Source organism: Tasmannia lanceolata, unplaced genomic scaffold (assembly GCF_043159265.1).
Source record: "Tasmannia lanceolata isolate RefF3 unplaced genomic scaffold, GAP_Taslan_0.1 ptg000003l, whole genome shotgun sequence".
In the NCBI taxonomy this organism is placed as follows: domain Eukaryota; kingdom Viridiplantae; phylum Streptophyta; class Magnoliopsida; order Canellales; family Winteraceae; genus Tasmannia; species Tasmannia lanceolata.
Genome location: NW_027518680.1, coordinates 47654256 through 47726344, shown reverse-complemented (window position 1 = coordinate 47726344; position 72089 = coordinate 47654256). Strand labels below are relative to the sequence as shown.

The 72089-nt window shown below is 40.7% G+C and overlaps 1 protein-coding gene and 1 long non-coding RNA gene across 2 annotated transcripts; one reads left to right on the top strand and one right to left on the bottom strand.

The window, feature by feature from the left end:
• Nucleotides 1-30376: 30376 nt before the first annotated feature.
• Nucleotides 30377-52667, bottom strand: LOC143869840 (uncharacterized). The gene is made up of 5 exons (XM_077376398.1): nucleotides 49922-52667; nucleotides 49326-49715; nucleotides 34230-34300; nucleotides 31038-33771; nucleotides 30377-30831 (listed from the first exon to the last, which is right to left on the bottom strand). Exons 1-5 carry the CDS (start codon nucleotides 52650-52652, stop codon nucleotides 30440-30442), a joined length of 6318 nt encoding a protein of 2105 aa, XP_077232513.1. The 5' UTR covers nucleotides 52653-52667; the 3' UTR covers nucleotides 30377-30439.
• A 12200-nt stretch (nucleotides 52668-64867) lies between these two features.
• Nucleotides 64868-67242, top strand: LOC143862620 (uncharacterized). The gene is made up of 2 exons (XR_013240392.1): nucleotides 64868-66472; nucleotides 66570-67242. It is a non-coding gene; the product is annotated as an uncharacterized LOC143862620 (long non-coding RNA).
• The last annotated feature ends 4847 nt before the right edge of the window (nucleotides 67243-72089 follow it).

Below are 72089 nucleotides of genomic sequence, written 5' to 3'. Positions count from 1 at the left end.
TTGATGTCAGTAAAAAATCTCACAAAATCTGATTATTTTCAAAGAAAGCATCAAATAATATACCAAATAAAATCCAAAAATCCTTAAAACTTCATGGTAGAATGTATCAGCATCATATTATTTTCTCACGAAATTTCATTAATTGTGGAACCTATTTAGTATATTTTCCATTTTTCTTCTTCAAAAAGATGTTTTTGAAGAGTTTTCTATTTTTAAAACATGATTTTTGAGAAAATTACGACTTCGAAAAATGTCCTTTAACCTTATTCTGATGTGATGAACATAAAAAAAAATTTAATATTCCAAAAATAGATCATCCTGAGATAGCTATTTTTTCCGATTTCTTAATTTCTCAGTCATTATTTTAAATGAAATTCCATTCTTCAATCAAATTCTCCAAATCCTTTGATCCAATGTCCGATCCGATCCGATGGTTCTTTTAGTCTACTTAAACAGATCATTGTATTAAATTTCGAGACGAATCGGACTTGAAACACTCATGTAAAACTTGATTTTGAGCATACCCATATAATATTGAATTAAATACAATTTAATGCTAAAACCATGCGAAAATATATAACAAAATACAGAACAATTCTGGAAAAATCTGAGAATAGTGCACCTACCTTTGGTCGAGATCCTCGCCGAATCCAAGAGCCGAAGAATCCGAAAAAACTCGCCGACATGCAATCCGATCCAATTTCTTTCTCTTTTCTTTCTTTGTTTTCACCACTGTGGAGAGAGAGAGAGGTAACTGAGAGAGAGTGAGAGTGAGTGTGAGTGATTGAGAGTGAGAGAGATAGAGAGGGAGTGAGAATCCGAGAGTGAGAGAGAGCGAAACAGAGAGGGAGTGATAGGGAGAGTGAGAGAGAGAGTGAGCGAGAGAGATAGAGAGACAGAACTATAGAGTGACAGACAGAGAGGGAGTGAGAGCGACAGAGATAGAGGGACAGAACTATAGAGTGACAGACAGAGAGGGAGTGAGAGCGACAGAGATAGAGAGTGTGAGAGAAACCGAGAGATGGAGAGTGAGAGAGACCGAGAGATGGAGGGTGATAAGGAGTGCTGTGTTTTTTTTTATGGGCTAGAGAAGGTGAGAATAAGATGGAGAGGGGCTGTTGAGGGCTTGAGAGGTTGAGAGTGAGAGAGTTGATGGAGATGACAGAGAGATAGAGACAGAGAGGGATTGAGATAGAGAAATAATGAGGGAATGAGAGTGAGCGAGAGTGCACTCTGTTTTCTTTTTTAGAGCAAGAAAAAGAGATAGAGATATTGAGATTGATAGAGATAAAGAGATTGAGAGACAAAACTTTAGAGTGAGAGAGAAAGGGAGAGAGGGAGTGAGAGAGAAACTGAGAGATAGAGAGGGAGAGAGACACAGAGAGATGGATATATAGAGAGACAAAGAGATCAAGAGCGAGAGAAAAAACGGAGAGATAGAGACGGGGAGAGACACAGAGAGCTAGAGAGATCGTGAGAGGATGCACTGTTTTTCTCTTTTTATGTTTTTTTGTTTTTTGAAATCAAAACCCAAGCTGTTGCTGCCCGGAACAGAGTGTGCGGTCTATCCTCCCCAAAGACCATCGATCCACCTTGTTATTATCTCCCCTTTTTTTTTCACAAAGCTGCTGTCGTTCTTGAGCAAAAAACAGAGCCACCGTTTCTCCTTTCTTTTTTTCTTTTATTGCCATATGCTTGCCTCACTCTCCATAAGGAAATTGCCGGTTTCGTAAGCTAATGGAGGAGAGAGTTGCCGAAATCTTCTTCTTCAGAGATTAGAATTTTTATTTAGTTCTATTTTAATAATGTTTGCCAAGATAATTTCTTCCAACTAGAAAAGAAAGAAACCAAAGATTTTGGCTTCTTGCTAAACTAGAGAGAGCGGGAATCAGCCAAGATTCCAAGAATTATATTTTGCCATGAGCTTATTATAGACCTTTCCAAGAAAATAAGAGAAGAGATTTTATTACTAAAGATAAGATCTATCACTTTAAAATGGACCCCACCTAAAGCAAACGAATTTGACTTGAAGACCATCACTCGAATTTCCCTCTTTTGATATTTTTCTAAGTCTCATGAGGATCTCATTCTCTAGGAATTGCGGGTCCCACTCAAATTTGCCAAACCCCCATGGAATTAAATTAGTTGCTCTATGATGGTGGGCCCCAGGGTAGGATTTTGATCCACAAACCAAAACGCGGGAAGAGAAAGAAAGATATCAGCCATCAAATTGATGGGCTAAACATGAATAGACTGTGCCCACAACCCCTTTCGATAAGGCGATCAGAACGGTCCATTTTATGGGCCACAACATAAATAGATTGTGACGACTAAATCGCTTTAGTGAAAATCACTCCATTGATGGGCTGCCACCTTAAGCTTGAATTACAACAGCCGAGAGCCCATGCTAGATTGGCCGAAATACATTATGGCAACCAGGTAAGTCAGCTTTGCCTATTCGATCCCAATAAATTAAGAACTCATGCTTTTTATTAAAAATAATGCGGGGCACATTTGCTTGACCCAAATCTAGTCAATAGGTTCAATGCGGGCCCACTAAATAGGTCCAAATTCTTTCTAGTTTAGATTCTGGAATAACCATTCAACACTTGGCGGGAAAATGCAAGACATGGCGAAAATGACCGAAAAGATTTGAAAAAGTAAGAGGCGGACGCAGAAAGGAAAGACACTAGAAAACCGATATAAAAACACTAACTTCTTTGTTGATTAAAGCGGAGCAAAATGGGGGTGTCTACAGATGCCCCTCTTTGGTAGAGATGACGTAGTCATCGAATACCAAAGCAAAAGTGACAATACCATTTTGTGCAGCGTTTTGCCAGCAAAGGACTCCCTAAACAAAATGCAACCTAAATGCGAATGTATGCAACCTAACATAATGCAACATCCTAAATGAAGTCCTAGAATTTGAACATCTATCAAAAATCATTTACTCTAAACACCCTGAGATGGTAGTTTAGAATAACGGAGAATCGGATTTACTCTGGGTGCAAGAACTTTCAATCCAAAACAAAAGACGATTATGATGCGGCGCTGTTTTCGAACGGGCCATGAAGGAATAGGATACCATTTTCAAACGGATTTTCGGAGGGAAAGGAATACCGTTTTTGAACGGTTTCAGAGGAAATGAGATGCCATTTTCAAATGGTCTTAGAGAGAATAATGGATGACTTTCGAAAGATTTTTAAAGAAAACGAAGTATCATTTTTGAACGGGCTCAGATAAAATGTGATACCATATTTGTATGGGTTCAAAGGACTAAGAGACCGTATCTGTACGGACTCAATAAGAATGAGACACCGCAGTTGTACGGGCCTAAAAAGAATGAGATATCAGAAGGAGACACCGTCTTTGTACGGTTTCCCAAAAAATGAGCAATGATATTTGTATGGATCCCAAAAGAGGAATAAGAGACCATTTTTGAATAGACTCAGAACGGATGAGGCACCAGAACGAGACACCGTATCTGCATAGTTTTCCAAAGAAAATGAGCAACCATATTTGTATGGATCCCGAAGAGGAACAAGAGACCATTTTTGAATAGACTGAAAAGGATGAGATACTGTATTTATACGACTCTCAAGAGAGTAAGAGACCATTTTCGGATGGACATGGAGAGAATGAATCAACGTATTTATACGAATTCTACGGAAATGAGACATCTCATTTATACGATGCTCAAAGAGAATAAAAGACCATAGTTGTATGGACTCGAAGAGAATGAAATACCGTATTCATACGGAGCGCAAGGAAATGAGACATCACATTTATATGATGCTCAAAGAGAACAAGAGATAATGGAATATCGTATTTATACAAATTCCAAGGAAACGAGACATCATATTCGTATGATGTTCGAAAAGAATAGAGAGACCATTTTTGAATGGACTCGGATAAGATGAAATACCGTATTTTTACGGATTCCAAGAAAATGAGACATCACAGTTGTATGATGTTCAAAGAGCGGAGACCATTTTCAAATGGCTTGAAGAGAATGAAATAGCGTATTTATACAGATTTCAAGGAAAATGAGACACCATATTCATATGATGCTCAAAGATAACTCAGAGATAATGGAATATCGTATTTATACGAATTCCAAGGAAATGAGACATCATATTCGTATGATGTTCAAAGAGAAGAGACCATTTTCAAACAGACTCAGAGAAAATGAAATAACGTACTTATACGGATTTCAATGAAAATGAGACACCATATTCATATGATGCTCAAAGATAGCTCAGAGATAATGGAATATCGTATTCATACGAATTCCAAGGAAATGAGACATCATATCTGTATGATGTTCAAAGAGAAAATATCATTTTCAAATGGATTCAGAGAGATATGATAATTTGAGTTTTGACAGAGATTATCAGAAAAAGGAAATCAAAATCTCCAATTAGCAATTTTGGAAGCAAATGATTTAATAACACCATGCAGCAAAGGACTTTCAGGGCTTGAATATGAGATGCCACTTCATTAGCAACCTGCCCCAGTTTGAGGCATTCTAACCTTCTTCTATTCATTGACCAGATCATTCTTCAAAGATTTTTCGCCATTCATGACAGTCTCGCCTTTTCCAAGTTTCTCAGAACCTGTTAATGAACCTGTCTTCAGAGTGATTGCACCCTACAACAATTCTTAAAATAGAATACGTAAATTTTTTTCTAAAAATAGAACCACAGGCATTTGTAATAAAAAAATAAAATAAGAAAGATTACTCAAATGATCTCGTGATGCTTCTGACTTATCAGTATTTTCATTTGGGTTAGGCTGGCCTCTTTTAAAGAATGTTTCTTCATTGATAAACATCTTCACTCATTTTTAAGACAGTGATACTTCATATATCTTTCTATCAACTTTCCGATTGCTAAAAATTAATGCCCCTAGTTTCAGGAATCGTTGTTATTTTTGCCTGACCTACTGTGATTTCAGAGATTGCTGTAATTCTTCTGGGAAGAACCCAATCTTACCACGACCAAGTTTCCCTTTTCAGATTTTCAACTTGGCGGACCGCTCGGCCTTAACTTTTGCCTGAATCCCCTTTTCAGGTTTTCGACTCAGCAGGCCACCCCCTTAACTTTTGCCTAAGCCGCCCTTTCAGGTTTTCAACTTAGCAGGGGAATGATCCTAAATTTTGCCTAGATCGCCTTTTCAGGTTTTCAATCTAGCGGATCTTCAAGCTCTATTTTTTTTTTCTTTTCTCTTTTTTCATTTTTTCTTTTCTCCTTTTTTTTTACTTGAACACCAAAAGGACTTTATAGGTGAGGTAGGGCTTTCCAAAGAATGGCTTAAGGTTTTGCAAGAATTTCGACCGAACCTGTGAACAGGTTGCCTAGGTATCCCAGTGTAGGAATCAGGTCATGCGTAGTTCAGAGCGAATGCCCCTAGTTCGAAGGTATTTCAATTTTTCTTTTCTTTTTGCATGGATTTTTTTTCTTTTTTTTAAACTTCTTTTTGGAGTAATTGATTTTCTTCTTTTGAAACAACCGAACTCGGTTTGACCGAGCTGCCTACGTACCCCGGTGTAGGGATCAGGTCATGCGTAGTTCAGGGCGGATGCCCCTAGTATATTGGGTTTTGAAGGAAAATTTTATTTAGGCTCAAAAGGGTTTGCAAAAGGTTATATATTTTTTAATTTTGGGTTATGAATTTGGGATTTATTCGGCCAAAAGACGGCCTTCCGGTGTTTAAGCATAGAACCTCTTGAGTTGATCAAGATTTGTTGGTTCCGGTAATATTTCTCCATTTAAATTACGGAGGTTGACGGCTTTTCCGGGTAAGATTTGGTCCACAATGTATGGTCCTGACCAATTTGGTTTGAACTTGCCCCTTGGGTCAAACACTGGTGCTCGATTCTCTTTCAGAACAAGATTGCCTTCTTCTGAAAGAGAATCGAGCACCAATGGGCTAGAGAAGGTGAGAATAAGATGGAGAGGGGCTGTTGAGGGCTTGAGAGGTTGAGAGTGAGAGAGTTGATGGAGATGACAGAGAGATAGAGACAGAGAGGGATTGAGATAGAGAAATAATGAGGGAATGAGAGTGAGCGAGAGTGAGATCGAGAGTGAGCGAGAGTGCACTCTGTTTTCTTTTTTAGAGCAAGAAAAAGAGATAGAGAATTGAGATTGATAGAGATAAAGAGATTGAGAGACAGAACTTTAGAGTGAGAGAGACAGGGAGAGAGGGAGTGAGAGAGAAACTGAGAGATAGAGAGGGAGAGAGACACAGAGAGATGGATATATAGAGAGACAAAGAGATCAAGAGCGAGAGAAAAAACGGAGAGATAGAGACGGGGAGAGACACAGAGAGCTAGAGAGATCGTGAGAGGATGCTCTGTTTTTCTCTTCTTTTTTTTTTTTTTGAAATCAAAATCCAAGCTGCTGCTGCCCAGAACAGAGTGTGCGGTCTATCCTCCCCAAAGACCACCGATCCACCTTGTTATTATCTCCCCTTTTCTTTTTTCTTTTTTTTTTCACAAAGCTGCTGTCGTTCTTGAGCAAAAAACAGAGCCACCGTTTCTCCTTTCTTTTTTTCTTTTATTGCCATATGCTTGCCTCACTCTCCATAAGGAAATTGCCGGTTTCGTAAGCTAATGGAGGAGAGAGTTGCCGAAATCTTCTTCTTCAGAGATTAGAATTTTTATTTAGTTCTATTTTAATAATGCTTGCCAAGATAATTTCTTCCAACTAGAAAAGAAAGAAACCAAATATTTTGGCTTCTTGCTAAACTAGAGAGAGCGGGAATCAGCCAAGATTCCAAGAATTATATTTTGCCATGAGCTTATTATAGACCTTTTCAAGAAAATAAGAGAAGAGATTTTATTACTAAAGATAAGATCTATCACTTTAAAATGGACCCCACCTAAAGCAAACGAATTTGACTTGAAGACCATCACTCGAATTTCCCTCTTTTGATATTTTTCTAAGTCTCATGAGGATCTCATTCTCTAGGAATTGCGGGTCCCACTCAAATTTGCCAAACCCCCATGGAATTAAATTAGTTGCTCTATGATGGTGGGCCCCAGGGTAGGATTTTGATCCACAAACCAAAATGCGGGAAGAGAAAAAAAGATATCAGCCATCAAATTGATGGGCAAAACATGAATAGACTGTGCCCACAACCCCTTCCGATAAGGCGATCGGAACGGTCCATTTTACGGGCCACAACATAAATAGATTGTGACGACTAAATCGCTTTAGTGAAAATCACTCCATTGATGGGCTGCCATCTTAAGGTTGAATTACAACAGCCGAGAGCCCATGCTAGATTGGCCGAAATACATTATGGCAACCAAGTAAGTCAGCTTTGCCTATTCGATCCCAATAAATTAAGAACTCATGCTTTTTATTAAAAATAATGCGGGGCACATTTGCTTGACCCAAATCTAGTCAATAGGTTCAATGCGGGCCCACTAAATAGGTCCAAATTCTTTCTAGTTTAGATTCTGGAATAACCATTCAACACTTGGCGGGAAAATGCAAGACATGGCGAAAATGACCGAAAAGATTTGAAAAAGTAAGAGAATGTGGGACCCAATCCCGAGAGAGGGGTGGGAAGCGAGCCGCCCCGCTCTCTCTTGGTCTCTCGTACCCACGCGATTGGCGTGTGCTTCTTAGTATTGATTTTAATTCGTCTTTTATGTGAACTTGGGATCACTAAGGCAATCCGAATTCCACACAAAAGAGAGTGACAGAGTCGCCACCTAGATGTGGGATCTAGGACCCATAATTAACCAGAAATCTAGACTCGCTACCTGGTTACAAGAATGGAAGGTATGGGGAGTTATCCACCACATGCACCATTCCTGCCCGATAATCGGTCTTCAATTCCAAAAGTTAACTCTTTTTAAATTTATTTTAAATGGCTCATTCAACTCTTTGTTAATGTGCGAACTAAGTGACATGCACCCTAAAATCTAATTTCAATGTGAATCCTAAATGTGTATCTTGATTTCCTAATTTGTCTGGATTCAATCTAAGTGAAAGTTCTCCTAAAATTCTAATTTCAAGGAAATCCTACATATTTTAATTAAGAATTCATAATAAAATAAATGTACAAAACCCCACATTTGTTGTGGAGCCGACTCGCGGTTGGTATGCCATCAGACATCCAAGCTGCCTACGTACCCAAGCCTCACTGGGATCAGAGTCGACGTAGTTCGGTGCACCTAAGCTAAGCTACTTATGCCTAACTCAACTAAGACACCGATCTAGACTGATTTGACTGTTTCAACAGTTTTAAGAGGAGTTATTTAATTCAAGTTGAGGATTTTATTATCCTAGGATTTTCATCTAAGATGCTATATGATTCTTACCTAAATGCAAGTTGTTCCTTAGAATAATGCAGGTTAGCCTACATCCTAGTTTACTAGGCTTGTCCTAGGAAAAGATTGGGTGACTAGTGTAACTAGACCTAGGGCACGGTTGCTATCCATAGCAAACGTACGTGATGAGGCTGGACTCCTAACTCTAGGACTCCCTAAAACCTAAGACTCCCTAAAACTTAGGACAAGACACGACACCAGTGTTCCTAAATTGGGCTCTAAGGGTTCTTATGACAGAAACCGTAATCCAACGGTTTCGAAAGACACGAGATGAATCGATTTCAGTTCTTGAAGTTAATGAATTTCAGATTTCAAGGATTTTCAGTTTCTGGATATTTAAGGAATACCAATGGTTCTAGGGTTCACTAATTTCGGCCTCGAATGGCATCCAAGGAAGGGAATCGTGCGCTCTTTCCTTGTGCAATTTAATACTTAGGTTATAGCATCTTATTGCCTGGCATATCTCAGGATTTCCGTGGACAGTGAACCTCGGAGCCAACAACACGCTAAAGCTTAAATATTCAAATTGTCAAAGATCGAGTGCGATTGGGATACGATTATGGATGCACTGGCCATTTTTCCAGGGAAATCTAAAGATCCTAAAATTTCTATTTTAATGGATTAAGGAGTTAATATGTGACAGAGATTTAAGGTTCTTTAGAGATTTTCAGATGATTTTCAATTAATTTCGGATTTTCAATGAATTTTATCAATTTTAAACATATGAGTGATTTTACAAGTGAAACTGTTGCAAACGAATTCGAAATGAGTTGAAACTTCTACAGCAGTAAGATATGATGAAATGTAGCTTACTGGAAGATTTTTACATTAAGCTCATATTTAATTTTGATTTAACAATTAATTGGCCAGATTGCAAAAATAACACAAAAACTACTAGAAATAGAAATCTAAATTCAATGAAATTTCTAAAGAAATAAGATATGAGTAAATATAGCATGATGTGAGTTTTTCATGAATTTTAGAAACTATTTACTATCAATTTCAGATTTTTCAATTTTCAGCCTAGATTATGAATTAACACTACATCCCATATGAAACAAGATCAAAAGCACTTGAAACTTTTACAGAAACAAGAAATATGGAATATAAGACTACTGTTAAAATGTTGAGAATTTTATCTGTGATCTGATGTCAGTAAAAATTATCCTAAAATCTGATAATTTTCAAAGAAACCATAAAATAATATACCAAAAAAAATCCAAAAATTCTCAAAAATTCATGGTAGAATGTATCAGTATCATATTATTTCCCACGAAATTTCATTATTTTTGGAATCTGTTTAGTATATATTTTATTTTTCTTCGTCGAAAAGATATTTTTGAAGAGTTTTCTATTTTTAAAACACAATTTTTGAGAAAATTACGACTCCGGAAAACGTCATTTAATCTTGTTCTGATATGACGAACAGAAGAAAAATTTAAAATTCCAAAAAATAGATCATCCTGAGATGGCTATTTTTTCGAATTTCGTAATTTCTCAGCCATTATTTTAAATAAAATTCCACTCTTCACTCAAATTTTCAAAACCCTTTGATTCAACGTCCGATCCGATCCAATGGTTATTTTACTCTATTTAAATAGATCATTGTATTAAATTTCGGGACGAATCGGAATTGAAACAATCATGCAGATCATGATTTTTAGCTCACACATATAATATTGAATTAAATTCAATTAAATGCTTAAAAATCATGCAAAATACATAAAAAATACCAAACAATCCTGGAGAAATCTGAGAATCGTGTACCTACCTGTAGTCGAGATCCTCGCCCAATCCAAGAGCCGAAAATTCCGAAAAATCTCGCCGACGTGCAATCCGCTCCGCTTTTATTCTTCTTTTTTCTTTGTTTCTTTATTTCGTTCTTTGTTTTTCCTCACTGTAGAGAGAGAGTGTGAGAAATAGAGAGTTTGTGAGAGAGATGGATATGGGGATGGGAGTGAGTGTGATATAGAGAGAGATAGAGATAGATATGAGGATAATGAGAGTGAGATGAATTCGAGAGATAGAGTGAAATACAGAAAGACACAGAGAGATAAAGAGAAAGGGAGTGAATGAGACCGAGAGGTTGTGATTGAATCGTGAGAGAGTGAGGAGGGATCGGAGAGAGGCCGAGTGACAGATAGAGAGGAATAGATAGAGTGAGATGGATAGAGAAAGTGAGACACAACTGTGAGAGTGTGAAAAAAAAAACAAAAAACAGAGTGTAGAATACTCTGTTGTTTTTTCGTTCTTTTTTTTTTAGAAAAAAAAAGTGCATGAAAGAGGTAAAGGGAGAATGAGAGTGTGAGATATGGTTAGAGAGAGAGAGAGAGAGATAAAGAGTGATGGGGAGATGGAGATTGGCAAGGAGGGTAGGGAAGAGAGTGATGAGAGGGATCAAGAAATAGAAACAGAGAATCGGATATTCTCCCCTCTCCACAGAGCTGCTGTTGCAAGCCAAAACCGAGCCTCTGTTTTGAGATGATTATCAGAGTTGCCACTATGTTGAATCATGTTTTCTCTTTTTTTTTTTTTTTACAAAGCTGTTCTTCTCTCCATCCAAAACAGAGAGCCGTATATCTTCCTTTTCACCGAGAGATAAGAGAGCCGTGGGGAGTGGCGAGGGGAGTTGGAAGATGAGAGGGATAGGAAGAAACAGATGGAGAGAGTGAGGGAGAGGGTAAGGGGAGATGGATATGGGCTATGGCCGAATGGGAGGGATGTTGGGATGAAACCGAGGGTTGGAAGGGGGGATGGATCAACGAGGGTGATGGGTATTTGAGAGATCAAACCAAGGTTTCTTCCCCACAGCCCAAAAAAAAACCGACCTTTCTATCTCCTCCCCCACACCTTCTCTATACGTGGGTTGTCCCAAAAAGAAAAAAAAACTTTCGAGAGATCCCTCTTGCCACTTTTAACATTATTGCCATCTAATCGGGGGAAAAATTTGGAATTGATTTCCCAACAAAAAAAGAAGGCTGCCGAGTATTATTTCTAATATGGGCCAAGTATTTCTCAAAACTAAATACATATGGAAGAGGGATTTATCAATCGTGAATTTCTTTATGTACCTCATTAACAAAAATGGCTTTATAGAAAATCTTTTACGAGAACTACTTTCCAATATGGAGGGATGGACCAATAGAAATGTGGTCCACGATGTAAGTTGATCCCCACCGTCCATTTAGCATGCCATGATGTAAATTGATTGCGTTCCCAATTCATTTCCAGACCATTCATTTAATGAGACGATAGATTGGTTGTATCATTGCCCGCTTGGAACTTCTCAAATTGCTTTCCCATAAGATAGTCCAACCATCCATTGATGGGCCCACAGAAATTGCGTCCCAAAATATTTCCCTCGGATGATTCAAACCCTCCAATTGCCGGGTTACGACATGAAAAGCCATAAGCTCACCACTCATATTTAATAAGAACAATGTGGGGTACATTGTCTTGATAACATGATCCGAACCGTCTAATCGAGAGACCAAGATGTAGACTGGTTGCGCCCAAAAAATCATTTCCATGAGACGATCTTAACCACTCAACTAATGGGCTTCAATATAAATAGATCATACTCTTCAAATTGCCTCCATATTGATTAATTGGTGCCCCACAAATCTTTTCCCTTTTAAATATGGACCCGGAAGAATAAAATTGAATCGCTTTGGGTGGGCCCCACGCATATTTAGCGGGCCACTCGTTTTTGAATCCCAATCTTAAACAAATGCTCAATGCGGGCCCACCGAACGGGTCCAAATTCTCTCTTGCTTTAAATCTTGTGAGCAACCCCTCTCAACAATTATCAGGACGACGCAAAACATGACAGAAATAACCGAAAAGATCGAGAAAACATAGGGGACGGACACTGAAATGGAGAATACTGACAAACTGACAACGAAACACTAACTTCTTTGTTGATTAAAGCGAATCAAAATGGGGGTGTCTACAGAGACGGACGCGGAAAGGAAAGACACTAGAAAACCGATATAAAAATACTAACTTCTTTGTTGATTAAAGCGGAGCAAAATGGGGGTGTCTACAGTGAGGCTTTAAGTACAGTGGCAAATGTTATTAATTTATCCCCCATTGTCGCTTTAGATGGTGATGTGCCTAACTGAGTTTGGTTTGGCAAGGATGTCTCCTGTAACCATCTAAGCGTATTTGGTTGCAAAGCATTTATCCACGTTCCGAGGGATGAGAGGTCCAAGTTGGACGTCAAGACGCGATAATGCATCTTTCTTGGTTATGGTTCTGATGAGTTTGGCTACAGACTTTACGATCCATTTGAGAAGAAAATTGTGAGGAGTCGAGATGTTATTTTTGTTGAGAATCAGACCATAATGGATATTGAGAAGATAGAGAAGACAATATCCCGAGATTCTGATATTTGGGTTGATGTTGACTTAGCCCCCTCCACTGAGTTGCAGAGACAGTTGCAAGATCAGGTTGAAGACAATAGTCAGTATGATGTTCATGATCAAATTCCGTATCACATTCAGAATGACCAGCAGAGTGCAGATGATAGTAATGCTCAGGCAGATGTTGTTGTTGATGTTCAGCACAATGCACCTACAGTTCCACCAGCTACCGCTTTGAGGAGGTCTACTACAGACTGACATCCATCCGTTAGATACTCTCCCGAGGAATATGTGCTACTGACAGATGCAGGTGAGCCTGAAAGGTTTGAAGAAGCAATGGAGGATGCGAACAAGAAAGAATGGGTTGATGCGATGCAAGATGAGTTGAAATCGATGCATGACAATCGCACCTTTCAGTTGGTGACATTGCCTAAGGAAAAGAGAGCTTTGAAGAATTGATGGATTTATAGGTTGATGGATGATGGGAATTCTTCACATCCTCGATACAAAGCTAGGCTGGTGGTTAAGGGTTTCAGTCAAAAAAATAAAAATGACTATGATGAGATTTTCTCGCCCGTTGTGAAAATGTCTTCAACCCGGGTTGTCTTGGGTTTGGCAGCTAGTCTTGATCTTGAGGTTGAGCAAATGGATGTGAAGACCGCTTTGCTTCATGGTGATTTGGAGGAAGATATATACATGGAGCAGCCAGAGGGTTTTAAAGTGAAAGGTAAAGAGACCTATGTTTGCAAGCTAAAGAAGAGCTTATATGGGTTGAAGCAAGCACCGAGACAATGGTACAAAAAGTTTGAGTTTTTTATGGGGGAGCAAGCCAATAAGAAGACAACTTACGATCATTGTGTCTTTGTGAAGAAGTTCTCAGAAAATGACTTCATCATTTTACTGCTCTATGTGGATGACATGCTTATAGTTGGTCAGAATGCTTCAAGGATTGAAAAGTTGAAGCAAGATTTGAGTAAGTCGTTTTCAATGAAAGACTTGGGGCCGGCTAAGCAAATTCTTGGTATGAGGATCGGTCATGACAGAAAGGCCAAGAGATTATGGTTGTCTCAAGAGAAGTACATAGAGAAAGTGCTTCAAAGGTTCAAAATGGATAAAGCTAAAGTGGTGAGCACGCCTCTTACTACACACTTCAAGCTTAGTAGGAAACAATGTCCATCGAGTGAGAAAGAGGTGAAAGACATGGAAAGAGCTCCTTATGCATCCGTCGTGGGTAGTTTGATGTATGCAATGGTTTGCACAAGGCCAGACATAGCTCATGCGTTGGAGTAGTTAGTCGGTTTACTTCAAATCCAGGAAGAGAGCATTGAAATGCAGTGAAGTGGATCCTATGATATCTCTTAGGCATTCTAGTTTGAGACTTTTGTTTAGAAGTGAGCAGCCGATTGTTGTTGGGTATGCCGATTCAGACATGGCAGGGGATGTTGACACCAGGAAATCTATTTCAGGCTATTTGGTCAATTTTGCAGGGGGAGTTGTGGCTTGGCAGTCAAGATTGCAGAAATGTATTGCCTTGTCTACAACAGAGGCAGAATTCATCGCAGCAACTGAAGCTTGCAAGGAGTTGCTTTGGATAAAAATGCTTACACAGGAACTTCGTCTCACTCAAGAAAGGTATGTGCTACTTTGTGATAGTCAAAGTGCTATCCACCTCGTGAAAAATTCCACTTTTCATGCTAGGTTGAAACATATTGATGTAAGGTATCATTGGATACGAGACATCTTAGAGTTCAAAGAGTTGGAACTACAGAAAGTACATACCGAAGCCAATGGTTCAGATATGATGACAAAGGCACTTCTGAGAGAGAAGTTTGATTTTTGCCGGCATCTGGCCGGCATGGATTCCACTTGAGGTGTCAGTGTTGGAATCTCCCTCATTGGGCTGGAGGGGGAGATTTGTTGGGTTTAAGTCCAGCCCAATAAAGGCTTATTTGGAATTTGGTTTTAACTAGAGGGACAATATGGTCTTTCTATACCTAATGCATATCTCTAAGGCTCTGTTCACTTGTTTTCCCGGGAAAGGAAAGAAAAAGAAAGGAAAGGAATCTGACGTGGCAAAATGGAAAGGAAAGGAAAGGAAAAGAAACTGTGATTTTTTCTTGCTTTCTTGCTGTTTACTTGCCAGAAAAGAGAGGGAAAATATGCAGGAAAGTTGTTTTATCGCTGTTCACTTGTCCAGAAAGCAAGGAAAAATATGCAGAAACCCATATTAAACATATTTTGCACAAGATATTTTTTGGGCATTAAATGCTACCAGATAAACAACCCGTACATAGTATGATCTACCAACAGAAAATAAACATAAGTTATAACATTTCTACCAAGGTCTTGGTACACAAAAATATAGATATACACACATAGTTCATATATAAACGGTTCAATAAAAAATAGATAAACATCACATAGCCAAACGGCGCATTAGGCGCAGAATGCGCCCCAACATCTCCACTCGGTCCATCTCGTCCAGAGAAAGGAAGGCCTCAGCTTCCTTGTGATGCCCGTGCAGGTACACGTAAGCATCAATGAGCTCACCTCTGGCGAAACCATCAATGTTCAGCACGACATCTTTGAGGTCAGGGAGGCTGTGTACCTCACCAGTAGTAATTTTGGCATCATCAACCATTTTAATGCCCAGTCTGCATATAAAACCATAATGTGAGTCAACATACGTCATAAACAAGTGGAAAAAAGTCTAAAATGCTACTGTCATAGGTACTAACCCCACACCAATGGCTAACCCCAAAAACCAAGGAACACTGTAGATGTCCTTTTCACGCTTGTCTTTCAAATCCTCATGGCGCTCAATATATACATGTAAGGCTGCTTCTGCCTCCTTCCTTGTGGCATAGGAGCGATAAGATGCTCCACTATACCTGTTCACTTGAAGGTGACAGTCTGCCCAACTCTTGAATATGCCCACCTGTCGTCCCTTAAAAACCACATAAAACTTATCCTTCGCCATTACCTGGTACCACATAAGCAACACATACATAGCTGCAACAAGAAATGATAGATAAACAACATTTACTTATGATTTGGGCCAAGGACCACAACCTTCATACACACACACACACACACACACACAAATCATCAAAATTATCAAACAAAATTTAGCCAAAGACCTCAACCTTCACATAAATCTAATATATCTAAACATTACACCCATCCATAAAACCAATAGTTTCAAGAAACTATTACACCCATAGTTCCATCCATAAAACAAACAACACATAGTCCCATCAAACAAATACACCCAAAATATATCTAAACATAACACATAGATAGTTCATAAGTAAAAGGTTCATAAGTAACAAATAGTTCCATCCATAAAAAGACCCAAGAACAAAAAAAAACCTCCAACCGAAACGGTTCAAGACATAGACCCAGCCAAGAAATAGACCCAGTCCACCTTCTCCAGAGAAAGGAATGCCTCAGCTTCCTTGTGATGCCCTTGCAGGTACACATAAGCATCAACGAGCTCACCTCTGGGGAAGCCCCCAATTTCAAGCACGGCATCTTTCAGGTCAGGGAGGCTGTGCACCTCACCAGTAGTAATTATGGCATCATCAACCCTATTAATGCTGGAAGACACAACCTACAACTCCGATAGAAGTGCAGCATTATGAAGCTTCTTTGACTTCTTCCCACCACTAGCAGATGGGTCCCTGATAGGAGAAGAGTCACTATAGCCCATTCTAGCATCTAAGGCAGGTGTAGATGAAGACGCTCTACCATGAGGCGGAGTACGGAGGAAGCTGTTGTCCATATCATCTAGCCCAACCGGAAGGGTCGATGAAGAAGCACCATGTGTGTCCTGTGTCGGCTGAGTGGGATCCCTTCTTGTATCCCTGACATCCTCCCCACGTGCGTAATCATCATCGCAGACAGTTTTCATATCTTCGTAGAGGGGATACCGTTTGCTAAAGAAGCGTTGGTATTCTGAATGCAACTGTAAAAAAGGAAAGGAATTGTCACGGAATATTATTTAAACATGTAACTTATAAATAGAGGAAGCGATATACGAAAAATAAATACTACCCTCAAGTATTCATTCTTCACTTCTTCGTCAACCGATAACTTTTATATGGTTTCATCCCAGCCAAAGTTACTGAGATTTATGATGAAGTTCAGAGTCCTATAAGTTGTCTACAGTGTCTTCAACCGACATGCTCTTTCGTTAGGGTCATGTTCAGGACAGTAACTAGTTCCTGCGCAACAGCAAAATAAGCATACTCTTTGAACCCAACACCAGTTTTCTGCCCCTCGGCTATCTGATTCTTAAGGGCTGCCAAGAGAGCCCCATCCATAGTCACATTCCATGAGACATTCACCTTCTTATCAGCTGTACCTGCAGTTGCTACCATCTCGCCTGCAACTTTTCGAAACACTTCATATAAAAAACTTCAATCATAGAATTATAGATAACCAATAGACATAAGCAATCTTAGAAGTTACATTAACCAATACTGTAGCAAACATAGAAATTACATAAACAGATCTCAACCCAGCACACTAAATGAATATCTATAAAAATAGTACACCACAAAGAAAGAAATATAAGCTACAGTTCCAACAAAGTACACATCGAAAATGTAAACACAGGTGCGCAACTGTTGCGACCATGTCGTTTCCTAACGACGACGACGTGCTTGGAAATCATTCCACATCTGATTCATGATTGTGGTTCGAATGTTACGACCTTCCCTTAAATCCTCGGTCCTGGTCATAGGAGGAGGAACAGGTCCTTCCTTCTCTTCCTCTTCAGGTGGAAGCAATGCCAGCTCATCGTCGACATCTTGAATGTAGGCATCGTCGGGCATCTCCCTCCTAATGTGGTTGTGGACGCAACAACAGGCCAACACTATGTCGATCTGCTTGTCATATGAGTACATGGGTGCTGAATTTAATATGCCGAATCGCTTCTTCAAGACACCAAAAGTTTGCTCAATTACATTCCTTGCCGAAGAATGCCTTTGGTTATACAACTCCTCGGGTTTTCTTGGTCTGACCCCTCTAATCTGATTGAGATGGTAACCAATACCTCAGATTGGAGTTATAAAATGGGACAGGCACGGATACCCGGCATCACCAAGGTAAAACTTTCCTACAATCAAAGAAAGGATTATACTCAAATTAGCTATGTACTACGGGAACTGCATCGGTACAAACATAATAATAAGGTCACTATTACCTGGCAAAATAGGAATCCCATTCTGCTTTGATATGGCAGATGCTAACACTCGTGAGTCCGATGCCAACCCCTCCCACCCACAAAGGACGTACGTAAACTTTAGGTCAAAGTCGCAACAGGCTAACACATTTTGGGATGGGAAGTGCTTACGACAAATATATCTTTTCTGAATATCCTGAGATACTTTTGCAGGAATGTGCGTCCCATCAATTGCACCGATACAAATCCTATAATATGGACATTCAGATGTCAACCATCATTGTGAACATGCCTTAATTACTAACAAACTACAGTCGAAATACGTAGCTATCGTAAACGTACCTTAAAATAAAGCATGAAATTAGGATTATCAAGGATTGCACGTGGTGTCTCCCTTGATGGACATACTATGAACATATATTGCAGAATGAGAACTACATCGAGAACCTTATTAAAATACTTTGAAACAGTTGCCCCAGACCTTCTTCCGGTTGCCCTAACAGTACGATTCCTTTCGTTGTGTGAAATCACACTTAAGAAAATCATAACTTGTTCCTCAACAGTGCAATGAATTGTGTCTTCCAGCAAGGTAGTGTTTCTGTAAAGGGCCAAGAAGGTGCGGAAGCACCGAACATCCATACGAAGAAGGGCAATACAATGGTCCTCTGCGTTCGTGATACGTCTAACAAAGGTCCTACGGGTTAGGTACCTGCTTTCGTAAGGTGCTCTTGTAATATTTTGCTCTAGGTATAGTCGAACCCTAAGCGTAACTGCAGCTGCCGCAGAGATTACTATAGCTGCAGCTCGAAGGATTAACATGCGCCTATCTGCTGGTTGTCGAGGCATGATGGTAGCCTACCAAATACTAAAAAAAAAAAACTGAAGATAAGAACCCAACTATCAAAAACACCATAACTATAGTCGCAACAATTGAAACAAAACAACCACAATCAGAAAGCACCAAACCAACAACCACCCACAACCTCCAAACAACCATAAACCCCCACAACCCCCACAACCTCCAAACAACCATAAACCCCTGCAACCCCCACAAACTCCAAACAACCTCCAAACAACCATCAACCACCAATGCACCAACAACCATCAACAACCTCCAAACAACCATGTACCCCCAAAGCACCCACAGACCCCCACAACCTCCAAACAACCATCAACCACCAATGCACCAACAACCACCCACAATCTCCAAACAACCATCAACCCCCAAAGCACCAACAACCACCCACAATCTCCAAACAACCATCAACAACCAAAACCCAGAACCACCAATGTAAGAAAAGAAAAATGGAAAAAATGAGTTATATACTTTTTTAAGCAATGCAAAAGAGTGAAGATCGATAAATACCCATCCACCTGAATGCAGACACTTCAAAATCCATATAGCTAAACCCATAATTTTTTTCACATGGATCTGAGTGAGCAAATATATGTGAAAAAACGAGCATCGATGAAAAACCCATCCACCTCATGAAAAACCCATCCACCTGATTGCAGACACTTAAAAAAACCCATAATATAGCTAAACCCATTGATTTTTTCCAATCGATCTGAGTGATCAGACGTGAAAAAACGAGCATGGATGAAAAAACCATCCACCTGAATAAATCTGAATGGAAGATAAAAAAAAGAAGATTCAAAAACCCCATAAAAGCAGAAAATACAGGAAAACATGAAACCTAAACAGGTTTTGCAAATGCATATATTTCAATGAAAACCCTGAAATAAAAAAAACAAATAAAAATATAAAAGAAATAAAAACCTAAAAAGAGAGTAAGAAAACCCAATATACAGGTCGATTCTACAGAAATCCAAGCTGAAGCTTGTAAATAGGATTAAAAAAAAGGGAAACTACCCACCCGAATGCAGCGACATGAAAAAACCCCATATAGCTGAACCCATAATTTTTTCCCATGGATCTGAGTGGTTAGACATGAAAAAACCAGCATCCATGGGAAAACCCACATGAAGCAAGTATCAGACATGAAAAAAGTCAAGCAATGGCTGAAAAAATGTAAAAACATAACCTCTGAAATGTAGATCTGAACACACATCACCTTTAAATGAAAAAGCCATGAAAATTAGTATTCATGTAGATCTGAACACATAGGAAAAAACCTTATTTCGTTGAGAAGAAACCCAACCCCTGTAGACACCCCATTTTGACAGGGCCCTAAACCCGCGTATTCGAATGAAATCCCGAGGTCAGGTGGAAAATGAATGGAATTAATCCAAGCAAAAGAGAATGTGGGGCCCGCTTGTGTGGGACCCGTTTGTGTGGGACCCGCTGGTGTGGGACCCGCTGGTGTGGGACCCGCCTGTGTGGGACCCGCTTTTGTGGGACCCGTTTGTGTGGGACCTGCTGATGTGGGACCCGCTGATGTGGGACCCGCTTGCGTGGGGCCCGCTTGTGTGGGGCCCGCTGTTGTGGGACCCGCTTATGTGGTCAAAGAGAGAATAAGGACAGTCATCATTTTCTTTGTTTTTAAAGTGGGCGTAATGAGTGGTTTTGGTTTTCGCATGGCATCCAATGCCATTTGAAAATTATTTTTTATTTTTTTATTTATTATTTTGCAAAAAAATGGGAAATTGGGGGGGGACAAGAGGGGGACAAAAAAAAAAACTCATCATCCTCTCTCATGATGAGTCATGAGAGCCTCCCCAGTCTTCTCCTCTCTCGCAGTGGAAAAAACAGCAGAAGGGAGAACGAGAGAGAGGAGAAAAAAACCAGAGAGAAAAAAAGAGAGCAGAAGAAAACCAAAGAAGAAAAAACCAGAGAGAAAAAAAGAAAAGAAAAAAAGGGGAGATGGAGGTCTTCATCTTCGTGGCAAGCAGAAAGAGAAGCCTCCGGCCACTCCTCCGGCCGGCCTCTTCCCATCCTCTTCCTTCCACCTTCTTCTATCCCCATCACCGCACCCATCTCCACTCTTACAATCCCCAACCACCATGGATTCCGGCAAACCCCATCGGAATCCGACCTTATTTCACTACACCCCTTTCATCTTCTCCATGAAATCCGGCCACCCTTCTCCGATCACCCACACCATCATTGCCAGCCACCTCCATCGGCCGCAAACTCCGCCACAACCCACCCAAACCCCCATACCTCTGCAACTCCTCTGCCCCTAAAACCCAATTCGAAACCAAACCCATTTCAAAAAAAAAATATAATCTCCACCACCAGCAATCTCCCTTGCCGCCGGCCACCACCACCCACAGCCGCCACTTCCACCTCCATCTTCTCAGGCAAACCTCCCCTTTGCCTCCACCAGCCTTCTTCCATTCCACCACCTTCTCCCTTATCCCAAAAAAAAAAAAAAAAGATCGAGAGAGAAACAGAGCAAAAAAAAATAAAAAAATACAGAGAGATAGAGGGAGAAAGAGCCGCCGGCCACCACCATCCTTCCGGCCAGCCTCTCCTCCCCCACCTTCCTCTTCTTCCCCCATTTTCTCCACCACCTCCCCCATCTTCACCCTCTCCACCACCACGGCCAGCCGGAATCCGGCGAGGCCAAACCCATCTCCGGCCGGCAACCCACCGGAATCCAAGCCATCATCTCCCTCGTTCTACCCCCTCTATCTGCCACCTCCAAACCCCTCTCCACACCTCCCAAATCCAAAACCCATTCCCGTCGAAAAACCCCTTTTCTCTGCAACCACCGCCACCATCCTCACCACCACCGAGCCGCCACCTCCATGAAAACCCCTTCTCTTCCCACCTCGCCGCGCCTCCACCATACCCGAACCTCCACCCTTTCCACCTCCCGAAACCCACTTCGATTTTGATCTCCTCTGCCATTAAAACCCCCTGTTCATATCAAACCCATTTGATGCTCCCCCATGTTCTCCGACCATTAAATCTCCTTCACCGCCACTTGCCATCCATCACCCTCCCTTGCCAACACCCACTCCCTCTGCGGTTCCACCACCGTATCCTCCTCCACCGCCACCCCTCTGTCACCCAAAAAAAAAACCCAAAAAAAAAAGAGAAAGAAAGAAAGAAAAAAAAACTAGAGAGAGAGAGATATATATATAGACAGAGAGAGGGAGGCTCGGCCCGACCATGTCTTCTCCGGTGTCTCGCCGGAGTTCCGGCCTCCCACGCCGGGCAGTGTCCACCCCGAGTGAGCCCAGTTCCGACCCCAATCTGATTCAACCACAACTCGGACCCGTAACCCGACCCCAATCCGAGTGAGCCCAGTCCAACTCAGACCCAACTCAACCCAGCCGAGTTCAGCCCTTACCGGCTCGACACAGCCCAATTACCTTTACGCCCACTAATCCCTAACCCTAGATCAAATCCACAACCTGATCCTAATCCCAACTCAGCTCTTACCCAAACCCGTGTCTCAACCCGCACCCTTAACCCCAGCCCAAGCCCAATCCGCGACCCAATTCCTCCTGATCCAATTTGGACCTTATGCGGTCTAAACTCAATCTTGCAATCTGATTCGCCCAACTTTACCTAGCTCAGCCCAGACTCAAATCAACTCAGCCCAAATCAACATAGTTCGGCCCAAGCTACTCCGGTCCAACTCGGACCTAACTCGGTCCAGCCCCGCCTCAACCCGTTCCAATCCAGTCTAAGCCAAGTCAACCCGCACTTGGCCCTAACCGACCCCAATCCAATTCAACTCCAACTCGGGACCCGTAACCCGACCCCAGTCCAACTCAGACCCAACTCAACCCAGCCGAGTTCAACCCTTACCGGCTCGACACAACCCCCTCCCTTCCTGCCTTAGAGTTTTCGCAGGTTAAGGGATTTCTTCCTCTTTAGAGTCAGTCCTAGAGAGTTTAGGAGTCAGTTTTACCATCCTAGGGTTTAGGTGTCTGTCCTACCCCTGTAGAGTTTAGGATTCTGTCATATCTCTTCATAAAATTTAGGATTCCGTCCTTCCATCTTTCAGAGTCAGTCTTCAGCATAGGAGTCAGTCCTTCAGTCTTTCATGTGTCTGTGAAAGTCAGTCTTCAGCATAGGAGTCAGTCCTTCAGTCTTTCAGGGGTCTGTCCTATCATCATAGGGGATAGGATTCTGTCCACCCTCTCATCAAGTCATGTGATTTTGTCCGCTCCTGCAAGGTATAGGATGCTGTCCAACCCTTGCAGAGTCGTGATTCTGTTCATCCCCCCCGCAAAGCATAGGATGCTGTCCAACCTTTGCGGGATATCAGGAGTCTGTCCTCCACTTGTGATGATAGGATTTTGTCCTCTTGTGTCGAAAAAAATCAAAAACATATGAAAAATCAAAAATCTCAAAAATCTCGAGTCATTAGAGTGTAGTTAGGAAAATCTGTTCCGAACTACGGATGGCTTGATCCCTAGCTGAGGGGTACGTAGGCAGCTCAGGCGTGCTGCTGGCACCCTGAGTTCAGTCACTCTTTTTACACCATTTTACCAACATTTCTCACCCTTCCTTCCGAACTACGGATGGCTTGATCCCTAGCTGAGGGGTACGTAGGCAGCTCAGGCGTGCTGCTGGCATCCTGAGTGCAGTCACCAACCTTTTTTTTATCACTCTTTATTTCTCACCTTTCCGTCCGAACTACGGATGGCTTGATCCCTAGCTGAGGGGTACGTAGGCAGCTCAGGCGTGCTGCTGGCATCCTGAGTGCAGTCACCATTTTCACTTTCACTCCTTATTTTTACACCATTTTTTTAAATCACCATTTTACAAATATTTCACATCTTTTCGTCCACCCGAGTTCAGTCAAACCTTCTTAATAAATATTTCCAAACGTTTCAAAACAAAAGCAAAAATGGGCAAGGACGGTGATTGCCAGGTCACTCGGAGCCCTCTTTTCATTCCATTTTCGGTTTTCATCGTGGTTTGCCGGTTTTATCGATTTTCCGACGTTTTTATCGCGTTTTGGGACGGGCGACGACGTAGCGTGGCCCCTTCGCAGGGATTGTCCTCGCTGAGCCCAACGATAGGCTATGACGATCGTGAGACCTATCCGATCTTCAGCGGATCAGGATTGTTGAGTTTGTATCATTAGACTCCCTGAGCCTATCGTACGCTCCCTTTTATTTTCCCTGGTATTCTCGGTCCTCATGTACCGTCGATTTATCGATTCATTTCTTTCCTCGCATCTTTTGTTTATCGTGTGTTTGTCTTTGGTTCCTTGTGTGTTTACTTTCAGCTTGCTTATTATTTGTGCGCTTAGTTTCACATGCTTAGCTGTGGCTATTTACTGCTTTCTGCTTACCATGTCTGATATTGCTTGTTTAGCTGTAGCTGTGCATACGGATGTTACTGCTTTCCTAGATGTGATGGGTTAGGAGTAGATGCGGTGAGTTAGGATTTGGATGTCTATTTTTCTTTTGCCCATCCCCGGGTCATGCATGCTTAGATAGACGTTTTCTCGGGGATGCTCGTTCCCATTTCACATGATTTTCGCCCAAAACTCTTCAAAGTTAATAATAAATGGCATAAGAGACCAGGTGCTCGCACTTGGGCGAATTGGGGGCGCCTAACCCCTTCCCCATTCGTCATCAGGCACGGACCTTTTATATCTCTGGTTATCTGTTGCGACAGAGCACAGCATGGGATCCAGGGCCCACTTCCTTGGATGGCGACTCTTTCTTTATTCGAGGTGCGTCTCGAATCCGGGCTGGTCCCCGAATCGAGAGGTATCTCACTTCACATCGCCGCTCATGCTGTGAGGGGCACTCTTTCGAGAGTTCCTTGGCGGGGCTCTCCTTCACGTGGATGATCCCGAGACGAGCGTGGGGGCACGTCCCCCCGGCCCCGTCTCGGATCGCGGGTCCACAACCCCAAACCAAAAAAAAAACCAAATCCGAACCCTAGATACGTCATTTCTCTGGAAAAAAAGAGAAAATGAGAGACAGAGACAAGATCTGACCTTTTTTAGCGTCGTCGGAGTGTTGAGTTCGCTTGAGGGATGAAAGTTGCCGGAGATGACGAGGGTTTTCTTCTCGCTGAGGCGAGAGAGGAATAGAGGATGTGTGAAAGTCTATCCCGTGTTTTCTCGCGACCTCAGGAAAACGATTTTCCTATCGATTCGAAGGGAAAATATTAGAAGGGTTTGGCGAGAAAACAGATTTTCCACGTAATTTTTTCGTATTTCCACGTCAGTATATTTATTTTCCTGAGAATGTAAGAGAACAATGGTATGTCTGCTTTCTCGGGAAAAAAATAGCAACTTTCCTTTCCTTTCATGCCTCCGGAAGACAAGTGAACAGAGCCTAAGTGTAGCCCTGGCAACGAAAAAACGACGTAAAAATAGAAGGAAAAAGAGGAGAAATTCGTAGGAAATAGGGTTTCTGCGCAGCAGTGATCAAACCGACGATCGGAGGTCGATCCGTGGTCCGATTGAACTGAATTTTGGACAGTAGGTTCATGACATCTTGATCTAAATCAGGTTTCTGGGTTGTTTAAGGACAACAGATTTTGAGTGAGATCTTCACTATTTTCTTCACCTTTTTTCTTATTGTTTGGAGTTGATATTGTTGCTCTATCTTCATTCATATTTGTGGATTCCATTGTTGTTGGAATAGGGGATGTTTATCCCATTGATGATGTTGAGAATTAGGTTTTGTACCTAAAGCATTATAGTGGAGATTTCGGTGGACTCTGAGAAAGATCCCGTGGTTTTTATCCTTCACGTTGAAGGAGTTTTCCACGTAAAAATTCTCTTGTGTTGATTGTGGTTGTTTGTTGATATTTTTTCTGGTTAGTATATTTTCATTGTTTGTGTTCAATCGTCTCCTCACAGGTTCGATCAAAGTAGGAAAGGGTTTTTTCCCAACAAAGGGGCTTATCTCAACACCATGAAAAAGGACTATTAGATCTTTGTCATGTTGAGTTCGTGCCTCCTTAGATGGATCTGGGTCAAAAGATTGTTATGGGGAACCTCAAGGTTCATCCTATCCTGTGCCATCTTTGGTCAACGAATTAACTTGTTTGTAAGATTATGGGATCGTGGTCCTCTCAAGAACCAAAGAAATCTAAAGTGAGAATTTGGTTGGGTATATAATACAACCCATGTATGTTCTAATATAAGCCCAATAAGATAGTGGACCGGTGTAGTGGGCCTATTTGGGATAGAGCCCACTAACCTATTAAAATCCTAGTGTATCTAATATATATAAGGGCTGGATGCAACAAACTTGGTATTCCAAATTAGATACCTTGGGTGTAATGCTTAGGTCAAGCAACCTCTTGCTTGACCTAAGTACTCTAACAATCTTGAAGCATTAACCCATAGAGGACGTCTGCTCTTCTCTCTCGATTTATTTTTATTGGATTCTCGTATTCCATCATTCTTGATTTGCGTCATCAAAGAATACTAGATTGCAGGCCTTTGGGTTTATTGATCGGATTGCCCTTTGCTTTTCTTGCCTTGATTTTGGCCCTTGTCGGTGGAGTCATATCTCTTGTTCTTGAACCACATCATCTGTTCCTCTACCATCATCACAGAAGTAGAATTGAAGAAACGTACTGCCTCTTTCATACCAAATCTGAAAGCATACCCAATCGTGGGTTTAATTTCACACAGAAATTCTGTTTACTTATTTGAGCGTGGGTTTGGACTCCCTCAAAACCTTGTTTTGGGTGTGGGTTTTCTTCACCCACAGACATCGAGTGGCACTACTCAAGAGACATCTGTCTCTTTCTCTCTCTTCTACCTGGTGGTGGTTCTTGCTCAACACCATCTTGGTCGGTGCAAATTTTGGGCTTTTAGATATTTTTATCCCTTCACCTCTCTCGCACCGACTTTGGCACCCTTCTCACCCTTGTTCTTAGCAGCCGGTGGGTGCTATTTGGAGGTTGGGTGTTATTTGTATATGAAATATTACTTTTCTTTTTGAGGATGCAGTGAGTGCAAACCGATTGAGACACCATTTTGATTATACGAAGAAGCTGATCTCTAAGGAAGAGACAGTGTGGGTCAGTTCAATAATTCTAAACTGATTGGTAGTCTCATGTATGTTTTGTGTTGCACTAGGCCAGACATAACCTTTATAGTTGGCATGCTGAGTTGTTTTGCTAGCAATCCTGGCCATGAGCATAGAAATGCCCTTATGAGGCTGATGAGATACCTTTCGTGTACTCAAGAGTATGCTCTGAACTATGGTGGCCATCCACTTATTGTGGAAGAATATTCTGATGCGTCATGGGGATCAGAATTAGGGGACAGCAAATCTACTGCTGTTGTGTGGAAGTCAAATTGGAACTTTATGCTCTAACTTCAGTTGCAAATGAAGTAGAAGGAAAAAGAGTCTAATTATGGTTATGGACATTCCACTGACCCGGTTAAGGATTAGATCCTTCAGTGTGTTCTGTGATATTCAAGCTACAACTATGGTTGTGAAGAACTCACTCTTTCATGGTAAGAGGAGATATCTTTGGCTGAAAATACCATGTGAATTATCTCAAGAACACGAGATTATCACTTTGATTGATATGAAATCGAAGGATAATATGACCGATGCTCTCATATAGGGGCTGACCAAAGATTGAATATTCAAAACTATGGGGGAGATGAGGTTAAAGTTTGTATAGACTGGACTTAACATACATCCATGTTATTTTGAATCTTCGACTCTCTGTTTTGGCCAAGATAGGCACTTGATATGTTTCGATGATGTTTACAGTTGTTGTATGTCATTCCACATTTGATGACATGTCCTTTTTTGGGAAATGTTGTACATTCCAAACTTGATGATACAACTTAACTCAAATATGAATAAGATAACTGTAACATTCCAAAAAGAAACATGAAATGGTTCTTTGCAAAAGAAACTATTTGGTCTTGTTCTTTATTGAAACTTGACAATTAGGAATAATTATTTGCAAAAGAAGCTGTTTAGGTCTTGTTCTTTATTGAAACTTGACAATGATGCTTATGATGAGAGTGATACTGATACTTTTCAGTCATTTTGGAATTGTACTAAGTTCTTCTTCAGGTAGAACTAGATACTTTCATGAATTATGGAATTGTACTAAGTTCTTCTTCAGGTAGAACTAGATACTTTAGTGTTTTACACCAATGATTGGATTCATTTTCATGAAATCCATATTTGGTAATTCACAGGGATTGGCGAAAAAAGAGGAGCTTGTCTTGATTTGGACTTTGATGAAGATGACTTACTTAAATCTTCTAAAGTTATAAAGACTATGCTTTTATTTTAGTATGTATAGAGTTCACTTTTTTGTGGAACTTTATTTTGGATCTCGATGAGAATCATACCTCATGAATGAATTCCTCTAAGATCAGTGGGGTTCACTTATATGTGAAACTACCTTTTGGTTGAGTTTAGCTTGTTGTATATCTAAAACTCTTGGTTTGTAAAAGGATTCGTGTTTTCAGTTGGATTACAGATCTTTTATGATATAGACCATATGGTGATGTGGATGATTCAATATTTTATTTTGAACATTACACTATCTATATATTGGATTGTGCTATATGTAGAACACAGGAGGAGATTGTTGGGTATATAATATAACAACATGTATGTTCTAATATAAGCCCAATAAGATAATGGACCGGTGTAGTGTATTTGGGCTAGAGCCCACTAACCTATTAAAACCCTAGTATATCTAATATATATAGGGGCTGGAGGCAACAAACTTGGTATTCCAAATTAGATACCTTGGGTGTAATGCTGCAAGCAACCTCTTGCTTGACCTAAGTACTCTAACAGATTTCACATCATAAATCGGTAGTACATCTCTACAAAGTCTTCCTTCTTTGATATCATGAATATTTAGCCAGTTATATTTCTTTTACCTTGTTTGTGATGGGTAGTTTGTTCTAGATGAACTCTATGCGTCATCAGCTCTCTATCATAATACTAACAATCCTTAAGTCTTGAACATTACGAAGCAATGCCATATGAGTGGCCACTGCCACTTTTCTTGTGGTTAATTGCTTGATGCCCTGTTTTAGAACCGTTTGTGTTATGCTGTTCCTTTGGCGGATAAGTTGCAGCTAAAACAAATGAAGGCATTGGGGTTGAGAACTTCGAAGAAGAGGCCATTGAAGGAGAACAACCCATTGAAAGCGAAGAAGTCAGTGACAGATGGTTTTGAAAGAAGAAAATGTTTACTAGGGACTTCGTTATAACCTTATCTTCATGACAGTATGTTCTTAAAATTTGAGAACAACCCATTTATTGAGTTTTAGTTTTATGTTATAACCTGGTCTTCGGTAGCCCACCCATAAGCACAGTATAGCCCATTCACTAAGTGGTCGCCATTATAGATAGGCCATGACCCAAAAATATTCTAGAGAAGATGATGGTAGGACACAAATTTAATTGCCACAAAAATTGACGGGTAAGAAGAGTTTATGTTTTACTTCGTAATAATAATGGTTATTAGATTACTATATTTATTTTACATCTTATTTTATCGCATAAATTTAATCAATAGAAAAGGAAAACTTTACTTTGAAAGTTTACCATGTAAAAGTTTTGCTGAGGAAATTATTTTACGACAGTTTTACTATGATTGGAACGAACTCTAAACAGAATTTCTTAAATAAAATAGATGTCAAAGGCCACAAAATTGACAATGATAAATAAGGGCTACTGATATTTACACTAATAGTGGTTATTGGATCATTATATTTGTTTCACATCTCATTATACAACATGAAATAGATCAATCAAAAAGGAAACTTTACTTTGAAAAATTTATCATGTTAAAGTATTGCTCAGAAAAATTATTTTATGGTGATTGGAAAGGTACCTAAACACAGACAATGATAAAAAAGCTACTGATATTTGTACTACCAAGTTTTGATAATGACAGAAACTCACCTTGTCCTTACCTTTGTAATTGGCTGTTGAGACCTTTATGGGATTTGTAATAGCTTTACGATTGTGGAGTATTGTACCACGAATCATTTATAAATATAAAAATAGATATGATAGGGACATGAATTGGAAAACTCCCTGCTCTACCCAACTCTTTTCTCATTTTTACTATGGAAAACATTTCCAAATCGGGATTTTGTTTGCAAAATAAAGATGAAAGTGAAATTGACCAACGATTTGGTCATTTCCACAATGTTTTTTTTTTTTTTTTTGCATTTCATGGGGATTCGAGCTCACTCGTCTTCTTGCTCATGTGTCACAACATGGGATTTCGTCCTAACTTTCAAATGGAATCTTGTTTTCTAGAAGCCCTCTTCTTATTTGGTGTAGCCATTCACCCGATTTTATTCTGCTATTTCCACATAATTTTTTGAAGTGGAAAAAAGCAAAACACAAATAGAAGCAACCCAAAGATAAATTAAAGATTATGAAAATCAAATTGAAATTGGCCACGTGTGCCCTCATCACGACAATTATATTTCTCATAGAGGATGAAATTTTTTTTATGTTTTAGTGATTCCTTCTTGTTTGGCAGAATGCGAGTCACTATCCCACCAACTTGGCGATAGAGGAATGTGATGCATTTTTGAGCAAATGAAGACTTCCCAATTCACATAGAGCTAATAACATAGTAATTATTGAGATAAAATGATCCTTAATGTAAGACTACGCTCCATTTCACATGCCTCGATTGACCCTGATCCCAAGGTATATGTCTTTAATTGCATGCAGTTCTATGACAACATATCCCATCTCCATTCGTTCTCTTGGTGATTCTGTACAACAAGATACACCGATTCTAAACACCGACAACAAGCAATCATGGATTCTATTTCTAATGTTGCTATGAATTTCACTGTTGTTGTTGGTAGTTTCAACTTCTGAAAGTAGTTGCGGATCTGCAATCTCCAACACTCGATCTGGCAAAGCCATCTTAGCAAATTGGTAAAGACTTAGACCATCTGTAAATAAGTTATCGGTAGGTCTCTTTCCTGTAAATATTTCCAACAAAAGTATCCCATAACTGTACACATCTCCAAGTGTAGATACCTTTCCACCTATCCCATGCTCTGTCATTTAAACATTAGTACAATGATTACAATTTTGATATTGTGAGAAAGAAAACATGGCGTAATACAAATTTAAGGTTCATTAGGGATTCGTGCTATCGAAAATCAGTTATGAGATGAGAGACAACTAAATAGTAAAAAAATATAAAAAATCAGTTATGAGATGAGAGATAACTAAATAATAAAAAAATAATGAAGTTGTTTACCTGGAGCAATATATCCTATAGATCCTTTTATCCCCATCGAGTTGGATTGATTTTCTGAGCGACTATCACTGGATTTGAAAAGAAATTTTGCAAGCCCAAAATCACCCAAATGGGCATTCATGTCATCATCAAGAAGAATGTTGCTCGGTTTTAAATCACGATGAACAATTGGTGTTTCGCCGTGGTGATGAAGATAATCCAATGCACAAGCCACATCAATGGCTATGTTTAGCCTTTGAATAAGGGTCAAGTTCCTCAATGGGTGCTGTCCATCGCCTCTTTGTTGCAACCAGCTCTCTAGATTCCCATTTGGCATGTACTCGAAAACTAAAGCTCTGAAATCATTGCCATGGAAATCAATGCTTGAGCAAGAAGTTAAGACCCTGACAAGATTTCGATGCCGGATATTTCTTAAGGCTTCACATTCAGCATCAAAGCTCTTATAAGCTCCTCGTTGTTGAAGGTTGAGTACTTTCACTGCAATGGCTCTTTGGTTGTTGTCCAAAATTCCTTTGTATACAGAACCATAACTTCCCACACCAATCAAATTGTCCAAAGAGAACTCATTAGTTGCTCTCAAAAGCTCAGCATAAGAAACTTTGAAAAATTGATCCCCCAAGGAAGATGCAGTGGAAGGTTCCTTTCTTGATTTTCTTATCCAGTAAAAAATTGTCAAGAAACATGAGAATAAAATTAGGCATAAAATCGGAATCGCTATTGAAATTATTACTCTTAGAGAGTAGGACCTTCCATGTTTCTTGTAAAATTGTACAGAGCATGCAGGCAGCTGTAGTTCTAATATACCACCACAAAGAAAGTTGTTTCCCTGGACGAAAATTTTACTTGCATTTCTAAAGATCCCTTCTTTTGGAACTTCGCCCTCAAGATCATTAAAAGAGAGATCTAGATACTCAAGGAAATCAAACTTCTCCAAGTATTTTGGAATCTTTCCTGACAAGTTATTGTGTGAAAGATCTAGTGCCATAATACCTTTTAAAGCACTCAATGACGATGGAATGATTCCATGAAGAAAGTTATGATCCATCAATAAGTTTTCCAAACTAACACAGTTGCCTAACGTATTAGGAATTTCACCAGATAAATTGTTGAAAGAAATGTCCAATTCTCCAAGTTGGTTCAAGTTTCCAACTTCTGAAGCAAGGGACCCTGTGAAAGAATTATGTGACAAATCGAGTCCTTGTGTTAGGGAGGAAAGGTTAAGGATATGTATGGGTATGATACCACTAAGGTTATTATTGTAAAGGTATAATTCTTGCATATGTTCTAACTTTCCAAGACCTGACGGAATGCTTCCTTCTAAGTTGTTTCCATGTAAGTCGAGTCCTGACAATTGGCTTATATTTCCAATGGAAGGTGGAATTTGGCCAAAAAGTTCATTTTGGGATAAGCTCAGTTTTATCAATTTGTTAAGCTTCCCAATTCCGACAGGAATAGTACCTGTTAAAGAATTCTCCTCCATGCCCAGTGAGGTTAAGCTCACGAGATTCTCAATCCCTAAAGGGATGCTCCCATACACCTGGTTTCTTCCTAAAGTCAGTGTTATCAGTTGGGTTGAGAGATTAGCTATGGAGTTGGGCAATACGCCACTTATGTAATTGGTAGCAAGACCTAACCATTCTAGACTAGAGCAATTAGTCAAAGAAGTAAGAAAATTCAAGTCATTTAATTTGCCCCTGCTTCCTAGCTTATTAGTATCGAAGCTAAGAAAATTGAGACCTTGAAGGCTTCCGAAATTCATAGGCAGTGATCCACTGAAGTTGTTTGTACCAAAATCAATTTGTGTTAGACGTGAAGCATTGGCTATTGAAACTGGTATGGGTCCAGTAAACAGGTTATTAGCAATTAAAAAATGCTCTAAATTGGGGAGATTGAGGCCCAGGTTTGGTGAAAGGCTTCCATAGAGTAGATTCTTGGGCATAGCAAATTTAACAAGTGATGAAATGTTGTAGAGTGAGTGAGGAATCATGCCAGACACTTTATTCGAAGAAATAGAAAGATGTTGTAGTCTTACCAATCGTCCTAGTTCATTTGGGATGCTTCCTTCCAAACTATTCCTTGACAGAAAAAGAGAGACAAGAAATGAAAGATTCCCAAGGGAAGGCGGGATGCTTCCTGTGAGATTGTTTACAGAAAGCTTTACGAAATTGAGCTTCGAGAGTGAGTGGAACTTGTTGGGAACTCTCCCAACAAGTTCATTGGAACTTAGATCCATGTATTCCAGTTTTGAGCAATGGACTGTTAGATTGAGCGGGATTACTCCTTGATACGAATTCATGCTGAGATTGAGAGATCGCAATCGGAACAAGTGACTCATTTGTACGGGGATTTGGCCGTAGAATTTATTGTTTGCGAGGTTGATTTCAAGGAGGAAGGAGAGGTTTCCGATGGAGGGAGAAGTTGGGCCCCCCAAACCTTGATCAGCAAGGTTCAAAACAGTGACCCTTTGATGATTGCGACGACTGCATGTGACTCCTTGCCATTGGCAGAAATGAAGAGTATGGTTCCATGAGATCATGACACCGTTAGGATCATCGATTACTTGATTCTTGAAGGCTAGCAATGCGAGTCTATCGGTTTCGTTTCCTTTGGAGACAGACTCTACGACTATGAAGAAGAGGAAAGAGAAAAGCAAGACATGGAAGGCAAATGATCGTACAAACATCCTAAGACTCATGTTATTTTGAAGCCCGAGAATTGTAGAGAAACCCATATACTAACAGGTGTATTTATAGGCAAGATAATGCCAAGAAATTATATGGTGAATGCGCATTGTTAGTCGGTATTGGTAGTATGAAAATAGTACCGCCCTTGATATTTGATCCAGCAGCATCACCTTAAAAAGTACCCTAGCTGTTGTTGGATCAAATATCAAGGGCGGTACCGCCAATGCTGACTTACATGGGCATCCACCATATAAAATCTCAGATAATGCCAATGAGAGACATGAAGAGACAGAGGCATATATCATGGACTTTCTTGCACCATTGCTTAATCTTCCGAAGAAAAATACCAAAAAGATGAAGTGTTTGTATTGTGGAAATGTGGAATGACTCATTGTGGAAGACTTTAATAAACAGGCAATAAGGTCTTTTTATTCCAATTACCCAAAAAAACATGACCGTCCATTTTTGTAAGCTCTAATCACAGGTGGAGACGTGGAGTGATGATTACCATGGAATTATAAAAGTGCTTGTAATTATATGCAAAGACTTTGATGAGGGCTGCTCGCAAAACGATTTCATCTGAAAGGAAAAAAGGCAACTGTATGTTAGTGACCTGTGACACATGGGCGAGAATACAAGGAAGTGGGCTCCATGGGAGGGTTAGGATCAACCTATGGAAATAATTTTTGGGGCACAGCCTATTTAGGCTATGGCCCATCTAATGGACGGTTTGGATCATCCTATGATGCGGGCCATACCGTACTTTTAATAAAGTGAGGGGGTGCGATCATCGAAATACAGTAGTGCTGATAACATTCCTAATAATATTGGAAGACTTTAAGAGAGGCAAAATGGTCTGACATATACAATGGGTTACTTTTGTGCACCGTCGCTGAGAAAAATGACAAAAAAAGTATTTGTAATCATACTAGAAGACCTCATTAAAGAGGCAATATACTCTTTGGCTATTGATTTCTGCACGATCATGTTTTGATAATGGGACGAACTCACCTCGTTTTAGATGTTTTAACTGACTTCTTATAGGTGTTTTAATTCCCAAAAAGCAATAAATAGCCAATTAAAACATCTAAAACAAGGTGAGTTCGTCGCATTATCAAAATATGGTCTTGTGGATATCTGCCCCCAGCCCATCGTCTTTTAATTACTATTGAATAATAGAACTTCTTGTAACCATAGTGGAAGACAGTCTTTTCACAGGCAAAAGCTCATCAGAGCTGCTAGAAAGATGGGTCCCCTATTTTGCCATTGGGTCCCCACCGATATATTCAAATGAAAATTGAAAACACAATACGTAGCATTCTCTTCTTTTGATAATGACACCCCAATTTATTAAACACTTGCTAGTCGGCTGCTCAATTTTCTTTTCTACAATCCAATTAAAGACCTTAAATTGAGTGAAGTCAATTTCTATAACTTGAAGTGAGGAGTGTCATTATGAAAACAAGGGACCACATTTCAACCACTTGAACCGTTTACCACACGCTAGACAAGACCTAAACCTTCTTAAATAGTATGGTCCCTTGCGTGTCGTGAACATAGTTAGCAAAGCTTAGTTTTTTTGAAAAATACCCGTTTTATTGGTGTGCCATTTAAAACTTTCACAACGAATAAACTCCGTTTTAAAGACGTTCTTTTGGGCCAACCTTCCAATTCTACCCCACCATATTTTGTAAATGACATAATTCTAAACTCATTTTCTTGTGTTTTTTTTTTTTTTTTTTCACTTCGTTTTTTTGAACCAGTACCGTATTAAAATCAAATTTTTGCCATCCCGTTTTTTTTTTGGCGAATCACATTTTGCTAACTATGGTCGTGAACGGTTCAATTGGCTGAGATGGAGTTCCTCCTTTTGATAATGACACGCCACTTCGGGATCCAGCTCCGGGTAGACAATGACTTGACTAAATACATGGTGACAAAAGAGTCCTCCTATCAAAATCAATCTATTTTGTCTTCTTGCCCGAGAATCTGACTGTCCATTAATCTATAAGAGAGAAGTACGGAATGCGGGCGTTAATTATCGAAAAATACGGATTGTGGGTACCAATTAAAGTAATCATGGAACTCGGGTGATTCTTAAAAAAACGGAGGAAAAAGACCCTAATACCCTTCTGACATGATCAGAGTTCAACGTCAATCATTATCTTTAAAATTTAGATTTGAATATATTAGTATTTCTCCCGTCCCTTTATAACCACATTTTTTAATATTTTAGTATTATCTTTGAGAGGAACTAGGGTAGCATTTAATGCATTTGACCCTAGATGTCATCATTTAGTTCATTTAAACCCAAAAAAGTCTTGGGTTCGTTTTAATCATTCCCGCCTGTAATAAGCAGAGACCGTTAGATCCTTGACAAGTGGAAATATTTTTAAGTATTTCAGATATTCCGGCGGCATACTCGATACGTTTGGAACACATGTTTGAACCTAGAAACTCCGGAAGTGTGCTTGATATTCCAGCGGCGTATTCCATATTCCGGGGGTGTACTCCATATTCCGATGGCGTGCTCCAGAATCCGGCGACGTACTTGATATCTTTGAACGATGGATGCTTCTTGATACGATGGGCCAATGAATGTCAACAGTATATCTCATAAGCAGTTCTCAGCCACAAGAGACGTGGGAAATAATTAAATATTCAATAACATAGCTGTTCTCAGCCAAGAGATGTGAGAAATAATAAAATAATAAATAACGTAGCTGTTCTCAGCCAAAAGAGGCATGAGAAATAATAAAATATTTCATAACGTAGCCGTTCTAAGCCAAAGAGATGTGAGAAATAAAAAAATATTCAATAACGTAGCCGTTCTCAGCCAAAAGAAATGTGATAAATAATAAAATATTCAATAATGTAACCATTCCAAGCCAAAAGAGATGTGAGAAATAATAAAATATTCAATAACGTCGCGGTTCTCAACCGAAAGAGACGTGTAAATAATAAAATATTCAATAACGTAGCAGTTCTCAGCTTGAAGCGAATCCCATTATTGAATTTAAACCTTTTCTTTAGAATATCTCTCCACACGATCACACCATTACACTTAAACTTATCATCGGACACCCAATTTCCAGGCACATTTCCATATTTATCTCCAATCAGGCGAACCCACAAATGCTGGCTTTCCTCGCCAAATCTCCAAAGCCACTTCCCAAAAGAGCTAGGTTTAGCTCCTTTATTCTTTTTTTTAATAGGCAAGCTGAGGTTAGGCGGACCCCTACCAGAGTAATAAAATGAAACAAAAAGATTACAATCGCAAATAGCAAGTCCCGGAGGAATCTTGGAGCATAAGGCCCAAAAGGGCCAGGGGAATGTTCATAGACTCTATGTCCATTCCCTTACAAGGGCAATCAAATTTAGACAAGAAATCTGGCACTTGGTTTGCCTCCCTCCAGATATGAGTGAATTTCCAATGCTCAAAACTGCTCAAGGCTTTTTTCACACTGTTCAGTAACTGAATTGCCCTCCAAGGGCAAGCCCACTCTCCATGAATGATTTTAACCACCACCATAGAATCCGATTCTATCTACACTCTTCTGATTCTTTTGGATATTGCTAGCCTCAGACCATGGAGCAGAGCCTCCATTTCGAGGACATGAATAGGTTCAGGATCAGTGCTTATGGAGTAGAGCCCAATGTGAGCTCCATTTTCATCCCGCAGAATACCTTCGATACCTGCATTGTCACCAGCTACCGACGCATCCGAATTAATTTTAATCATATTTGCTTCAGGTTTCTCCCAGACACAGGATTTCTGATGACGCTCGATGTTGAATAGCGGGCATTTGAAATTTGCAGGAAATCTCAAGTTTCGGTCAGATGGATCATCCGGGAGTTTTAATAACCGGATTCTGTCTCTGATGGTGCCTATAATTCTTCTTAGGATTACTTGCTTGTGCGAATGAGGTTGCCCATGAACCCAAGCGTTCCTCTCGCCCCATATGTTATAAACAGTAGCAGTGAATGCCATTCTCATAGCCGTGGCACACTGTTCTTTCCCTTTAAAGCCGTGGCACACCGCCCTTTCCCTTTAAAGCTCCTTTATTCTTCTAATCCCCAAACCGCCCGATTTTAAACCCCTGCAACCCCCACAAACTCCAAACAACCTCCAAACAACCATCAACCACCAATGCACCAACAACCATCAACAACCTCCAAACAACCATGTACCCCCAAAGCACCCACAGACCCCCACAACCTCCAAACAACCATCAACCACCAATGCACCAACAACCACCCACAATCTCCAAACAACCATCAACCCCCAAAGCACCAACAACCACCCACAATCTCCAAACAACCATCAACAACCAAAACCCAGAACCACCAATGTAAGAAAAGAAAAATGGAAAAAATGAGTTATATACTTTTTTAAGCAATGCAAAAGAGTGAAGATCGATAAATACCCATCCACCTGAATGCAGACACTTCAAAATCCATATAGCTAAACCCATAATTTTTTTCACATGGATCTGAGTGAGCAAATATATGTGAAAAAACGAGCATCGATGAAAAACCCATCCACCTCATGAAAAACCCATCCACCTGATTGCAGACACTTAAAAAAACCCATAATATAGCTAAACCCATTGATTTTTCCAATCGATCTGAGTGATCAGACGTGAAAAAACGAGCATGGATGAAAAAACCATCCACCTGAATAAAGCTGAATGGAAGATAAAAAAAAGAAGATTCAAAAACCCCATAAAAGCAGAAAATACAGGAAAACATGAAACCTAAACAGGTTTTGCAAATGCATATATTTCAATGAAAACCCTGAAATAAAAAAAACAAATAAAAATATAAAAGAAATAAAAACCTAAAAAGAGAGTAAGAAAACCCAATATACAGGTCGATTCTACAGAAATCCAAGTTGAAGCTTGTAAATAGGATTAAAAAAAAGGGAAACTACCCACCCGAATGCAGCGACATGAAAAAACCCCATATAGCTGAACCCATAATTTTTTCCCATGGATCTGAGTGGTTAGACATGAAAAAACCAGCATCCATGGGAAAACCCACATGAAGCAAGTATCAGACATGAAAAAAGTCAAGCAATGGCTGAAAAAATGTAAAAACATAACCTCTGAAATGTAGATCTGAACACACATCACCTTTAAATGAAAAAGCCATGAAAATTAGTATTCATGTAGATCTGAACACATAGGAAAAAACCTTATTTCGTTGAGAAGAAACCCAACCCCTGTAGACACCCCATTTTGACAGGGCCCTAAACCCGCGTATTCGAATGAAATCCCGAGGTCAGGTGGAAAATGAATGGAATTAATCCAAGCAAAAGAGAATGTGGGGCCCGCTTGTGTGGGACCCGTTTGTGTGGGACCCGCTGGTGTGGGACCCGCTGGTGTGGGACCCGCCTGTGTGGGACCCGCTTTTGTGGGACCCGTTTGTGTGGGACCTGCTGATGTGGGACCCGCTGATGTGGGACCCGCTTGCGTGGGGCCCGCTTGTGTGGGGCCCGCTGTTGTGGGACCCGCTTATGTGGTCAAAGAGAGAATAAGGACAGTCATCATTTTCTTTGTTTTTAAAGTGGGCGTAATGAGTGGTTTTGGTTTTCGCATGGCATCCAATGCCATTTGAAAATTATTTTTTATTTTTTTATTTATTATTTTGCAAAAAAATGGGAAATGGGGGGGGACAAGAGGGGGACAAAAAAAAAAACTCATCATCCTCTCCCATGATGAGTCATGAGAGCCTCCCCAGTCTTCTCCTCTCTCGCAGTGGAAAAAACAGCAGAAGGGAGAACGAGAGAGAGGAGAAAAAAACCAGAGAGAAAAAAAGAGAGCAGAAGAAAACCAAAGAAGAAAAAACCAGAGAGAAAAAAAGAAAAGAAAAAAAGGGGAGATGGAGGTCTTCATCTTCGTGGCAAGCAGAAAGAGAAGCCTCCGGCCACTCCTCCGGCCGGCCTCTTCCCATCCTCTTCCTTCCACCTTCTTCTATCCCCATCACCGCACCCATCTCCACTCTTACAATCCCCAACCACCATGGATTCCGGCAAACCCCATCGGAATCCGACCTTATTTCACTACACCCCTTTCATCTTCTCCATGAAATCCGGCCACCCTTCTCCGATCACCCACACCATCATTGCCAGCCACCTCCATCGGCCGCAAACTCCGCCACAACCCACCCAAACCCCCATACCTCTGCAACTCCTCTGCCCCTAAAACCCAATTCGAAACCAAACCCATTTCAAAAAAAAAATATAATCTCCACCACCAGCAATCTCCCTTGCCGCCGGCCACCACCACCCACAGCCGCCACTTCCACCTCCATCTTCTCAGGCAAACCTCCCCTTTGCCTCCACCAGCCTTCTTCCATTCCACCACCTTCTCCCTTATCCCAAAAAAAAAAAAAAAAGATCGAGAGAGAAACAGAGCAAAAAAAAAAAAAAAAATACAGAGAGATAGAGGGAGAAAGAGCCGCCGGCCACCACCATCCTTCCGGCCAGCCTCTCCTCCCCCACCTTCCTCTTCTTCCCCCATTTTCTCCACCACCTCCCCCATCTTCACCCTCTCCACCACCACGGCCAGCCGGAATCCGGCGAGGCCAAACCCATCTCCGGCCGGCAACCCACCGGAATCCAAGCCATCATCTCCCTCGTTCTACCCCCTCTATCTGCCACCTCCAAACCCCTCTCCACACCTCCCAAATCCAAAACCCATTCCCGTCGAAAAACCCCTTTTCTCTGCAACCACCGCCACCATCCTCACCACCACCGAGCCGCCACCTCCATGAAAACCCCTTCTCTTCCCACCTCGCCGCGCCTCCACCATACCCGAACCTCCACCCTTTCCACCTCCCGAAACCCACTTCGATTTTGATCTCCTCTGCCATTAAAACCCCCTGTTCATATCAAACCCATTTGATGCTCCCCCATGTTCTCCGACCATTAAATCTCCTTCACCGCCACTTGCCATCCATCACCCTCCCTTGCCAACACCCACTCCCTCTGCGGTTCCACCACCGTATCCTCCTCCACCGCCACCCCTCTGTCACCCAAAAAAAAAACCCAAAAAAAAAGAGAAAGAAAGAAAGAAAAAAAAACTAGAGAGAGAGAGATATATATATAGACAGAGAGAGGGAGGCTCGGCCCGACCATGTCTTCTCCGGTGTCTCGCCGGAGTTCCGGCCTCCCACGCCGGGCAGTGTCCACCCCGAGTGAGCCCAGTTCCGACCCCAATCTGATTCAACCACAACTCGGACCCGTAACCCGACCCCAATCCGAGTGAGCCCAGTCCAACTCAGACCCAACTCAACCCAGCCGAGTTCAGCCCTTACCGGCTCGACACAGCCCAATTACCTTTACGCCCACTAATCCCTAACCCTAGATCAAATCCACAACCTGATCCTAATCCCAACTCAGCTCTTACCCAAACCCGTGTCTCAACCCGCACCCTTAACCCCAGCCCAAGCCCAATCCGCGACCCAATTCCTCCTGATCCAATTTGGACCTTATGCGGTCTAAACTCAATCTTGCAATCTGATTCGCCCAACTTTACCTAGCTCAGCCCAGACTCAAATCAACTCAGCCCAAATCAACATAGTTCGGCCCAAGCTACTCCGGTCCAACTCGGACCTAACTCGGTCCAGCCCCGCCTCAACCCGTTCCAATCCAGTCTAAGCCAAGTCAACCCGCACTTGGCCCTAACCGACCCCAATCCAATTCAACTCCAACTCGGGACCCGTAACCCGACCCCAGTCCAACTCAGACCCAACTCAACCCAGCCGAGTTCAACCCTTACCGGCTCGACACAACCCCCTCCCTTCCTGCCTTAGAGTTTTCGCAGGTTAAGGGATTTCTTCCTCTTTAGAGTCAGTCCTAGAGAGTTTAGGAGTCAGTTTTACCATCCTAGGGTTTAGGTGTCTGTCCTACCCCTGTAGAGTTTAGGATTCTGTCATATCTCTTCATAAAATTTAGGATTCCGTCCTTCCATCTTTCAGAGTCAGTCTTCAGCATAGGAGTCAGTCCTTCAGTCTTTCATGTGTCTGTGAAAGTCAGTCTTCAGCATAGGAGTCAGTCCTTCAGTCTTTCAGGGGTCTGTCCTATCATCATAGGGGATAGGATTCTGTCCACCCTCTCATCAAGTCATGTGATTTTGTCCGCTCCTGCAAGGTATATGATGCTGTCCAACCCTTGCAGAGTCGTGATTCTGTTCATCCCCCCCGCAAAGCATAGGATGCTGTCCAACCTTTGCGGGATATCAGGAGTCTGTCCTCCACTTGTGATGATAGGATTTTGTCCTCTTGTGTCGAAAAAAATCAAAAACATATGAAAAATCAAAAATCTCAAAAATCTCGAGTCATTAGAGTGTAGTTAGGAAAATCTGTTCCGAACTACGGATGGCTTGATCCCTAGCTGAGGGGTACGTAGGCAGCTCAGGCGTGCTGCTGGCACCCTGAGTTCAGTCACTCTTTTTACACCATTTTACCAACATTTCTCACCCTTCCTTCCGAACTACGGATGGCTTGATCCCTAGCTGAGGGGTACGTAGGCAGCTCAGGCGTGCTGCTGGCATCCTGAGTGCAGTCACCAACCTTTTTTTTATCACTCTTTATTTCTCACCTTTCCGTCCGAACTACGGATGGCTTGATCCCTAGCTGAGGGGTACGTAGGCAGCTCAGGCGTGCTGCTGGCATCCTGAGTGCAGTCACCATTTTCACTTTCACTCCTTATTTTTACACCATTTTTTTAAATCACCATTTTACAAATATTTCACATCTTTTCGTCCACCCGAGTTCAGTCAAACCTTCTTAATAAATATTTCCAAACGTTTCAAAACAAAAGCAAAAATGGGCAAGGACGGTGATTGCCAGGTCACTCGGAGCCCTCTTTTCATTCCATTTTCGGTTTTCATCGTGGTTTGCCGGTTTTATCGATTTTCCGACGTTTTTATCGCGTTTTGGGACGGGCGACGACGTAGCGTGGCCCCTTCGCAGGGATTGTCCTCGCTGAGCCCAACGATAGGCTATGACGATCGTGAGACCTATCCGATCTTCAGCGGATCAGGATTGTTGAGTTTGTATCATTAGACTCCCTGAGCCTATCGTACGCTCCCTTTTATTTTCCCTGGTATTCTCGGTCCTCATGTACCGTCGATTTATCGATTCATTTCTTTCCTCGCATCTTTTGTTTATCGTGTGTTTGTCTTTGGTTCCTTGTGTGTTTACTTTCAGCTTGCTTATTATTTGTGCGCTTAGTTTCACATGCTTAGCTGTGGCTATTTACTGCTTTCTGCTTACCATGTCTGATATTGCTTGTTTAGCTGTAGCTGTGCATGCGGATGTTACTGCTTTCCTAGATGTGATGGGTTAGGAGTAGATGCGGTGAGTTAGGATTTGGATGTCTATTTTTCTTTTGCCCATCCCCGGGTCATGCATGCTTAGATAGACGTTTTCTCGGGGATGCTCGTTCCCATTTCACATGATTTTCGCCCAAAACTCTTCAAAGTTAATAATAAATGGCATAAGAGACCAGGTGCTCGCACTTGGGCGAATTGGGGGCGCCTAACCCCTTCCCCATTCGTCATCAGGCACGGACCTTTTATATCTCTGGTTATCTGTTGCGACAGAGCACAGCATGGGATCCAGGGCCCACTTCCTTGGATGGCGACTCTTTCTTTATTCGAGGTGCGTCTCGAATCCGGGCTGGTCCCCGAATCGAGAGGTATCTCACTTCACATCGCCGCTCATGCTGTGAGGGGCACTCTTTCGAGAGTTCCTTGGCGGGGCTCTCCTTCACGTGGATGATCCCGAGACGAGCGTGGGGGCACGTCCCCCCGGCCCCGTCTCGGATCGCGGGTCCACAACCCCAAACCGAAAAAAAAACCAAATCCGAACCCTAGATACGTCATTTCTCTGGAAAAAAAGAGAAAATGAGAGACAGAGACAAGATCTGACCTTTTTTAGCGTCGTCGGAGTGTTGAGTTCGCTTGAGGGATGAAAGTTGCCGGAGATGACGAGGGTTTTCTTCTCGCTGAGGCGAGAGAGGAATAGAGGATGTGTGAAAGTCTATCCCGTGTTTTCTCGCGACCTCAGGAAAACGATTTTCCTATCGATTCGAAGGGAAAATATTAGAAGGGTTTGGCGAGAAAACAGATTTTCCACGTAATTTTTTCGTATTTCCACGTCAGTATATTTATTTTCCTGAGAATGTAAGAGAACAATGGTATGTCTGCTTTCTCGGGAAAAAAATAGCAACTTTCCTTTCCTTTCATGCCTCCGGAAGACAAGTGAACAGAGCCTAAGTGTAGCCCTGGCAACGAAAAAACGACGTAAAAATAGAAGGAAAAAGAGGAGAAATTCGTAGGAAATAGGGTTTCTGCGCAGCAGTGATCAAACCGACGATCGGAGGTCGATCCGTGGTCCGATTGAACTGAATTTTGGACAGTAGGTTCATGACATCTTGATCTAAATCAGGTTTCTGGGTTGTTTAAGGACAACAGATTTTGAGTGAGATCTTCACTATTTTCTTCACCTTTTTTCTTATTGTTTGGAGTTGATATTGTTGCTCTATCTTCATTCATATTTGTGGATTCCATTGTTGTTGGAATAGGGGATGTTTATCCCATTGATGATGTTGAGAATTAGGTTTTGTACCTAAAGCATTATAGTGGAGATTTCGGTGGACTCTGAGAAAGATCCCGTGGTTTTTATCCTTCACGTTGAAGGAGTTTTCCACGTAAAAATTCTCTTGTGTTGATTGTGGTTGTTTGTTGATATTTTTTCTGGTTAGTATATTTTCATTGTTTGTGTTCAATCGTCTCCTCACAGGTTCGATCAAAGTAGGAAAGGGTTTTTTCCCAACAAAGGGGCTTATCTCAACACCATGAAAAAGGACTATTAGATCTTTGTCATGTTGAGTTCGTGCCTCCTTAGATGGATCTGGGTCAAAAGATTGTTATGGGGAACCTCAAGGTTCATCCTATCCTGTGCCATCTTTGGTCAACGAATTAACTTGTTTGTAAGATTATGGGATCGTGGTCCTCTCAAGAACCAAAGAAATCTAAAGTGAGAATTTGGTTGGGTATATAATACAACCCATGTATGTTCTAATATAAGCCCAATAAGATAGTGGACCGGTGTAGTGGGCCTATTTGGGATAGAGCCCACTAACCTATTAAAATCCTAGTGTATCTAATATATATAAGGGCTGGATGCAACAAACTTGGTATTCCAAATTAGATACCTTGGGTGTAATGCTTGGGTCAAGCAACCTCTTGCTTGACCTAAGTACTCTAACAATCTTGAAGCATTAACCCATAGAGGACGTCTGCTCTTCTCTCTCGATTTATTTTTATTGGATTCTCGTATTCCATCATTCTTGATTTGCGTCATCAAAGAATACTAGATTGCAGGCCTTTGGGTTTATTGATCGGATTGCCCTTTGCTTTTCTTGCCTTGATTTTGGCCCTTGTCGGTGGAGTCATATCTCTTGTTCTTGAACCACATCATCTGTTCCTCTACCATCATCACAGAAGTAGAATTGAAGAAACGTACTGCCTCTTTCATACCAAATCTGAAAGCATACCCAATCGTGGGTTTAATTTCACACAGAAATTCTGTTTACTTATTTGAGCGTGGGTTTGGACTCCCTCAAAACCTTGTTTTGGGTGTGGGTTTTCTTCACCCACAGACATCGAGTGGCACTACTCAAGAGACATCTGTCTCTTTCTCTCTCTTCTACCTGGTGGTGGTTCTTGCTCAACACCATCTTGGTCGGTGCAAATTTTGGGCTTTTAGATATTTTTATCCCTTCACCTCTCTCGCACCGACTTTGGCACCCTTCTCACCCTTGTTCTTAGCAGCCGGTGGGTGCTATTTGGAGGTTGGGTGTTATTTGTATATGAAATATTACTTTTCTTTTTGAGGATGCAGTGAGTGCAAACCGATTGAGACACCATTTTGATTATACGAAGAAGCTGATCTCTAAGGAAGAGACAGTGTGGGTCAGTTCAATAATTCTAAACTGATTGGTAGTCTCATGTATGTTTTGTGTTGCACTAGGCCAGACATAACCTTTATAGTTGGCATGCTGAGTTGTTTTGCTAGCAATCCTGGCCATGAGCATAGAAATGCCCTTATGAGGCTGATGAGATACCTTTCGTGTACTCAAGAGTATGCTCTGAACTATGGTGGCCATCCACTTATTGTGGAAGAATATTCTGATGCGTCATGGGGATCAGAATTAGGGGACAGCAAATCTACTGCTGTTGTGTGGAAGTCAAATTGGAACTTTATGCTCTAACTTCAGTTGCAAATGAAGTAGAAGGAAAAAGAGTCTAATTATGGTTATGGACATTCCACTGACCCGGTTAAGGATTAGATCCTTCAGTGTGTTCTGTGATATTCAAGCTACAACTATGGTTGTGAAGAACTCACTCTTTCATGGTAAGAGGAGATATCTTTGGCTGAAAATACCATGTGAATTATCTCAAGAACACGAGATTATCACTTTGATTGATATGAAATCGAAGGATAATATGACCGATGCTCTCATATAGGGGCTGACCAAAGATTGAATATTCAAAACTATGGGGGAGATGAGGTTAAAGTTTGTATAGACTGGACTTAACATACATCCATGTTATTTTGAATCTTCGACTCTCTGTTTTGGCCAAGATAGGCACTTGATATGTTTCGATGATGTTTACAGTTGTTGTATGTCATTCCACATTTGATGACATGTCCTTTTTTGGGAAATGTTGTACATTCCAAACTTGATGATACAACTTAACTCAAATATGAATAAGATAACTGTAACATTCCAAAAAGAAACATGAAATGGTTCTTTGCAAAAGAAACTATTTGGTCTTGTTCTTTATTGAAACTTGACAATTAGGAATAATTATTTGCAAAAGAAGCTGTTTAGGTCTTGTTCTTTATTGAAACTTGACAATGATGCTTATGATGAGAGTGATACTGATACTTTTCAGTCATTTTGGAATTGTACTAAGTTCTTCTTCAGGTAGAACTAGATACTTTCATGAATTATGGAATTGTACTAAGTTCTTCTTCAGGTAGAACTAGATACTTTAGTGTTTTACACCAATGATTGGATTCATTTTCATGAAATCCATATTTGGTAATTCACAGGGATTGGCGAAAAAAGAGGAGCTTGTCTTGATTTGGACTTTGATGAAGATGACTTACTTAAATCTTCTAAAGTTATAAAGACTATGCTTTTATTTTAGTATGTATAGAGTTCACTTTTTTGTGGAACTTTATTTTGGATCTCGATGAGAATCATACCTCATGAATGAATTCCTCTAAGATCAGTGGGGTTCACTTATATGTGAAACTACCTTTTGGTTGAGTTTAGCTTGTTGTATATCTAAAACTCTTGGTTTGTAAAAGGATTCGTGTTTTCAGTTGGATTACAGATCTTTTATGATATAGACCATATGGTGATGTGGATGATTCAATATTTTATTTTGAACATTACACTATCTATATATTGGATTGTGCTATATGTAGAACACAGGAGGAGATTGTTGGGTATATAATATAACAACATGTATGTTCTAATATAAGCCCAATAAGATAATGGACCGGTGTAGTGTATTTGGGCTAGAGCCCACTAACCTATTAAAACCCTAGTATATCTAATATATATAGGGGCTGGAGGCAACAAACTTGGTATTCCAAATTAGATACCTTGGGTGTAATGCTGCAAGCAACCTCTTGCTTGACCTAAGTACTCTAACAGATTTCACATCATAAATCGGTAGTACATCTCTACAAAGTCTTCCTTCTTTGATATCATGAATATTTAGCCAGTTATATTTCTTTTACCTTGTTTGTGATGGGTAGTTTGTTCTAGATGAACTCTATGCGTCATCAGCTCTCTATCATAATACTAACAATCCTTAAGTCTTGAACATTACGAAGCAATGCCATATGAGTGGCCACTGCCACTTTTCTTGTGGTTAATTGCTTGATGCCCTGTTTTAGAACCGTTTGTGTTATGCTGTTCCTTTGGCGGATAAGTTGCAGCTAAAACAAATGAAGGCATTGGGGTTGAGAACTTCGAAGAAGAGGCCATTGAAGGAGAACAACCCATTGAAAGCGAAGAAGTCAGTGACAGATGGTTTTGAAAGAAGAAAATGTTTACTAGGGACTTCGTTATAACCTTATCTTCATGACAGTATGTTCTTAAAATTTGAGAACAACCCATTTATTGAGTTTTAGTTTTATGTTATAACCTGGTCTTCGGTAGCCCACCCATAAGCACAGTATAGCCCATTCACTAAGTGGTCGCCATTATAGATAGGCCATGACCCAAAAATATTCTAGAGAAGATGATGGTAGGACACAAATTTAATTGCCACAAAAATTGACGGGTAAGAAGAGTTTATGTTTTACTTCGTAATAATAATGGTTATTAGATTACTATATTTATTTTACATCTTATTTTATCGCATAAATTTAATCAATAGAAAAGGAAAACTTTACTTTGAAAGTTTACCATGTAAAAGTTTTGCTGAGGAAATTATTTTACGACAGTTTTACTATGATTGGAACGAACTCTAAACAGAATTTCTTAAATAAAATAGATGTCAAAGGCCACAAAATTGACAATGATAAATAAGGGCTACTGATATTTACACTAATAGTGGTTATTGGATCATTATATTTGTTTCACATCTCATTATACAACATGAAATAGATCAATCAAAAAGGAAACTTTACTTTGAAAAATTTATCATGTTAAAGTATTGCTCAGAAAAATTATTTTATGGTGATTGGAAAGGTACCTAAACACAGACAATGATAAAAAAGCTACTGATATTTGTACTACCAAGTTTTGATAATGACAGAAACTCACCTTGTCCTTACCTTTGTAATTGGCTGTTGAGACCTTTATGGGATTTGTAATAGCTTTACGATTGTGGAGTATTGTACCACGAATCATTTATAAATATAAAAATAGATATGATAGGGACATGAATTGGAAAACTCCCTGCTCTACCCAACTCTTTTCTCATTTTTACTATGGAAAACATTTCCAAATCGGGATTTTGTTTGCAAAATAAAGATGAAAGTGAAATTGACCAACGATTTGGTCATTTCCACAATGTTTTTTTTTTTTTTTTTTGCATTTCATGGGGATTCGAGCTCACTCGTCTTCTTGCTCATGTGTCACAACATGGGATTTCGTCCTAACTTTCAAATGGAATCTTGTTTTCTAGAAGCCCTCTTCTTATTTGGTGTAGCCATTCACCCGATTTTATTCTGCTATTTCCACATAATTTTTTGAAGTGGAAAAAAGCAAAACACAAATAGAAGCAACCCAAAGATAAATTAAAGATTATGAAAATCAAATTGAAATTGGCCACGTGTGCCCTCATCACGACAATTATATTTCTCATAGAGGATGAAATTTTTTTTATGTTTTAGTGATTCCTTCTTGTTTGGCAGAATGCGAGTCACTATCCCACCAACTTGGCGATAGAGGAATGTGATGCATTTTTGAGCAAATGAAGACTTCCCAATTCACATAGAGCTAATAACATAGTAATTATTGAGATAAAATGATCCTTAATGTAAGACTACGCTCCATTTCACATGCCTCGATTGACCCTGATCCCAAGGTATATGTCTTTAATTGCATGCAGTTCTATGACAACATATCCCATCTCCATTCGTTCTCTTGGTGATTCTGTACAACAAGATACACCGATTCTAAACACCGACAACAAGCAATCATGGATTCTATTTCTAATGTTGCTATGAATTTCACTGTTGTTGTTGGTAGTTTCAACTTCTGAAAGTAGTTGCGGATCTGCAATCTCCAACACTCGATCTGGCAAAGCCATCTTAGCAAATTGGTAAAGACTTAGACCATCTGTAAATAAGTTATCGGTAGGTCTCTTTCCTGTAAATATTTCCAACAAAAGTATCCCATAACTGTACACATCTCCAAGTGTAGATACCTTTCCACCTATCCCATGCTCTGTCATTTAAACATTAGTACAATGATTACAATTTTGATATTGTGAGAAAGAAAACATGGCGTAATACAAATTTAAGGTTCATTAGGGATTCGTGCTATCGAAAATCAGTTATGAGATGAGAGACAACTAAATAGTAAAAAAATATAAAAAATCAGTTATGAGATGAGAGATAACTAAATAATAAAAAAATAATGAAGTTGTTTACCTGGAGCAATATATCCTATAGATCCTTTTATCCCCATCGAGTTGGATTGATTTTCTGAGCGACTATCACTGGATTTGAAAAGAAATTTTGCAAGCCCAAAATCACCCAAATGGGCATTCATGTCATCATCAAGAAGAATGTTGCTCGGTTTTAAATCACGATGAACAATTGGTGTTTCGCCGTGGTGATGAAGATAATCCAATGCACAAGCCACATCAATGGCTATGTTTAGCCTTTGAATAAGGGTCAAGTTCCTCAATGGGTGCTGTCCATCGCCTCTTTGTTGCAACCAGCTCTCTAGATTCCCATTTGGCATGTACTCGAAAACTAAAGCTCTGAAATCATTGCCATGGAAATCAATGCTTGAGCAAGAAGTTAAGACCCTGACAAGATTTCGATGCCGGATATTTCTTAAGGCTTCACATTCAGCATCAAAGCTCTTATAAGCTCCTCGTTGTTGAAGGTTGAGTACTTTCACTGCAATGGCTCTTTGGTTGTTGTCCAAAATTCCTTTGTATACAGAACCATAACTTCCCACACCAATCAAATTGTCCAAAGAGAACTCATTAGTTGCTCTCAAAAGTTCAGCATAAGAAACTTTGAAAAATTGATCCCCCAAGGAAGATGCAGTGGAAGGTTCCTTTCTTGATTTTCTTATCCAGTAAAAAATTGTCAAGAAACATGAGAATAAAATTAGGCATAAAATCGGAATCGCTATTGAAATTATTACTCTTAGAGAGTAGGACCTTCCATGTTTCTTGTAAAATTGTACAGAGCATGCAGGCAGCTGTAGTTCTAATATACCACCACAAAGAAAGTTGTTTCCCTGGACGAAAATTTTACTTGCATTTCTAAAGATCCCTTCTTTTGGAACTTCGCCCTCAAGATCATTAAAAGAGAGATCTAGATACTCAAGGAAATCAAACTTCTCCAAGTATTTTGGAATCTTTCCTGACAAGTTATTGTGTGAAAGATCTAGTGCCATAATACCTTTTAAAGCACTCAATGACGATGGAATGATTCCATGAAGAAAGTTATGATCCATCAATAAGTTTTCCAAACTAACACAGTTGCCTAACGTATTAGGAATTTCACCAGATAAATTGTTGAAAGAAATGTCCAATTCTCCAAGTTGGTTCAAGTTTCCAACTTCTGAAGCAAGGGACCCTGTGAAAGAATTATGTGACAAATCGAGTCCTTGTGTTAGGGAGGAAAGGTTAAGGATATGTATGGGTATGATACCACTAAGGTTATTATTGTAAAGGTATAATTCTTGCATATGTTCTAACTTTCCAAGACCTGACGGAATGCTTCCTTCTAAGTTGTTTCCATGTAAGTCGAGTCCTGACAATTGGCTTATATTTCCAATGGAAGGTGGAATTTGGCCAAAAAGTTCATTTTGGGATAAGCTCAGTTTTATCAATTTGTTAAGCTTCCCAATTCCGACAGGAATAGTACCTGTTAAAGAATTCTCCTCCATGCCCAGTGAGGTTAAGCTCACGAGATTCTCAATCCCTAAAGGGATGCTCCCATACACCTGGTTTCTTCCTAAAGTCAGTGTTATCAGTTGGGTTGAGAGATTAGCTATGGAGTTGGGCAATACGCCACTTATGTAATTGGTAGCAAGACCTAACCATTCTAGACTAGAGCAATTAGTCAAAGAAGTAAGAAAATTCAAGTCATTTAATTTGCCCCTGCTTCCTAGCTTATTAGTATCGAAGCTAAGAAAATTGAGACCTTGAAGGCTTCCGAAATTCATAGGCAGTGATCCACTGAAGTTGTTTGTACCAAAATCAATTTGTGTTAGACGTGAAGCATTGGCTATTGAAACTGGTATGGGTCCAGTAAACAGGTTATTAGCAATTAAAAAATGCTCTAAATTGGGGAGATTGAGGCCCAGGTTTGGTGAAAGGCTTCCATAGAGTAGATTCTTGGGCATAGCAAATTTAACAAGTGATGAAATGTTGTAGAGTGAGTGAGGAATCATGCCAGACACTTTATTCGAAGAAATAGAAAGATGTTGTAGTCTTACCAATCGTCCTAGTTCATTTGGGATGCTTCCTTCCAAACTATTCCTTGACAGAAAAAGAGAGACAAGAAATGAAAGATTCCCAAGGGAAGGCGGGATGCTTCCTGTGAGATTGTTTACAGAAAGCTTTACGAAATTGAGCTTCGAGAGTGAGTGGAACTTGTTGGGAACTCTCCCAACAAGTTCATTGGAACTTAGATCCATGTATTCCAGTTTTGAGCAATGGACTGTTAGATTGAGCGGGATTACTCCTTGATACGAATTCATGCTGAGATTGAGAGATCGCAATCGGAACAAGTGACTCATTTGTACGGGGATTTGGCCGTAGAATTTATTGTTTGCGAGGTTGATTTCATGGAGGAAGGAGAGGTTTCCGATGGAGGGAGAAGTTGGGCCCCCCAAACCTTGATCAGCAAGGTTCAAAACAGTGACCCTTTGATGATTGCGACGACTGCATGTGACTCCTTGCCATTGGCAGAAATGAAGAGTATGGTTCCATGAGATCATGACACCGTTAGGATCATCGATTACTTGATTCTTGAAGGCTAGCAATGCGAGTCTATCGGTTTCGTTTCCTTTGGAGACAGACTCTACGACTATGAAGAAGAGGAAAGAGAAAAGCAAGACATGGAAGGCAAATGATCGTACAAACATCCTAAGACTCATGTTATTTTGAAGCCCGAGAATTGTAGAGAAACCCATATACTAACAGGTGTATTTATAGGCAAGATAATGCCAAGAAATTATATGGTGAATGCGCATTGTTAGTCGGTATTGGTAGTATGAAAATAGTACCGCCCTTGATATTTGATCCAGCAGCATCACCTTAAAAAGTACCCTAGCTGTTGTTGGATCAAATATCAAGGGCGGTACCGCCAATGCTGACTTACATGGGCATCCACCATATAAAATCTCAGATAATGCCAATGAGAGACATGAAGAGACAGAGGCATATATCATGGACTTTCTTGCACCATTGCTTAATCTTCCGAAGAAAAATACCAAAAAGATGAAGTGTTTGTATTGTGGAAATGTGGAATGACTCATTGTGGAAGACTTTAATAAACAGGCAATAAGGTCTTTTTATTCCAATTACCCAAAAAAACATGACCGTCCATTTTTGTAAGCTCTAATCACAGGTGGAGACGTGGAGTGATGATTACCATGGAATTATAAAAGTGCTTGTAATTATATGCAAAGACTTTGATGAGGGCTGCTCGCAAAACGATTTCATCTGAAAGGAAAAAAGGCAACTGTATGTTAGTGACCTGTGACACATGGGCGAGAATACAAGGAAGTGGGCTCCATGGGAGGGTTAGGATCAACCTATGGAAATAATTTTTGGGGCACAGCCTATTTAGGCTATGGCCCATCTAATGGACGGTTTGGATCATCCTATGATGCGGGCCATACCGTACTTTTAATAAAGTGAGGGGGTGCGATCATCGAAATACAGTAGTGCTGATAACATTCCTAATAATATTGGAAGACTTTAAGAGAGGCAAAATGGTCTGACATATACAATGGGTTACTTTTGTGCACCGTCGCTGAGAAAAATGACAAAAAAAGTATTTGTAATCATACTAGAAGACCTCATTAAAGAGGCAATATACTCTTTGGCTATTGATTTCTGCACGATCATGTTTTGATAATGGGACGAACTCACCTCGTTTTAGATGTTTTAACTGACTTCTTATAGGTGTTTTAATTCCCAAAAAGCAATAAATAGCCAATTAAAACATCTAAAACAAGGTGAGTTCGTCGCATTATCAAAATATGGTCTTGTGGATATCTGCCCCCAGCCCATCGTCTTTTAATTACTATTGAATAATAGAACTTCTTGTAACCATAGTGGAAGACAGTCTTTTCACAGGCAAAAGCTCATCAGAGCTGCTAGAAAGATGGGTCCCCTATTTTGCCATTGGGTCCCCACCGATATATTCAAATGAAAATTGAAAACACAATACGTAGCATTCTCTTCTTTTGATAATGACACCCCAATTTATTAAACACTTGCTAGTCGGCTGCTCAATTTTCTTTTCTACAATCCAATTAAAGACCTTAAATTGAGTGAAGTCAATTTCTATAACTTGAAGTGAGGAGTGTCATTATGAAAACAAGGGACCACATTTCAACCACTTGAACCGTTTACCACACGCTAGACAAGACCTAAACCTTCTTAAATAGTATGGTCCCTTGCGTGTCGTGAACATAGTTAGCAAAGCTTAGTTTTTTTGAAAAATACCCGTTTTATTGGTGTGCCATTTAAAACTTTCACAACGAATAAACTCCGTTTTAAAGACGTTCTTTTGGGCCAACCTTCCAATTCTACCCCACCATATTTTGTAAATGACATAATTCTAAACTCATTTTCTTGTGTTTTTTTTTTTTTTTTTTCACTTCGTTTTTTTGAACCAGTACCGTATTAAAATCAAATTTTTGCCATCCCGTTTTTTTTTTGGCGAATCACATTTTGCTAACTATGGTCGTGAACGGTTCAATTGGCTGAGATGGAGTTCCTCCTTTTGATAATGACACGCCACTTCGGGATCCAGCTCCGGGTAGACAATGACTTGACTAAATACATGGTGACAAAAGAGTCCTCCTATCAAAATCAATCTATTTTGTCTTCTTGCCCGAGAATCTGACTGTCCATTAATCTATAAGAGAGAAGTACGGAATGCGGGCGTTAATTATCGAAAAATACGGATTGTGGGTACCAATTAAAGTAATCATGGAACTCGGGTGATTCTTAAAAAAACGGAGGAAAAAGACCCTAATACCCTTCTGACATGATCAGAGTTCAACGTCAATCATTATCTTTAAAATTTAGATTTGAATATATTAGTATTTCTCCCGTCCCTTTATAACCACATTTTTTAATATTTTAGTATTATCTTTGAGAGGAACTAGGGTAGCATTTAATGCATTTGACCCTAGATGTCATCATTTAGTTCATTTAAACCCAAAAAAGTCTTGGGTTCGTTTTAATCATTCCCGCCTGTAATAAGCAGAGACCGTTAGATCCTTGACAAGTGGAAATATTTTTAAGTATTTCAGATATTCCGGCGGCATACTCGATACGTTTGGAACACATGTTTGAACCTAGAAACTCCGGAAGTGTGCTTGATATTCCAGCGGCGTATTCCATATTCCGGGGGTGTACTCCATATTCCGATGGCGTGCTCCAGAATCCGGCGACGTACTTGATATCTTTGAACGATGGATGCTTCTTGATACGATGGGCCAATGAATGTCAACAGTATATCTCATAAGCAGTTCTCAGCCACAAGAGACGTGGGAAATAATTAAATATTCAATAACATAGCTGTTCTCAGCCAAGAGATGTGAGAAATAATAAAATAATAAATAACGTAGCTGTTCTCAGCCAAAAGAGGCATGAGAAATAATAAAATATTTCATAACGTAGCCGTTCTAAGCCAAAGAGATGTGAGAAATAAAAAAATATTCAATAACGTAGCCGTTCTCAGCCAAAAGAAATGTGATAAATAATAAAATATTCAATAATGTAACCATTCCAAGCCAAAAGAGATGTGAGAAATAATAAAATATTCAATAACGTCGCGGTTCTCAACCGAAAGAGACGTGTAAATAATAAAATATTCAATAACGTAGCAGTTCTCAGCTTGAAGCGAATCCCATTATTGAATTTAAACCTTTTCTTTAGAATATCTCTCCACACGATCACACCATTACACTTAAACTTATCATCGGACACCCAATTTCCAGGCACATTTCCATATTTATCTCCAATCAGGCGAACCCAAAAATGCTGGCTTTCCTCGCCAAATCTCCAAAGCCACTTCCCAAAAGAGCTAGGTTTAGCTCCTTTATTCTTTTTTTTAATAGGCAAGCTGAGGTTAGGCGGACCCCTACCAGAGTAATAAAATGAAACAAAAAGATTACAATCGCAAATAGCAAGTCCCGGAGGAATCTTGGAGCATAAGGCCCAAAAGGGCCAGGGGAATGTTCATAGACTCTATGTCCATTCCCTTACAAGGGCAATCAAATTTAGACAAGAAATCTGGCACTTGGTTTGCCTCCCTCCAGATATGAGTGAATTTCCAATGCTCAAAACTGCTCAAGGCTTTTTTCACACTGTTCAGTAACTGAATTGCCCTCCAAGGGCAAGCCCACTCTCCATGAATGATTTTAACCACCACCATAGAATCCGATTCTATCTACACTCTTCTGATTCTTTTGGATATTGCTAGCCTCAGACCATGGAGCAGAGCCTCCATTTCGAGGACATGAATAGGTTCAGGATCAGTGCTTATGGAGTAGAGCCCAATGTGAGCTCCATTTTCATCCCGCAGAATACCTTCGATACCTGCATTGTCACCAGCTACCGACGCATCCGAATTAATTTTAATCATATTTGCTTCAGGTTTCTCCCAGACACAGGATTTCTGATGACGCTCGATGTTGAATAGCGGGCATTTGAAATTTGCAGGAAATCTCAAGTTTCGGTCAGATGGATCATCCGGGAGTTTTAATAACCGGATTCTGTCTCTGATGGTGCCTATAATTCTTCTTAGGATTACTTGCTTGTGCGAATGAGGTTGCCCATGAACCCAAGCGTTCCTCTCGCCCCATATGTTATAAACAGTAGCAGTGAATGCCATTCTCATAGCCGTGGCACACTGTTCTTTCCCTTTAAAGCCGTGGCACACCGCCCTTTCCCTTTAAAGCTCCTTTATTCTTCTAATCCCCAAACCGCCCGATTTTAAAGGTTTACAAACTTCCTTCCACTTGACAAGGGACATTTTCTTTTTATCATTTGCACCCCCGCCCAAGGAATCTTCTCTGAATGCTTTCAATTCATGGGACATTTCGGGATGTTGGCCAAGACCGCCTTTATGAGGATGATTCACCCACCCAAATATACCAAATTCCGCTTCCAAGTGTCAAACATCTTTTCCACTCTATCCACAATTGGGTCCTATTGTTTCTTTTTCGGTCTGCCCCTCCCCAAAGGGAGACCCAAATAGGAAGAAGGAAAGACGTCTATGCTGCAACTTAATAGACTTGCCAACTCTTCCATATCCAGTTGAGCCATATTAATCCCTAGGATCTTCGATTTTCCAAATTAGATCTTTGTCTAGAGGCCACTTCATAGCACCTTAAACTCGCTTTCAGTTTAATTACCTTTTCAACTGACGGCAAACTAAACGCTAAGGTGTCATCGGCAAATTGCGAGTGAGAGATTTGAGCTCCCTCATCTCTCAGCGTACGACCTTCAATCAGACCCAGATCTTTACCTTTATCTAGAAATCGACTCAACATCTCCGCTAAGTCACGAATAGGAAAAATGTGTGCCAACATGCATGCATTCATGTATTTGGCAAAAAAAAGGGGTGGGGGGGGGGGGAGGATCCCCTTGCCTTAGCGCTCTGGAAGATTTAAAGACCCGTTCAAAATGATGGAAAACCAAGCTGAGGAAATGCACATGTACATCCAGCTTCTCCATCTATATCCAAAGCCCATTTCTCAGGATGAGATATTCTATGCAATCCCATTCTACTAACATTTGCTTTTTCCATGTCAAGTTTACACATTACTCCACAATTATCTTTTTTGCATTGATAATCCACCACCTCATTAGCCATCAAAGCGCAATCTGTGATCTATCTACCCCTAACAAAAGACCATTGACTCGAGGAGATCAAATCCGGAAGAACCTTTTTCAATCTCTCAGCCAGAACCTTCGCTAATATCTTATAGAGACATCCCACCAAACTAATAGGACAGAAATCCTTCATACACGACGCCCCTTTAACTTTAGGAATAAGGGCGATGAAGGTTGCACCAGTACTCCTATCCAACTGAAGACAATCATAGAATTCTAAGAAGCGCATGATGTCTTTTTGCACGTACTCCCAACACTCCTGAAAAAAAGCTAAGCAAAAATTGGGGCTTATCTCTGCCCAAAGCAAAGACGGTCATTCTAATTTCCTCCTCTAGAAATGGTCTCTCTAGCCACTCCTGCTTTCTTTCCCCAAGTGAATTAAATTCCACACCATCTGGTTTGGGGCGCACCACTTTCTCAGACGAATATAGCTTCTTATAAAAGGAAACAATCTCCCTCACCACCTCATCCTTCTCCTCAACCACCACCCCATTCACTTCAAGTTTGGTTATTCCATTTCCCTTCCTTCCACTAGCAATCCCATAAAAGTACGTTGTGTTTTTATCCCCTTCCTTTAACCACTTGGCTCGAGATTTTTGTCGCCAAGATATCTCTTCTTGAAGGATAACTCTATTATGTTCCTCTTTTATTTGCCCCAAATCGTTTAATTCCTTGTGATTTGCCAGACCTGATTCCTCCCTACTAGTTATGACTCACATTCTTTCCAGTAGAGACTCCTTATCTACTTCCACTCTCTTTCTTTCCTTAACCTAAGCCTTAATTTTGCTTTTGATGGCTCTTAATTTATGGCCAATAGCAACATCGGCCGTGCCCCTGACTACCACTTTGTTCCACCATCTACCAAGTCTCTCATCCATCTTCGACTCCTCCAAGCACGATAGGTCAAAGCAAAATGGGATTGGACACCAGGATTCTAGGCTAGGATCCAAAAGAATGGATTCAAAAGAATAGGGCAATGAACTGACATGCAATGGGAAAGAGTTGACTTGGAAACTTTGCCAGCCAACCAGGCATATAAGGAATCTGTCAATCCTACTTTTGTTCCAGTTCCAGGAACAAGTGAACTGCGCACCATTAAGAGGAAGATCAACCAATTCGTTTCTCCCAATGAACTCCGAGAACAATAATATATTCTGATTAGTTCTGCCCATCCTCTCCTCTACCCCTCTTATCTCATTGAAGTCCCCACCAATACACCAAGGATAAGCCCACTTAGCTATGGTCTCCTCCAATTCAGCCCACAATTGTGCCTTATCCGAACTACAACGGGGCCATATACACCCGTAAACGCCCATTCTGATTTATCTACTAACCTTCTCAACACTACGGAAGGAGAATAAATCCCCGACATATTACTGCTAAATTCCAAGCGATCAAATTTCCCCAGCTGCACCCACGAGGCACCACCCCCTATCATTTTCAATTCAACCCTGCTGAAGCATTCTAATTTCGTTTCTTGAAAGCAAAAAAATTTAGTTTTAACTTTCCTCACCATCTGTTTTACTTGGGCCTTTTTGTCCAAAGACCCCAGCCCCCAGACATTCCAGGACAAGATCTTCATTGGGAACGATTTGACGGACTCATGCCGGGGGACAACAATAGGTCCTGATTCCCCCTCCCCTTTCATCTGAACTTATTAGCCGAGTTACCATCATAGTTAATAGAAAATTTGAGTCTTCCAATTTCTCTGGCCATCCTCCTTGCTTTGTCAGATAGGTCTCTGTCCTCAGCCTCTTCGAATATTTTCCATAAACCTTCCTCCGTCCCCAAAAAGGATAGTCACAGATCCATTCTAGTTTATACTGAATGACGTACTATCAAACTTAGGTTTTCCTTTCCCTTACAATTCCCACTTTCTACCTCTTCTACTTCCCCACAGAATGCCCGACTCCCACCCACTGATTCCTTCATCACCCCAGGAGCAACAACAAGGTTTGGATTTGAATGCAATTCAGGTAAAGAAAATGGATTGATAGAATTGTGGCTCACCCCTGCATCAAGATCATGCACATCTCCAAGGAGAAGATGCAATCCAAACTCATACTCAGAAAAAACATCTATCGTACCTGCACCGTGCATGACCTCTGAGCTAACTTTTGAGTTGTAGGCAGCATTGCCCTCCCCATAATCAGAATCGGATCCTCCGTTACTCCCTCTTAACTCCCCATCTGCCGCCTCACATTTATTCTGAGACGATCCAGCACCTCCCGACGCCAAGGCTTCCTTATCTTTTACCAGCACAGTATCTATGAGGCTAGGCTTACAGTCCCTATATTAGTTTGAAGACAAGGAGCGACATAACAGATTCACAGTATCTATGAGGCTAGGCTTACAGTCCCTATATTAGTTTGAAGACAAGGAGTGACATAACAGATTCCCAGGGGGCACAAGCACACTATCTGTCGAGCAAGCCAAGGGAGTCAACTTTCTTCTAAAAGGGCTCGAGATGTATGCGTGCTTCTTTGAGCCCCAATGACTGCTTCTGGGCCCAAATATTCTAGCAATATCACCCCTTATTTCTCCCCAGGCCCACAAGAAATAAGCCCAACTACACAGGCAAGCCACCCTCTCTAGACCACAAATTAGAAGCTTCTCTGGCACACTTGACAGACACCAGCAATCACCCTTAACCTTTAGTTTTAAGTTAAAATCCGAGCCCACAATCAGTATTATTTTAAGCAACTCTTCAGGTGCATTCCAGCTGTCCTCCACTATCGGCTTCGACAAGAAGCGTGTTTCCGAATTTATGTTCACCAATATGTCCAGCATTAAAGACAAGATTTGTATAGATGACAGCTGTCCATCCAATCCCGTGAAATCAGCTGCTGGGAGACGTGAATCGCACTCCAGCTCTTCAGAAGCCGAAGGGACTCTTCCACATTCATACACAAGGGGTTGAGACGTATCGTAGTTCGACACATCAATGGTCCTTCTCTGGCTATTGGATGGAGCGACGATAGCCCCAAATTTTCAAGTTCTCTGGCGCCACGAATGCTATTCTGTGCCTCCATCATCCCAAGTCGAATCTCTGGTTCAGTGGCAAATGGTCTTTCCCACCAAGCTCTACCTCCTACAAAGCTCGATTCTTCGATGCTCGAATCCGAGATTCGCAAACTGGTGTTTGAGTTTACCTTCACATTAGACGCTATAATCCAAAAGCTAAACTCATCCACAAAAACTGGGAATTTAACTCTCAGAGGAGCATTTTGTTTTTAATAGGCAAGCTGGGGTTAGGCGGACCCCGACCAAAATATATTAAGAAAACAGAATTACAACCGTAAGTAGGGCACTCCCAAAGAGTCCTTATATAGAATAGATATCAGTTCAGGAGGGATACGAGAGGGGTGCATTTCAATTCCCTTGAAAGGATTGCCATGCTTTGAAAGAAAATCAGCCGCCCTGTTAGCCTCACGCCATACATGGGATATCTTCTGGGTCTGAAATTTGGAGAGATAAGTATTAATTTGAGCAACTACAGAAGCTTTTGTCCAAGGGACGGGATTCTCCTTTGATTACTTCGACTGTTATTTGAGAGTCAGATTCGATCCATAGACTTCGGGCACTGCATTTGCAGGCAAATTCAATCCCTTTTTTATTGCTTCTAGTCCGAGGCAATGGATGGATTTGGGAACACAGATTAGAGAGAAGATGCAGAGGACTTGGCTATTTTCATCCCGGGTAATGCCACCAAGAGCAGCATTGTTGTCTATCATGGAAGCATCAGTGTTCAGCTTCAGATTACCTGAACACGGAGGTATACAACTGCAGAATTTCTGAGTTGTGTTTCTGGAGAAACATATCAGACCGAGGTTTTTAGCAATTTCCATATTTCAGACCGAGGGATTATCTTCAAGTTGAAGGACTCTGGATCTGCACATTACCTCTGTTAGAAGGTGTATTGCATAGCCTAAGGGCATAGTGGTCTTTTTATGTTCTCTTTATATATAAATACTAGAGTAAGGGGGAGCAAACCCTAACTTCTTCCTTTTCTCTCTAATCTCTTCTCCTCTCAACATGGTATCAGAGCCCTAGGGGTTTTTGTGCCCTAGGGACCATTGGAGGAGCTCTCCTTCTCCTTCTTCTCTCCTCCCTCCCTCCATCACGCTCCTCCTTTTTCTCCTTCTTCTCGCCCACCCTTCCCACACGCCCCTGCTCCTGCTCCTGCTCCTCCCTCGCTCTCTCTCTCTCTTCCACCCCAATCTCTTCCTCTTTCTTCCCATTTTCACCATTCCCTTCATTTCCCTCATTAAAACCCTCATTTTTCCCTACTAATCACATTTCCTATCCCTCATGAAACCTTAAATCCCTAACCCTCCCACCCGAGTCAGGACCTGTGGAAGGAGTCCCCTGAGAACTCCTTCTATTTTTGGATATAGATATTTTGTTGTTTTCATTGATGACTATTCTCGCATGACATGGCTGTATTTGCTTCACGATCGTTCTGAGGTTTTCTCTGCTTTTCGTACTTTTCATTCTGAGGTTACAAATCAGTTTGATTGTACCCTCAAATGCTTGCGCACAGATAATGCTAGAGAATATTTCTCCACTACCTATGGGTTCCAGGATTTTCTTTCCAGTCGGGGTATTCTCCACCAGTCTTCCTGTGCTCACACCTCTCAGCAGAATGGTGTGGCTGAAAGGAAGATGCGCTCTTTACTTGATGGGGCTCGCTCTCTTCTTATTCAGATGCGAGTTCCCAAGAGCTATTGGGGTGATGCTGTTCTTACTGCATGCCACCTTGCCAACCGGCTTCCATCTTCGGTTCTTGGTGGCTCTTCCCCCTTTTATGTGTTACACCCTGGTCATGACCCCTTTCCTATCACCCCTAGGGTCTTTGGGTGTGTGTGTTTTGTTCACCACCTTGGTCCTGGCTTTGATAAGCTGGACCCTCGGGCTGAACGATGCATCTTTCTTGGGTACTCCCGTACCCAGAAAGGTTATCACTGTTACAGTCCTCGCCTGCGTCGGTCCTTTGTGTCTGCTGATGTCACATTCTTCGAGTTTGAGTCCTACTTTGTATCTTCTCATGAGACTCCTTCCACAGGTCCTGACTCGGACCTTCCTCTTCCCCTCCCCACCCTTCAGGCTCATCTCCCCTCCCCTCCTGTATTAGTTCCTGAGACTATTCCTGTTTGTGATCCCTCCTCTTCACTACAGGCTCCTGAGGCTACTGAGGCTCCTCCTCCCGCTCCTCCGCAGACATATCCTCGTCGGCCGAGATCTACAGCTCATCCTCGTCGACCGAGATCTACAGCTCATCCTCCTCCGCCTGCGCCATCGTCCTTGCAGCCGGAGATCACACCCCCCACATCTCAGGTACCTATCTCTCCTACTCCTACTTCAGATTCTCCCATTGCTTCTCGTACTCGTTCTCACAGTACTGCTCACCCGATTTCCTCTGTTATTTCATATGATTCTCTCACCCCGATGTTTCGGAGTTTTGTTTCCTCTTTGTCCTCTGTTTCTTTGCCACAGTCTTTACCAGCTGCACTTGATCATTTGGGATGGCGTGCGGCCATGGATCTTGAGATGGAGGCCCTCCAGGCCAATAAGACATGGGAGTTAGTTCCTCTTCCTCCTGGGGCTCGACCAGTTGGTTGTCGCTGGGTTTATGCCGTCAAACACTTACCTGACGGTACTATTGAGCGCCTTAAGGCGCGGTTGGTGGCAAAAGGCTATACTCAGACCTTTGGTGTCGATTATTTAGAGACTTTTTCGCCGGTCGCTAAGATTCCGTCTGTTCGTGTTCTTCTATCTCTTGCAGTTACACATGACTGGCCTCTGCATCAGTTAGATGTCAAAAATGCCTTTTTACATGGTGAGCTTACTGAGGAGGTGTATATGGAGCAACCTCCTGGGTATGTTGCTCAGGGGGCGATGTCCTCCTCAGTATGTCGGTTGCGGAAGTCTATATACGGTCTCAAGCAGTCTCCTAGAGCCTGGTTTGGACGATTTAGTGATGCTATCATGCACTATGGCATGAAGCAATGTGCAGTTGATCACTCCGTCTTCAGTTCTCATTCCACTACTGGTTGTGTGCTATTGATAGTATATGTCGATGACATCATCATTACAGGCAGTGATTCAGAGGGGATACGCAGGTTGAAAACCTTCTTGCAGAACGAGTTTTCAACCAAAGATTTGGGTCGTCTCAGATACTTTCTAGGCATTGAGGTTGCATATTCTACTAGAGGTCTCTCTCTCTCACAGAGGAAATATGTACTAGATCTTCTTGAGGAGACAGGTCACCTTGGAGTGAAACCTGCGTCTGTTCCCATGGACCCAAATGGGAAACTTCTTCCAGAAGAAGGAGATTTATTAGATGACCCTGGCAGATATAGGAGGCTGGTGGGTAAGCTCATATACCTTACAGTCACTCGTCCAGATATATCATTTGCTGTTGGCTCAGTCAGTCAACATATGAGCTCACCCCGTACTTCTCACTGGGCAGCAGTGATTCAGATTCTTCGCTACTTGAAAGAAGCACCAGGGAAAGGACTCCTATTCAAGAAGCTTGGTCATACCCGAGTAGAAGGCTTCTGTGATGCAGACTGGGCAGGATCTCCAGCAGATAGGAGATCTACCACTGGATATTGCACCTTTGTTGGTGGCAATCTAGTGTCGTGGAAAAGTAAGAAGCAGGACATAGTCTCCAAGTCGAGTGCCGAATCAGAGTATCGCGCTATGTCTCATACCAGCGGGGAGCTTATTTGGTTACGTTCTCTCCTTTCAGAGATTGGTTTCTCTTCATCTGCTCCAGCTCAGCTGTATTGTGACAATCAAGCTGCAATTCATATAGCTACCAATCCAGTCTTTCATGAGAGAACCAAGCATATAGAGGTTGATTGCCACTTCATTCGCCAAAGGATACAAAGAGGCGAGATTCATGTTTCTTTCACGAGATCTGCTGATCAGTTAGCAGATGTGTTTACAAAGCCCTTAAGCTATACAAAATTGAGTGACATATGTAACAAGCTTGGAATGTACAATATATACATTCAAGCTTGAGGGGGAGTGTTAGAAGGTGTATTGCATAGCCTAAGGGCATAGTGGTCTTTTTATGTTCTCTTTATATATAAATACTAGAGTAAGGGGGAGCAAACCCTAACTTCTTCCTTTTCTCTCTAATCTCTTCTCCTCTCAACAACCTCAATAAGAATATCTTTTAGCACCTTCTGTTTACGAGAGGACAGCTTTTCAAATATCCTTTTGTTTCTTTCTTTCCATATATGATAGATCACCAAGTTGAAAGCAAGACGGATGGCTCGAGCAGCTTGGCCATTGCCAGAGAAAGATGCACTGATCCAATCTTCTTCATCATGAATGCTTTTCTTTGGTTTTCTTCGTGAGTTGAACCTCCATAGGATCGATCGCCAAATCCAGCTTGAGTAAGAGCAATTGAAAAAGAGGTGATCATGGCTTTCCGGCATAGCATGACAGAACGTAAGTGGGGTCTCTTTGACTGTTGAGGAAGAGAATTTTGTCCATGGTACTGAGCTTGTTGTGCATGGCTTGCCAAGTAGTGAGACTGTGTCTCGAAAGATGACCCGGAAACCAGATGGAAGTGAACCATTGAACCCTTTCCTTTTTTACTCTTGTGAGATTATAGGCACTGCTGAAGTTAAAATTGCCATCGAAAGTTGGTTTCCAAACAGGGGCATTTCCAGCCTGGGGGATAATTATTGCATTGTTTAGGATCACCCTCAGATCAGAGTACTGAACTGCTTGAAGAAACTGGTTCTAGGTCCCGAAATGGAGCAGTTCATCAATTGTGATGTTCCTTGGAATATTTGTAAAGAGGTGACCCACTGAAGTTTGGTTATCAATCGAGCCATTTGGGTGCCAAGGGTCTGTCCAGAAATTTAACTCTTTACCATCTCCAATGATGTAACAGACATGCTTCTTGATATCTTCTCGACAGCTGAAGATACTTCTAACTCTCCATGAAGGGTTGTGAGGGATTTTGGTCTGCTAGAAATTCTTGTTTCTTGTGTATCTTTGATGAAACCATTGAGTCCAGAGGCTATCTTTATTCCTTACAATTTTTCAGGTTGGCTTCCATTGGGCGGCTTTGTTCACCTCTGAGGCTTTCCGGAGACCAAGGCCACCTTCTTTTTTTGGAGTGCATATTAAATCCCAAGAGTAGGAATGATATGTTCTGCTCAAAGAGGTCCCAGACCATATAAAATCTCGAATGATTCTGTCTGTGGCCTCTAGAATAGTAGCAGGAAGGTTGAAGGCAGCACACCAGAAAGAGTGGAAAGAGGAAAGAACAGATTTTGCAAGTTCTATTCGACCAGCTTTTGCAAGGAATTTGTTCGACCAGGAAGCTATTCTCTTTTTTAGCTTATCCAGCAATGAGGTGCAATCTTTTATCATTAGTCTTGAGGTGATGAGAGGCAGGCCCAGATATCTGATAGGCCGGGACCCTTCAGTGATGTTTAAGATAGAACAGATGGCTGCTCTAGTAGGCCAAGAAGTACCTGAGAAAAAAATCTCAGTCTTCTTGATGTTTGCTTCAAGACCTGAACAGAGCTTGAACCTTTTCATGCAGCGACGAACTCCTCTTGCAGATTGGGTGGTGGAATCAACAAAGACCATAACATCATCTGCAAAAAATAAGTGAGAGATAGATAGGTTGCCTCTGTTGAAAGGGGGTCTAATTTCTCCTTTTTGAATGCTTTGATTGAGAATGGTAGTGAGCATTGCCATGACAAGGCAAAAGAAAAGAGGGGATAATGGGTCTCCTTGACGGAGGCCATTAGAGTTCTTGAAATGACCCTTTGACACTCCATTGATGAGAACAGAGAAAGAGGATGTTGAGATGCATTGGTGAACCCAATTGCACCAGGTAATGTTGAAGCTAAGTTTCTTCATAAATCTCAGAACAGATTCATGAGTAACACTGTCGAATGCTTTCCTCAATTCCATTTTAATGCACATTGCAGGGAGTGAGTTTTTGCGGTGGAAGTTATGGCAAATATCTTGAGTGAGTAAGATGTTGTCTTGGATGGATCTGCCTCCAATGAAAGCTGATTGGAAGGGATTAATGATCGTCCCAAGAACAGCTTTTAGTCTTGAAGCCATGATTTTAGAAATGGTTTTGTAAAGGAAATTGCAAAGAGAGATAGGCCTGAATTGATCGGGAGCAGAGGCTTTATTGTTCTTTGGAATCAAGGCAATAAAAGTAGAGACACCTATTGGTTCGTGCCTCCAACTTTTCAACACCAAGCTTTTTAACATGGGCAGGACAACCCCATATCCTCATATGATTCAATGTGGGTTTTTTGCCGTCCATATTTCATATGGAGTCCTTGGTACTGATTTAGTTAGTCCTCGATTAAGGATGCAGAGCGCCGTTTCAAGAGCGAATCCCCATAGGAACGAAGGTGCTTGTGCAAAGCTCATCATAGATGGAACCATGTCTAACATAGTTCAATTTCTCCTTTCTGACACACCGCTTAACTCTGGTGTTGCAGGTGGAGTCTATTGAGAAACTATTATGTTTTCTTTTAAGCAGTCCTTAAACTCATCCGAGAGGTAGTCTCCTCCCCTGTCGGAGCGAAGTGTCTTAATATTCTTGTTTAACTGGTCTTCTACATCACTCTTGATCTCTTTGAACTTTTCAAAGGTCTCAGACTTACGTCGCAATAGGTACAGGTAACCATACCTTGAATGGTCATCCGTGAAAGTCACGAAGTAGAAAGTGCTTGTACAAAGCTCATCATAGATGGAACCATGTCTAACAGAGTTCAATTTCTCCTTTTTGACACACCGCTTAACTCTAGTGTTGCAGGTGGAGTCCATTGAGAAACTATTATGTTTTCTTTTGAGCAGTCCTTAAACTCATCCGAGAGGTAGTCTCCTCCCCTGTCGGAGCAAAGTGTCTTAATATTCTTGTTTAACTGGTCTTCTACATCACTCTTGATCTCTTTGAACTTTTCAAAGGTCTCAGACTTACGTTGCAGTAGGTACAGGTAACCATACGTTGAATGGTCATCCGTGAAAGTCACGAAGTAGACAAACCCTCCTCTCGCAAGATGAGAAAGAGGACCACATACATCCATATGTATCAATTCCAATACACTTTCGCTTCCTCCACTCTTGCCCTTGAAGGGAATTTTAGTCATTTTGCCTTAGAGACATGGCTCACAAGTTGAAAAGGGTTCCACTCTTTCACTAACCTTGTGATCTGCTATAAGCCAATATGACCTAATCGAAGATGCCAAAGGTGCGTTGGAATTACCTTGTTCCGCGCCCTTTTGAGATTTGGAACAACAATACTCGGAATATTCTCAACATTGCTGACGTTCTCTAAGGTGTTAATTAAGCATAGGCCATGACTCATTGTACCTTCCACTCTTGCCCTCGAAAGAATTTCCCTTTTCTAATAAAAATAAAACTTTTATTAAAACTAGTAGAATATCCATCATCAAATAATTTTGAAACTAAAATTAAATTTCTTCTTATTGATGGTACATAGAGACAATCCTTTAATATTAGATAACCGCCTGAGAAAGTTAAAATGTAATCTCCTACAGCATGGACATCAACTGTTGCTTCAGTTCCAACCTTTTGATTTTCATGAACCCCAGCAAAATATTGCAGAGGTCACACCTGTGTCAATGCACCTGTGTCAACACACCTGGAAAATACAGGACCAATGATATTGGTTTCAGCAACAAATACTTGCAACATACCTGAAGTAGGCTTGTTGCCCACCTTGGGAGCTAGATAGCTCCTGTAGTCCTAGACTAGCCAGTGGTTAGATGGTTATGGAAGGCAACGAGGTCTTGTGCTTTCGACTTAACCCCATTTATCAACTTAATATTAATTAAGAGGGTTATTTAATGTGGGAGTAATAATCATCATTGTGTATGTTCGATTAGGCATCTACGTACAAAAGTAAAACAAACATAGCAAACCAAACCATGCCAACCATCACATAAAAAGCAAACAAACAAGCCATGGAAATAAAAATCACACCATCCATGAAACCTAATTTGGCATCTTGGATCATAGGGATCCTCCCACTAATCTTATCTGAATGAGGGAATCCCTACAACACCATATTGTCAAACTGAGGGTGAGTTATGGGTAACTTTGTGCAAAGGCACAAGGGGAACTTGGTTGGCCAAAAAGCGATTTCCCAAAGGAGTGTAATCTGATTTGCCTCATTATATAAAGCTTATTATCATCAGCAACATCAGCAAGTGCGTCCCTCTTTGGTTGGATCGAATCCGCCTCCATCTGCCAGTCAATCTGGAGCAATCCTATGCCGCAGTATCCACGATACGTCTTTTGAGCTCCAAGAGAATGATGTCATCCTCAAATGGTCTTGGAAAAACAAATATAAACTACCCTAGTGTCCTACATTAGCCTACGTAATCTATACATTATAATGAATCTCTATGGGAAACCAGTCATCCGCCCAACTGCCCAGAGGGAGTAATTTAAAACTAAAATAATTAAATTACATTGCGGACATTAAATATTACAAACCATGAAATAAATCATCAGATCAGAACATCCACATAAAAATCATGCATCTCATGCATGAAGTGAGGTCCATTCTCCTTTTTGCCCATCTTTCACCAATAACGATCAATTCGAACAAATACCGGATTAATTCAATTTTGATTAACATACAACCATTTTTATTTTAATTAGAAAAATCATAAAAAACTTTTATATGGTCTAATAAATCAGCGTACAAAATTTTGCCCAAAAACAAGATCATTTGATTTGTGAAAAACAAAATAGTTCCATACCGGGAACACATTCCGGATAGCATGACCTTCCAAGTAACTATGAGTGAGATATAGTTAATCGAATGCTTTATCAAGGATTTGATCATGCTACATACACCCCAAGTCTATGCCTTAGGCTTTACAAAACGTTTAGGGCGGAGAAACAAAAACCCAAATCAATTTTCGGAATTAATTTCCTGAATTCCAGCAAATTTTTCCAAACTTTGAAAAATCATATCTCCTAAACCGCTAGTCGAATTTCAATGATTCTTGATGCGTTGGATTCGTATTCGAGTCTACTTTCCAACCATGTAAATAGATCAGTCCATAAATCCACCACGTAGTTCAGTTTTGCTGTTTTCCGACAAACAGTCCTATGTTTATTAAAACACACAAAAACTAGGAACCTCGGATAGCCGGGATAAATGTCCAGAGCGGATCACCGCATGATCTATATTTGGTTCGTTAGCCTCCTAATCTATACCCTAGTTAGCTCTGATACCACTTTGTTAGATTGGTTTAAAACCCCGAGCAAAATCGCTACACGTTGCGGAAGAATAAACCATGTAGAACAAAAAATTTGCTCTAACCTAGAATTCCTAGGGACTAATTGATTTTATAATGATTTAATAAACATAAATATAAATACCTTATTTTGCTAAAGAGAAGAAAAACATCTGTGTGATCTACTACTCGAAGATCCACTAACGATCTAATCGATGAAAAACCTCAAGTTGAACCGATGGACTCCTTTTGTTGCACAAAGGATCTTGTAAGCAACTCTTTGTTTACTTTATAATCTGATATAAATCAAATTATACTATGAAAATATATATTTAGATCAATGGAGCTTGATTGGATGTTTGTATTTGACTTAGAAAAGAGAAAACTAGTTGATAGAATTGAAGAAGAAGAAGAGAAAGACTTTGGAGTGTCTCTACCAATTTCAAGCACATGGAATTATGGAAGAGCAGTTAAAAACTCTATTAATTTGTCTTGTATTTATAAAGTTCTCAATTTCCATATGCACAATCCAAAATTTTTAGAGAATTCTTAAAAAACAATGGAAACTAGCCACAATTGGAAGCTCCAATTTGAAAACAAACTAGTTTGCTTTTTCAAAATAGAAACCAAACAATGTCGGAATGGTTTTAGAAATTCTTGGACTTTTAGAAATCCTTAAATTGAGTTTTCTTTTAAGTAAAAAACATGGTTGCTTTATTTGATAAAAACAATCCCTAAAATATCTCCTACACTCTTTCCTTTTTATACATTCCCGCGATAAGGTTGTAGGTCAAATTTCGACCTCATTTTGTACAAGTAAATTGCCGAATTACAAAAAATCATAAACTACAAAGTTGTAGATCTTTCAAAATCCTTCGAAACGAGTACTTACAGATTAATTTTTGACAGAGATGAGTAAGTTAGGACTGTTTTAGTAAAACCAGTCTATCAGCTAAACTTACAATTGTTTATTTCATTTTTTCATTCAATAAACATATTTCCTCCCATCCAATGGGATAAAAGCTCCATCCATATTCTATAATTCCCAAAATACCATTTACGGTTAATACTTAACCATTTTGGTATTCCCAATGTCTCTCATAATGCAAATACACTATATACATTGTGTATATCCTTTCAATGCATCTAAGGCCATGAAACTAGTTCGTATATGCAACCAAATAAATACGGGACCTCTATCTAATAGATTATAATAGGTCAATCGAGTAGTGAGTGGGATCGTAGTAGGGATTTAACGGTAGATCCTGTAGAACCCATAAATGGGCCCCATTGCGATTATTGCTCTGTAGCCAATGCTACAATCACATTGAGTCAGTGGCCTCCATCGAGACGTAACCCTAAAGATAACCGTCAAATCATCATACCCCTAATCACATCAAATGTGCAAGTCCTTTCTCCAAGTCCACATCTACCAAGTTGAATCACACGGGGGGTGGACATTAATTACCCCCGGGCTCACTCATGGTATACCTTTCAGTCAAGCAGTGTCGGCCCGCAAACGCATTTGCTAAAACCATTTCAAAAATTATTTTGTGAAATCCATTTGATAAACACTTTATCAAATCCACTTGGCCAGGTATTTTTCTAGGCCTACTGCTCTTGCAAAATCGGTAGATGTCATCCTATAAAATAGGTGGAGAATTCCATATTGAGTATCACTAATGACCTCAAAGGTTTGTCCAACATTTCAGTACTATCCTCCGGTGACTCCAAGGGCACGTTTGGATCGCCGAAATTAGGAAAAAGAATCGGTATCTGATTCTGTTTCCTATGATTCCGGCCACGACTCATTCTACCTTCCACTCTTGCCCTTGAAAGAATTTCCCTTTTTAATAAATATAAACTTCTATTAAAACTAGTAAAATATCCCTCATCAAATAATTTTGAAACTGAAATTAAATTCCTTCTTCTTGAAGGTACATAGAGACAATCCATTAATATTAGATAACCGCCTGAGAAAGTCAACATGTAATCTCCTACACCATGGCCATCTACTGTTGCTTCAGTTCTAACCTGTAGGGTGAGCTCGCCCTCAGTCAACCTTTTGATTTTCATGAACCCTGCAAAATATTGCAGAGGTCGCACCTATGTCAACACACCAGGAAAATACAGGACCAATGATATTGGTTTCAGCAACAAATACTTGCAACATACCTGAAGTAGGCTTGTTGCCCTGCTTGGCACCTAGATAGC

Excerpts from the sequence above, each read along its gene's own strand:
- LOC143869840 (XM_077376398.1), bottom strand. The coding sequence starts at position 52,652 with ATGGGTTTCTCTACAATTCTCGGGCTTCAAAATAACATGAGTCTTAGG. Across the intron at positions 33,772-34,229 it reads AGCACTTTTATAATTCCATG|TATATGGGTTTCTCTACAAT; the intron begins GTAATCATCACT and ends TACACCTGTTAG. Across the intron at positions 30,832-31,037 it reads TATAGGATATATTGCTCCAG|AGCATGGGATAGGTGGAAAG; the intron begins GTAAACAACTTC and ends TTTAAATGACAG.